The 51,823-nt window shown below is 36.1% G+C and overlaps 2 protein-coding genes across 2 annotated transcripts; one reads left to right on the top strand and one right to left on the bottom strand.

Moving 5' to 3' along the window:
• The first annotated feature begins 22,659 nt into the window (after nucleotides 1-22,659).
• LOC117316996 lies at nucleotides 22,660-26,566 on the top strand. The gene is made up of 4 exons (XM_033871773.1): nucleotides 22,660-22,709; nucleotides 23,372-23,476; nucleotides 24,442-24,562; nucleotides 26,037-26,566. Exons 2-4 carry the CDS (start codon nucleotides 23,380-23,382, stop codon nucleotides 26,173-26,175), a joined length of 357 nt encoding a protein of 118 aa, XP_033727664.1. The 5' UTR covers nucleotides 22,660-22,709; nucleotides 23,372-23,379; the 3' UTR covers nucleotides 26,176-26,566.
• Nucleotides 26,567-28,625: 2,059 nt separating this feature from the next.
• Nucleotides 28,626-46,427, bottom strand: LOC117316550 (ribose-phosphate pyrophosphokinase 4-like). The gene is given in 11 exon segments (XM_033871188.1): nucleotides 28,626-32,684; nucleotides 33,606-33,682; nucleotides 34,466-34,650; nucleotides 36,284-36,402; nucleotides 37,331-37,424; nucleotides 37,894-37,966; nucleotides 38,705-38,753; nucleotides 38,755-38,838; nucleotides 41,364-41,369; nucleotides 45,455-45,574; nucleotides 46,305-46,427. Coding segments are annotated over 10 exon segments (1,041 nt in total). The 5' UTR covers nucleotides 46,305-46,427; the 3' UTR covers nucleotides 28,626-32,450.
• Nucleotides 46,428-51,823: the final 5,396 nt, after the last annotated feature.

Below are 51,823 nucleotides of genomic sequence, written 5' to 3'. Positions count from 1 at the left end.
TAATTGCATCCCAAAGAAGTGAATTGTATACTCTTTAAAGCGACTATATCTATAAATTGTATACTCTTTAAAGCGACTATATCTGTAAATTGTATACTCTTTAAAGCGACTATATCTGTAAATTGCATATTCATTAAACGGTAATTTCTTCTCATTTTAATACCTGAAAAAAATCAACTGACGAAATTGTTTGAATAGTATATAAAAAAACCAAGACTTCACCATAATTACAGGAATCAAAAGTGACCGCAACCACGTTCTTACAGCATTATAATTCGGTAGGTCCTACAAGATGTATTTACTGCCATTCGTAAGCAGACTCGTCACGTGGCTTCACTCGGCTTTCTCTGTGAAGCAAACAGTGTTTTAAAACCCGATAGCATATTCACAGAACGTTTTAAAGTGTTGGCTCGTGTATCGATAAATCTTAAACCTATTTCACTATCAATGAGAAGAAATTACCGTTTAAAGAGTATACAATCTACAGATATAGTCGCTTTAAAGAGTATACAATTCAAAGCTATAGTCGCTTTAATGAGCATGGAATCCACATTTATTGTCGCTTTAATGCATAAATAATACATAAAAAAGTGTCATTATAAAGCGTCTGGTGAAAGTAAGCTGGTCTACTTTAATATAATGACTGGATATTGTTTTGGTCAACTGTGTAAGGAAACACTTCAATACCAAATAGTGTTACCACCAACTGCCGTATGTGTATACGCATTTCGACAAGTCTCAGCTAAGATTTTATTTTCTTTTGCGATGGGCTTACAGTCTAAGTTTATCCACAGTGAAGATCTCAAAGTTAATCGATTTAGTTATATATTAATATGTATCACTCCATGAACTGATTTATAACAAGTTTCAATCCTTATCAAAATGATTTTCTTCTATAGAAATGAGAAACAAACATCCATAAACATATTATTTTTATGAAGCATTAGTATATCGATCTCCTTCTTGTTTTTGTTTTTGTTTTCAATTTGTCTTACACTGTTAAAATAAAAGCGATCTTGACTAAACACTATAAAATAGTTCAAAAGTCAGTGATATCCCAGAGAGTCTTGCCCATGCATAAGCATTACCCTTTCAAATTGACACGCTGGCTATAATTCGACAAATATGATAAATTTGTATTAATGATCTGGCAGCCAAAATACAACAAAAAAAAGTACATAAGGCTCATGCGAGTACAATAGATTTCCATACTGACCTTCACTTCGCTTATGGGATAATGGTGACCCCTGTACAACGTGAAACAGATACAGACATGCTACCAGGAGCATTCTGGGACCTCCTCCGAAATCTTCCATTTTCGGACCCGCAAATGATCAAACTCTCACATCCATGCTTTTTATAGAAAATTTAAGATATGTATCTTTTAATTTACGTCACTGAAACTTAAGCTTCTGACCTTATCGATTGGAGTAGAGGTAAACAAAACTGGCACTTAAGCCATTCGCGGAATCACGCTTCACTGACTAAAAGAAAAAGTGTTTTCATCAACAATATTTTCACTTAATGAATTATCACTTTTCAGAGCCAGGGAAATCCTATTACCGTATATATGAATAACGCGACCTATCGAACGATGGAAGCTTACCTACTGTATAGCTTTGAATTCGAAGGGAAGATATTTCTCGTTTTCGTTTACGGTGCATATTCGGTCGGGTTAGATTTCGCTTTATACCTGATTTTGATATTTCGTAGATCACTTGCTTATCGATATACTTTCACATATATTCATCCATTATTGGGACATGCTTCACATCTTTATTTTTTCCTGTGGATTAGACATTAAATGTTGTGAATGTTATGTATCTTGTTGAGTATTCTTTCCATATACATTGTATATATAAGTAATGATACGACTTCACGTCTATAGAACGTCAGCGATGTACATGTGCTAGATATTTCTCTAGAACGTCAGTAATGTGCTAGATATTTCTCTGTGTCGTCAGTAATGTTCTAAATATTTCACTAGGACGTCAGTATTGTGCTAGATATTTTTCTAGAACGTCAGTAATGTGCTAGATATTTCTCTGTGTCGTCATTAATGTTCTAAATATTTCACTAGGACGTCAGTATTGTGCTAAATATTTCTCTAGGATGGTCAGTAATGTGCTAAATATTTCTCTAGGACGTCAGTATTGTTGTACAATTACAACTTGACAAAGTGACAAAGTGACATGTTGGCACACACGTATAAGTAGTATGGTTGTAAGTACGTTGTCCCAGAGTTGAATAGTAGAGGGGAAAAGAAGTGTTAGTAAGATGAAGTCTAATATTAGGTAAGCCGTAGTTGTTAGTCTTACGGGGATGATATTGTAAATTTTGTCAATATGTGAGATAGTTTGGCGTCAGATTAGCTTAGATTTTGTAGAAAAGTTATAATTTTCTCCTTTTCTTTCTATTTGCTAATGGTTCTAGTGCACTCTTAGAATATAATGATTCCCGGCTTCTATAAGATCGTAATCCAGTTAGTACACGAATATACTCCGCATCCCCGAGAGTACATGTACATCCGTCCTATACATCACAGCAATATTCTAATAAAGGAAGAATGTATGATCTGAAAATTTTGTCTGATGTTCGTCTGTTCAACACATACTTCAGTTTTCGTAAAGCGCTTACCTGTTTTGACACATTTTAACAAATATTTTCAATATGGCAACATGTCATTTAATATTACTCCTAGGTGCTTATGATTATCTAGAAAGTCAACATTTTCATTATTAAACTTTATTTCAATTACATATTCAAGCTAAAATTTGGAAAAAAGTAATGCCGCTGTCTTAGCAGGATTTAAATTAACTAACCACTTATCTGTCCAGTGTTTAATTTTACCTAAATCGGTATTTATCTTTGTTTCAATAGTTTGAGGAGAGGTATCTTAGTAATTTACATAAACGGTCAATGTTACCAGCTATGTCATTTATATATAGAATAAATAAAAGAGGGCCTAATACCGAACCTTGACAAAATCAGGCATTTACAGATTTAACTAAATACTTAGAATTTGCAGCAAGTACGTGCTGCTGTCTATCACTAATATACACATGTAATTACCTAACCAATCTAACAATTTCCCCGAAATACCGTAATTTCCTGTTCCACGTTTAGCCCCTTGTGTCACACAAGATCGAACGCTTTTGATACATGTCGGAGTTTTTTTTCGTAATTTTCACACAAAGCGTGATATACAGTGTAATTCTATAATTTAATTATTGGCTGAAAACTAGACTGATATTTATATACATGTACTAAGGAATGTTCCAATAAATAATCATTCTAATAGTTTACAACTTATCGTTCAAAATCTTCCTCAACAGTGCTAATAAATGATATAGGTATGTAATTTGAAACTTCATGCTTATCCCCTTTTGTAATTGTGCTCATACCCACTGCTTCACTAATATGTCATTTAAGCTAGAGGGCATGTCTGATAAAAGTTGCGGCTGTCCTAAGTTCTTAAGCTGGTACGTCAGTGTTAGTAGGAACGGAAACAAAGAAATCATTTAGGATATTAGCTTTTCCGTCGTCTGTATTTTCAATTTGACCAAATTTATTACTAATGGGAGGTATAATATTACATGTAGTAGTATCAGCTGTTTAGTAATCTGCAGACAATTTCCCGAAGAAATCTTACCTGTATGTTCAGGCGCGGATCCAGGATTTACAAAAAAAAAAAAAAAGGTGGGGGGGGGGGGGCTAGTAATTTAGTGATAATGCGAGCGCCCTGGCCGAATTTTTTTTTTGGCGAGGGGTCTGGGGGCTATAAAAAATTTCCTCCTCCGAAAAGGGGGGGGGGGGGGGGGGGGTCCCCCCCGCCACCTCCCTTTGATCCGCTAGTGACATTATTCTTTCATAATTCTAAATGTCGAGGTTTCAAAAGAACGATTTCAACTCAGACCTTTCAAGGCTGAGTTTAAAAGCAAATTTGACGCACCCTAGGGTCTAAATCCTGTGGTGCCTTGGTGTACCATGGTACAAGTCAACAACTTTCAAACACCAGATAGTATCTGTTTGAATCCAAAAGAAAAAAAATATGTGAAAGCATGACCAGCGATATTAAGCTAGTAGCAAATATTTGTGTTTGCGTGTTCATCGTCCTGTGGACATCTAGGGTCAGTTTAGGGCATAGCAGCATGTTAGTTTCTCTCTAAAAAAAAATGTGACAGGTCAATTACGTACCTTTCAAGCCAGCTCCATCAATTTTCCTCATAGTAAGGACTCCCGTTACATACGATTTTAGCAGGAAAAGCGTCGATGAGTTGAGGAACGTTGATGAAATCGTGCAAAATCGGTTTATATTAACCCGGAGTTTTTAAACAGGCCCATCACTAGTATAAAACTGTTGATCTGGTCCGATATAAAACATGTTACCGGGAAATTCCAGCTAACGCCTAGCACAGTCGGATGTAGTGAATTACCTGTAATTACCTGTTTGCAAATTCTATAAAACAATTTTCAAAGAAAAAGAAAAAAAAAATCCAGACCATCTTGTTCTTGGATTATGATATCCGATAGCTAATGCAAATGCCCTATCATTCCCGGATGTGGTCCGCTTTGAGAAGGATAAGCTGTTGAGAAAAATAAGTACATGGGAACTTATAGAAATTTAATAAAACATAATTGTGTAATAAATTGACTTAATTATTTAGTTATAATGAACAATTTTTAGAAGATGTTAACTGTTTAATTCATATATTTTGACAACTACATCAAATACAAATCTGGGACTTTTGTACACCTGTCAGACTGGGGTATATTTCTGTATGACATGGCTAGATATAAATGCATACGGGCGAATAGGATCGACTTGTTAGGAACAATATTTTGTAAGTAACTTTCGTTTCCTACAGAAAATAAAGAAAGTTTTTTCTGAGTGTTTGTGTCCAGTGTCACACCACGGTAAACGCGTTACAAGCATGACGACTGGTTATTTATATATCCAATTTAACGTGTATGTTATTGAACTTGAGACGGACGTTTCTATACATAACTTCCATCAGCGATAAAAGGGGACAAAATCTTGTCATATTGATCGACAGGACCAGTGGAGGATATGCCAGACGTGTATCGAAAAAATTTCAATATTTAAAAAATAACGACAAATATTGTCATTGTTCTTCAGATTCTCTGAAACTGCTAAGTCTACATATGAGTCACCTATTTCGGATATAGTATTTATTAGTTTGGGATTGAATCTAATATATATAATGAATACATGTAACATAAAAGGAAACTGTAGTATCAAGAAAATAAGAAAGAAATTGGTCAAACATTTATTAATTTGTTTATTTATTTATTTTGTATGATGCCTCACTCTTTACACATTGCGAAAGGGAGGGGATATTAGATGGGGAGGGATATTTTATTGTGCACATTTTAATGCATTTTATACTTGCTATAATATTTATATGTACATAATTAATTTTTCTTTGTTTTCATGGTAAATACTCAAATGTGATTGGTCGAAAAATTCTTTTCATTCTTCTATGAAAGAAATTCCGAGAATAGCGCGAAAAATGTGACGTCACAATACGACAATTGACGTTGAGTATTGATTTGAGAAAAAGAATCCCATTTAAAACCAGTAAAATTGTACATAAAACATGTTTTCAAAAATTAATTATCAGCGTTGATGTCAATTTTTGTTTTTTAATTTCATCGGGGTATGAAACAAATTTTGTTTGCAAACTTCTGTAAGAATCCGCTACGCGGATTCATACAGTTTGCAAACAAATTTTGTTTGCAAACTTCTGTAAGAATCCGCTACGCGGATTCATACAGTTTGCAAACAAAATTTGTTTCATACCCCGATGAAACTAAAAAAAAAAAAAAGACATCAATGCTTAATTATGTTTTAAAACCACACACATGAACCCGACCTTTCCACACTAGCTTCCATCTCCCCAAAAATCACATACAAGAAGACGCGCCAGAAGGGGCTAGAGACAGCTTATCAGGACGTCTAACTACTTTGTTTTTAACTATGTGTCCATCTCCCCCAACACCACCTATCATTTTTTATGCATCCATTTAACTTTTTTCTTCATTAGGTATTCGTTGTTTTTTACTTTTACTCACTAATGTCTCAAAAATGTTTTATCAAGGTTATATTAGAACCTCAAGCTAAATACAAACCTATCTTACAACTACCCGTAATGGAAGGTACCTAGTACAATATAGTATAAAAAAGTCGTTAGGGGTAGATATGACGTTTATGTAAATGTATCTGAGAAATATGTGTAAATAAAACACATATCGGGTTAATTACAGATCAACAAAAGCGTGAGACACTTTCACGGGTATGTTTTAGGGGTAAATGTTGTGATGAGGGTATGTTTTAGAGGTAAATGTTGTGATGAGGGTATGTTTTAGGGGTAAATGTTGTGATGAGGGTATGTTTTAGGGGTAAATGTTGTGATGAGGGTATGTTTTAGAGGTAAATGTTGTGATGAGGGTATGTTTTAGAGGTAAATGTTGTGATGAGGGTATGTTTTAGAGGTAAATGTTGTGATGAGGGTATGTTTTAGGGGTAAATGTTGTGATGAGGGTATGTTTTAGAGGTAAATGTTGTGATGAGGGTATGTTTTAGAGGTAAATGTTGTGATGAGGGTATGTTTTAGGGGTAAATGTTGTGATGAGGGTATGTTTTAGAGGTAAATGTTGTGATGAGGGTATGTTTTAGAGGTAAATGTTGTGATGAGGGTATGTTTTAGAGGTAAATGTTGTGATGAGGGTATGTTTTAGGGTAAATGTTGTGATGAGGGTATGTTTTAGAGGTAAATGTTGTGATGAGGGTATGTTTTAGAGGTAAATGTTGTGATGAGGGTATGTTTTAGGGGTAAATGTTGTGATGAGGTATGTTTTAGAGGTAAATGTTGTGATGAGGGTATGTTTTAGGGGTAAATGTTGTGATGAGGGTATGTTTTAGGGTAAATGTTGTGATGAGGGTATGTTTTAGAGGTAAATGTTGTGATGAGGGTATGTTTTAGAGGTAAATGTTGTGATGAGGGTATGTTTTAGAGGTAAATGTTGTGATGAGGGTATGTTTTAGAGGTAAATGTTGTGATGAGGGTATGTTTTAGGGGTAAATGTTGTGATGAGGGTATGTTTTAGAGGTAAATGTTGTGATGAGGGTATGTTTTAGAGGTAAATGTTGTGATGAGGGTATGTTTTAGAGGTAAATGTTGTGATGAGGGTATGTTTTAGAGGTAAATGTGATGAGCTGTCTCCCGTGATAGTCATTCCCCGTGTAAACAAATTGATAACAAACAACACCAACACCAACAGCTACAATAACACAACCAAAACAACAACAGTAACAACGGAAACAACAACTACAATAACATCGCCACCACCAACAACAACATAAAACAAACAAGCATAACAACGACGACGACAAAATCAACAAAATCAGCATAACAACTACAATATAACAACAACTAGAACATAACAACTACTACAACATAACAACAACTACAACATAACAACAACAACAACAACATATCAACAACAACAACATAACAACAACAACAATATAACAAACTACAACATAACAACAACAACAACATAACAACAACTACAACATAACAACAACTACAACATAACAACTACAACATAACAACAACAACATAACAACAACTACAACAGAACAACAACTACAACATAACAACAACAACATAACAACAACTACTACATAACAACAACAACATAACAACAACAACAACCACCCCAAACTACAACCCTAACAACCCAAATACAACATAACAACCCAACAACAAAATAACAACCCCCCCACCCATAACAACAAACAACCCTACCAGCAAAATAACAACAACTCCGACCCCATAAAAACAACAACAAAAAAAACACAACAACAACAATAACACAACAAAAACATAACAACAACTACAACATAACAACAACTACAACATAACAACAACAACAACAACAACAACTACAACATAACAACAACTACAACATAACAACAACTACAACATAACAACAACACAACATAAAAACAACTACAACATAAAAAACACAATTACAACATAAAAAACACAACACAACAAACAACAACCCAACATAACAAAAACCCACAACAAACACAACTACAAAAAAACAACAACTAAAAACACACATAAAAACAAAAACACAACAACAACAACAAAAACAACAACTACAAAAAACAACAACAACTACAACAAAACAACAACTACAACATAACAACAACAACATAACAACAACTACAACAGAACAACAACTACAACATAACAACAACAACATAACAACAACAACATAACAACAACTACAACATAACAACAACAACATAACAACAACAACATAACAACAACTACAACATAACAACAACTACAACATAACAACAACTACAACATAACAACAACAACATAACAACAACAACAACATAACAACAACTACAACAGAACAACAACAACAAAATAACAACAACAACATAACAACAACAACATAACACTAAAACACTACAACATAACACCAACTACAACCTAACAACCACAACTAACACAAATCAACTACAACAAAATACCACATAAAAACACTACAAAATAAAACACAACTACAACAATAACAACCACCAAAAACAAACAACTACAAAAAACAACAACCACACCATAACAACAACAACATAACAACAACAACATAACAACAACAACATAACAACAACTACAACATAACAACAACAACAACATAACAACAACTACAACATAACAGCAACTACAACATAACAACAACTACAACATAACAACAACTACAACATAACAACAACAACACAACATAACAACAACTACAACATAACAACAACTACAACATAACATAACAACAACAACATAACAACAACAACATAACAACAACTACAACATAACACAACAACCCACAACAATAACAACAACACAACACAAATAACAACAATAAAAAAACATAACAACAACAATAAAAACAACACAACTAAAAACATAACAGACAACAACACAACATAACCCAACAACAACACACATAACAACAACTACAACAAAAACACACATAACAACAAACTAACAACCTACACAAACAACAACAACATAACAACAACTACAACATAACAACAACAACTAAAAACAACAACAACATAACAACAACTACAACATAACAACAACTACAACATAACAACAACTACAACATAACAACAACTACAACAACCAACAAAAAACAAAAACAACACAACAAACAACAACAAAACCACATAACAAACCCCTACACATAACAACAACCATAAAAACCAAAAACAACAACCTACCCACAACTCACAACAAACAAACAACAACCACCTCAACAAAAAACCACCTAAAAACCATCCACTACACACCACACCCCCACCAACACCCTACCACCAAAATCCAACCCACCCAAAAACACCTCCCCCCAACTACAACATAACACACTACCCAAAATCCAAACACCAACCACACAACACCTACCAACACGACAAAAACCCACAACATAACCAAAACTACCAAACCCACACCCACCTCCAACAACTACAACATAACAACAACTACAACATAACAACAACAACATAACAACAACAACTACAACATAACAACAACTACAACATAACAACAACAACAACATAACAACAACTACAACATAACAACAACTACAACATAACAACAACTACAACATAACAACAACAACAACATAACAACAACTACAACATAACAACAACTACAACATAACAACAACTACAACATAACAACAACAACATAAACAACAAAAACATAACAACATAACAACTACAACATAACAACAACAACAACATAACAACAACTACAACATAAAAACAACAAAACAACAACAACTACAACATAACAACAACTACAACATAACAACAACTACAACATAACAACAACTACAACATAACAACAACTACAACATAACAACAACTACAACATAACAACAACTACAACATAACAACAACTACAACATAACAACAACTACAACATAACAACAACAACAACATAACAACAACTAACCACTAACAAAAAACCCCCAACACCTACAACAACAAACAACACAAACCCCATAACAAAAAACTACCCTAACAACAACACAACATAAAAAAACAACTACACATAACAACTAAAAACAATAAACAACTACACAAAACATAACAACCCCAAAAACTAACAACAACTACAACAACATAACAACAACACCCCAAACCACAACCCCTAACAACACCATAACAAAAACTACCAACCACAACACCTAAAAAACAACACAAAAACATACCAACATACAACACAACACAAACAAAAACTACCACCATCACCCCCACTACAACCCAAACAACCACAACAACAACTACAACAAACAACAACCCAACAACTAACAACAAACAAACAACAACTACAACCTCAAAACCACATACCACCAACAACCCTACAACAATAACAACACCCCAACCCCCTTAACCCCAACCACACCTACCCCTCTCACCCCTACACCCCAACAACCCCTACCAAAAATACACCACCAACTACAAAACCCACCAAACAACAACCATACCAACCCCCCCCTAACAACCCTCACCAGCCTACCCCCCCCCCCCCCTCAAAAACCACCCCCCCCACCCCACCCAACCCATCACACCCTTCCCAAACCCCCCCTACCTACCCACCCTCCCCAACAACACCTCATCCACCACCCCAACTCAAAACCCCACAACCACTACAAAAAACCCAACTACCAAACCTACACCCCACCCAAACCCACACCCCCTCCCCCCAACCCCTCGCTTCACTATCCCCCCCTCCCCCTACCCTCCAAAACCCCCCTACCCTCACCCCTTCCCCCCTCCCCCCCTTCCCCATCCCACCCTCTCCCCTTCCCCCTTATAACCCGCCTCCCCTTCCCCCCCTACCCAAACCCAAACCCTTCCTAAACCCCGCCCATCCCCCCCTTTCTCGGCACCCCCCCGACCCTCAGCTGCCGACCACTCGCCTCAAATCCCCTTTCCTCCCCACTTCACAATCCCACGCACCCCCCCCTAAATCCGGCCTCTCCTCCATCGGCTAAATATAAACACTAGACTCCACCCCCTAAAAAATTTCAACAAACACAAACTCAAAACCAACAAAAAACGCCATAAAAAACACAATACCAATCTACAAATAACAACTTCCCAAAAAAATAAAAATCCATACAACAATACAATAACCCAATACAAAACACACCCAAAACAATCCAAACCTCACAAAAAATAAACTAACCCCTCACATGTCACTAATTTTTTTTTTTTTTTTTTTTTTTTTTCCAAAAAAAAAAAAAAAAAAAAAAATTTTTTTTTTTTTTTAAAAAAACCCCCAAAACAAAAACCATAACAACTACAACATAACAACAACAACATAACAACAACTACAACATAACAACAATTACAACATATCAACAACTACAACATAACAACAACTACAACATAACAACAATTACAACATATCAACAACTCCATGTACAAAATAACAACTAAAACATAACAACAACAACTACAACATAACAACAGCTACAACATAACAAAAGTTACAAACATAACAACAACTACATCATAACAACAACTACAACATAATAATAACAACAACGACGACGGCGATGACCAAAACAACCAGACCAACAAAACAAAAACAACAATTATAACAACAACAACCAAGAAACAGCAAAATCTGTGCATGCAGTTTATTGAAATACGGTATAGACGCCTACAATAATTGGTCTGTTACAATGTATGTACAAAAAGATACAATCGCCCTGTAAAATATTCAACGTTTGTTTAGTCTATTCGAAGCAAATCCTACACGTAAACACTCCTTAAATAAGGACGGTCATCTCTTCAATACGGAAGACTTAAATATGATATAAGTGTACTGTGTTCTGTCAGCCCTTGACAAGAGTAACACCAATCAACAACTCCAGAAAAGCCAACAAAAAGACGCTTCATGAAAAAAAAAACATACAAAAGTACCAATCTTGAGTAGGCATAAGAAAGTACTTGTTTCTCAATGAATGAAAATTCAAAGGAAATCTGCACAAATCTAAACCAACTTGATACCCAGGTATGCCGGAACATGTACACACTTCTGTGATTGGTCAGAGCGGCAGAGGCCGACAGAAGAGACCTCGGTGACAAATTAATTTGTGGTAATACTACATCTGCCCATGTTGCTGACTGATGAATTTTGTCCAGGTTTACACATACAACGACGAAGTAAAATATTTCATATAAAACAGCTCCAATCCCCTGTGGTTGGTAGCCATGTCATATACATGAGACAAGTATCAGCCTACAGTCCCCTGTGGCAGTAATGATTTATGAAGAATCAGGTATCACGCTTCGGTCCTCTGTGATACCTATTCAATACAGCTGTAACTCTATAAAGCATCATGCTAAAGTCCCCTGTGATAGCAATGTTATGTAGAAAGACAGGTATCGCACTACAGCCCCTCGTGATAGCTACAAATGTAAGTAATATAGAGGAGAAATGTATCACATTACGATCCCCTGTGATAGCTATGTGATATAGAGGAGACATGTATCACGTTACGATCCCCTGTGATAGCTATGTGATATAGGGGAGACAGATATCACGTTACGATCCCCTGTGATAGCTATGTAATATAGGGGATACATGTATCACGTTACGATCCCCTGTGATAGCTATGTGATCTAGAGGAGACATATATCACGTTACGATCCCCTGTGATAGCTATGTGATATAGAGGAGACATGTCTTACGTTACGATCCCCTGTGATAGCTATCTGATATAGAGGAGACATGTATCACGTTACAGTCCCCTGTGATAGCTATGTGATATAGAGGAGACATGTATCATGTTACGATCCTCTGTGATAGCTATGTGATATAGAGGAGACATATATCACGTTACGATCCCCTGTGATAGCTATGTGATATAGGGAAGACATATATCACGTTACGATCCCCTGTGATAGCTATGTGATATAGGGAAGACATATATCACGTTACGATCCCCTGTGATGCCTATGTGATATAGCGGAGACATATATCACGTTACGATCCCCTGTGATCGCTATGTGATATAGAGGAGACATGTATCACGTTACGATCCCCTGTGATAGCTATGTGATATAGAGGAGAAATGTATCACGTTACAGTCCCCTGTGATAGCTATGTGATATAGGGGAGACATGTATCACGTTACGATCCCCTGTGATAGCTATATGATATAGGGGAGACATGTATCACGTTACTATCCCCTGTGATAGCTATGTAATATAGGGGAGACATGTATCACGTTACGATCCCCTGTGATAGCTATGTGATATAGAGGAGACATGTATCACGTTACGATCCCCTGTGATAGCTATGTGATATAGAGGAGACATGTATCACGTTACGATCCCCTGTGATAGCTATGTGATATAGGGGAGACATGTATCACGTTACTATCCCCTGTGATAGCTATGCGATATATAGGAGACAGATATCACGTTACGATCCCCTGTGATAGCTATGTGATATAGAGGAGACATGTATCACGTTACGATCCCCTGTGATAGCTATGTGATATAGGGGAGACATGTATCACGTTACGATCCCCTGTGATAGCTATGTGATATAGAGGAGACATGTATCACGTTACGATCCCCTGTGATAGCTATGTGATGTAGAGGAGACATATATCACGTGACGATCCCCTGTGATAGCTATGTGATATAGGGACGACATGTATCACGTTACGATCCCCTGTGATAGCTATGTGATATAGAGGAGGCATATATCACATTACGATCCCCTGTGATAGCTATGTGATATAGAGGAACCATGTATCACGTTACGATCCCCTGTGATAGCTATGTGATATAGGGGAGAAAGGTATCTCGTTACGATCCCCTGTGATAGCTTTGTTATATAGAGGAGACATGTATCACGTTACGATCCCCTGTGATAGCTATGTGATATAGAGGAGAAAGGTATCACGTTACGATCCCATGTGATAGCTATGTGATATAGGGGAGACATATATCATGTTACGATCCCCTGTGATAGCTATGTGATATAGGGGAGACATATATCACGTTACGATCCCCTGTGATAGCTATGTGATATAGAGGAGACATAGATCTCGCTATGTTTACAGTCCCCTGTGATAGCTATGTGATATAGAGAGGCGAATTCCACGCTATAGTCACTTTTGATTGCTATGTAATATGTGCGAAAATGAAAGTAACATCTGGAGTGATTTGGAGGCTTCCTTAAAAGACGTTATATGATTCATCTGTAGCCAGACTACGTTCAGTTTTACCAATACCTTATGCATGCCAGTCAGTTGAATGCCTTGGAAATGTCACAGAAAACTAAACAGGTAGTTTGTGGGGTTTTTTTTTCCCATTTTGTCACATATCCATAATAGATTCCTATAAGCTGATGAAAAAAGTAGAATGACCCGGTAAGAAATTTCAATAATATTTATATAAATTAGAATTATCTAACACACAATTATTAAGAGAGAAATGGTATCGGCTGAAGGGTTTATACTAGGTAATAAATGTGTTGTTTTAAATATGGTGTCGTTGAAGAGTTTATTCGAGGGAGTAAAATGTGTTGTTTTTAATATGGTGTCGCTGTACGCATTTATTTTCAAACACAGGTGCGAATATGTACCATCGTGTAATCAGAGGTCCCCTTAGCCCTAATTGGCCTAATTGGTTGCCGTGGTACGAGTGTAGGTACAAATACAGTGCATTAAAGCTAGACTTTCATTTACATTTGCTAATGCTCTATTAAATGAGCGCTACTGCTGCAGCAAATTGAATTCCATCAACGGAGGGTACTACATTTATGCGATTGCACCCTGTGTTTGGATACTCTTTACTGATATCAGTTTTTATCATGTTTTTATTTGATTGGAGGTGTCCTAAGAGATATAAATAGACAGAAGATGTGAAAAACATGAGAGTGTGAGAGTGTGATAGAGGAACGAGAAGGTGAGAGGCGAGAGACGGTGATAGAGGAACGAGAGGGTGAGAGAGGAGAGAGTGTGATAGAGGAACGAGGAAGGGTGAGAGAGGAACGAGAGGGTAAGAGGCGAGAGATGGTGATAGAGGAATGAGAGGGTGAGAAAGGGTGATAAAGGATCGAGAGGGTGAGAGTCGAGAAAGGCTGATAAAGGAACGAAAGGGTGAGAAAGGGTGTTAGAGGAACGAGAGGGTGAGATGAGAGAAAGGGTGATAGAGCAACGAGAGGGTGAGAGGAGAGAAAGGGTGATAGAGCAACGAGAGGGTAAAAGTTTAAAGGGAGATAAAGGATCGAGAGGCTGAGAGGAGAGAAAGGGTGTTATAGGAACGAGAGAGTGAGAGACTAGAGAGTGTGATAGAGCAACGAGAGGGTGAGAGGCGAGAGAGGGTGATAGAGGAATGAGAGGCGAGAGAGGGTGATAGAGGAATGAGAGGCGAGAGAGGGTGATAGAGGAATGAGAGGGTGAGAGGCGAGAGAGGGTGATAGAGGAATGAGAGGCGAGAGAGTGTGATAGAGGAACGAGAGGGTGAGAGGCGAGAGAGTGTGATAGAGGAACGAGAGGGTGATAGATGAGAAAGGGTATGGTGGAACGTGAGGCGAGAGAGTTGTAAGAACACCGTGTAAAATTACAAAACAAATATGGTGAAAATGACATTTCCCGGATAAGTGCGTTGCTTTTAAACATGCATAATAATTGAAAAATGTTTGAAATTGAACAAGCATTTAATTCAAAACCAGTTAAATGCCGATTTTTTTTACGATAAACCCTTAAATTGCACATTTACTACCAAATTTTCTATGTTGCTCATTCAGTGAGGGAAATCAAGCAATAGGCAGAGTAATGCTGGCGGTAAACCAGTTACTAACAAATTAAACCCAATAGGATAAGAAGATAGATCAGACACCTTTGATTAACCAGTTTAAAATCGTTCCAATGTATGATGTATTCTTTCTAAAACATTTCCGATCTTGTCCACAGGTATTGGCCTTATTTTTGTATTCCATCTGGAATCTCCTAACAACATGTAGACGATCACCCATTATACTAGACCTTAATTAATCTCCCATTAGAATAAACAAATTTCAAATAATTGTTTATCATGCTATACCCTTTAGATACAGAACATGTTTCTATGCCGCCTCCTGAAACTGGCGACAGATGGCAATACTAATTAGTTTATGGCATGTGCGTCATGAAATATTTGATCTAATTATAATATGATCTGTGATATCAAATTGTTGCCATACTCTATCACGCATCTACATCAAATAAAAGAGTAGTCTATTATTCTTTTCATGTATTTAAATGCCGCGAGGCATCATAATTTACAATACATTTTTACAGCTACAATGTGTTTGTATTAAATGTTATTTCAATATAAAAAACCGACATCAAAGTTAATCACACATTTATTAAAGATAATATCTCGTGCTCTTCCATTGAGTTGCCCCAATGTAAAAATGTGTTAAACAACATAGGTATATAAATGACTCGTCAGGAATAAATCTGAATAGGCTGTGCCAAAGTGCCACCTAGTGGTATTTTCGAAAAGTAGAGTTATTTCCTCTTACGACGCGTGCACGGTAATTCATTTTTAAATCCAACGTCATCCACTTTGTCAAATTACACAATATTTCAGTTAGTCATAAACACAGTTCTTATTATATTTTCTGGGCGATTTTATTGTAAGTTTTAAAATTGGAACGTTAAGAATAAATTGATTACGTGAAATAAGCTTGCGCCAAAAGAAGTAGTATACGTTATGAATAAAAATTGCAAGGATACTGCATTGCTTCACAATGACGTTATATACAAAGCAAGACAAGTATCATCCAGTTAGACGCCATAGCCAAAAATGCCATGCTGCCATACAGAACGTTATCTAATGTTTCATGAGTATGACAGAATGTCGATATTTTTAACAAGTGCAATGCATGCACGAGTGTCGATTATGTAATTTAAGTTGAAGGGTATGTCAGATATATATAGTTGCGTCCGTCCTTAGTTCTACAGCTGGTATGTCAGTGTTAGTATCGTCAATAGTAGAAACGGAAACGAAGAAATCATTTAAGATATTAGCTTTTCCGTCGCCGTGTTTTCAATTTGCCCAAATCTATTTCTAATGAAAGGTATAATATTAGCAGTATCAGCTGTTTTTATTAGTCTGCGGACAATTTCCAAAATAATTTTGTGTTCGAAACCGAGTATTGATCTAGGGCCATTTATATCCGCATAAAAGCATTGACATGGTTTCGCTGTTTCCTAAAGTTAGAAAGGTTAATTGAGGTTCGATTAGATTTGAAAGTTTTCAGTGATCTGTCTCTTTTTCTGATTTCTCTTCTTAAGTTAGAGTTAAACCAAGGTTTGTCATTTGGTCATACTGTCACTATGTCTGTATACACTCCCCTGATATATTGCAAAAGCTATATGTACACGCAACTGTAATAATATCACACATGTCATCTGTGGAGTGTGCACTAGAAAATAGGTCTTGCCAGTCTGTTTCGTCTAATTTGCTATTAAACAGTCCGTAATTTGCGTAACTCTCCTTATATATGTCTTTTCAATACCAGTATCAACAGTCAATTCTATACTCGTCACTTTGTGGTCAGAGGTGTCGGTTTCTATGTCGATTACTCAGCCAAAGGGTCAAGGAGTTAAGCGCACGTGCGCCCATACATGTCGGTTCGTTGATACCATTCGTCAGGTAAAAGGAGTTGATTATATCATAAATTATATGCGTACTTTTTGCAACTTAAAAACCACTTATATCACCAAGCTGCTATTACTATATATGGAGTGTCATGTAGAGAAGTTTCTAATGAAAGTCTAAAGCGATTCCAAAAAGAGTGTGTGTTATTTGTATTCTTGTACAGGAGGGATTTCATATTTGGGAACTGGATCTCTGTACAAATAACTTCAACCCGAAATTCTCAATCAACTCTACGATTGGTACACAAGAGACTCGTGTGAAAACAGTTTTTTCCCAACCGGAGATCCTCTATCTTTACGATAAAGTTCATAACCACCCAGGAGTATATCGCCGTCAGCAATTGATGTATCAAGGTGAACCTCGGTGACAAAGACAACATCATAATCAGAGACAATATGTTCTAAATAAGACAACCTATTTCTCAGACTTCGTATGTTTAAATGAAAAAAGATGAATCTTCTATGGCTAAGGCGGCCTGGGTTAGGATGGATGTCATTACAGGATAGAAGGACATGTTGTAGTTTAAAGCGGAAGCTTGAGTTATCCATGATATTAGATAAGGTAACATGTATAACGAAAACAAACTTAGCAAAAATGAAATCGCACTAGAACTGCAACTTGAGAATATAAAGAGTTCCCAAGCTGCATTTGCCGACCAAATGTCGATATGGTTATCATATCGACCATAACAACATTAAAACCACTGTTCAAAACTTACATTTGCACCGCCTGTTTCATCTGAAAAAAAATAGTGCGTTGAAGATCAAAATGATTACATAATTATTTTTTTTCAATGTTTAGTTTCGTATATTTGACGTTAAACATACATTGTAAACATGCATTTCACACTGAACCAAAACTTTCTCCTTGTGAACTGCGAAATCGCGTGACGTCATATTCGCGGAAAGCATAAGTGATGCGGTCGGCCGCCATGTTTAGCCGTGGAAATTGAATATGCACGAATTGAAAGTAGAACTTGGCTAGGAATGGATGCACTGCTCGGGATTGCTGTTTGGCAATTGTCTGTAATGTTAGAACAAGCATTAGTTGACTCGACAATCTGTGGAACGCGAGAAACAAGCTGTTTTAAACAACTTTCACTTTCATACTCTATGACCAGTCTAGCACACGACAGAAAAGCATTTTGGTAAATTTGTTGACGTATTACTTATTGATACATAATGGAAAAACATTTGCAGTATAATGAATTTGAACTAAGAAACAATAAACACATTTTATGGCAATTTTAATAAGAAACAATATAGTGTAAATCTCCATCAAGCGATACCTCGTTGTTGGCGGTCATTTTGTTTGTTTACATCAGACAGCTGTCCTATATACCAGTGGGTATTATAGCCTGAGGCTATGGGTGTTATGGGCGTATAGTGCCAACTGCATCTAAGCATTATGTCAATGGGAAAATGCGGAGCAAATGTAAATATTTTGTGATGAATTTCGGAGATACCTATTTGAGCCTCTTAGTTTTCAGTCGTCTTTATAATACAGATGAAGTTTTAATAAACGAGACCGACATATGGAGCTGTATTATATTTACAAATGTCCACGGATTTGTTTCATGTATCATGGTGTCCAGGGTAGATGGCGATGGTTGACCAGTGGGACCGCATTTCGAGAGATAAAAATTGATGAAGTCGACTGGAAATCTGGAAAACTATAATACTAAGTAAATGAATTGGTTCCGGATTTTAAGACAGTGTGTTTACACCGGAAATTTAGTTTTGCCTACAGCGAAAATTGCGGGAAAACTTAATGTACAACATATGTCAAAATAAGACAAATATTACCTTTGAAATAGAGATATTTAATTTCAAAAAAGTTTCAGAAAAAAATTGTGTTGAGAATTGTGTCAGTTTGGATCAAATATTATGATATTTTGCAATTTTTTTTAAGGTTTTTGGAAGTCGTTACCATGGTATTCACAGGTCTAAAAAAAACGTGGAAAAAATCAGTTTACATATCCTTCAGAGCTGTATTGAAATTGACAATGTTTTATACATAACGAATATATATACTTTATATTAGGTAATATGTAGGGTTAATTTGCTATGTGTACATATCTAAAACATGTACCTTATTTTTCAGAATTCGGCATTTTTACTGTATACACTGGTACCAATAATCGACGTCATGATCATATTATGAAATATTATATTCCCTTGTGAAATATGAAGATTGACGTGTTCGATGCCTGTAAATATTCTTGGTCATTATGTTGTTAGAAACCCGGATTTCAACTTCAGAACGTGATTACCTTTCTCTGACCATGTTGGTTTCTAAATAAACCAAACTTCCTATAGTTTGCCTTTGTGTTGTCGATGTCGAGTTATAAAAACATGCCGTCATTTAGGATTCATTACTGCGCCTACACTCTGTTGTTGAACGTATTAAAATGGAAATTAAAAGCGCACGACTGTCTGATTAATATACTGAAATGCTATCCGCTTTAAAACTCATCAATCAAGAGCAGCAGATGTAGTTGCACGTGGATAGGAACACTGATATTACAGTTATAACAGTTGCCACTCTTCCCTTCTGAACGGAACGATACACTACAAGGTAGGTATGTTATCTGCATGATAAAGAAGCCAACCAGTCAGATGAATGAATTTCACCTAAAGTTTGTGTCAATGAAAGTGTCGACGAAAATGATGTAATTGTCATGCTAATTTGTATGTTGGCTTGGTCTACAATTATATGCTTGTTGATGACTTCTCGTGTGGTAATTATATGATTGCTTGATTATTTTGATTAACAATGACATGATGATGAAGATCTGCATCTTTCCAGTGGTTTTGCATGACTGATTGAACCTGATTTGACTTTCGTCGCTGTATCTTAACTCAGAAGGACAACTACATATATATACAATGTACTGTTTTAATACAAGTGTAATCAATGATTGCGAAGTTCGCCGGATGCAGCAATCACACTATGCACTCATTTTTTATGTATGTATAAGTATGTCATTTTGAAGTTGTACGTCACATAATATCACTCCTAGACCTCTATTGAATGTATAAAACAAATTAGAAGGGTGTGGACTTACAGGCTTTCCAAAAATCCAAAATTTCTGCATGAATTTGCTATAACATCAATCCTAGACATCTTATGAATGTATAAACCAAATGCGAAGGGTGTGAGGTATATACTTTTTGACTTACAAGTTTTCCAAAAACTCACCCCCAAAAACTTTAAAGACGGTTTTGATGTCTACAAAATGGTAAAATGCAAAAAAAGAAAAAAAATCACTTTCTTATGTGCAAGATTTTCCCAAAGCATTCCTCCTAGATATCTCATGAATGTTTAAACCAAATAAGAAGGTTGTGAGGTGTGTAATTTTGGGCTTACAGGCTTTCCAAAAACTTAACCCAAAGTAGGGTGGAACCACGACGCTGACGCCGGAGTACAGCATTAGCTCTCGGTTACACGTAACTGGTCAGCTAATAAGTAAAATATTCTGTCTGAAGGAGTGAACAACCATATGCAAACGGATGGCACCTTTAAACATGATCTATTATATAAAATCGTCTGTTTTAATTTGTATAGGTTTACAATGTACATTGTATAACGAAAAAGTATATATGAGGAAATCCTGACGGGCAATCAGGTAAATCAAAGTAGTCTAAATAAATAATCTAAATTTAAATACAAAAATAAACAAGGAATGTATTTATCCCATTATCTAATATTTCAATTTCTACTCAAGTTGGACTCAATGAAACTACCAAACTTAATCTGTTTCATTTGCTCATGAATTTGACCAGATTAACACTGATCAGTGCGTATGAATACATGGTTAAAATCCTTCCGCGGAACGTTTTCACTTTTTCCACATTGTTGTTATAAACATGGAATAATTATTACAATTATCAAATTTATAATGTATTCTTGTATTTTATGAAAGACCAGATATGCTAAATGCTTCTATTTTGACAAAATCATGCTGTTTTTAATCCTAATATTGCGGACTGTTTTACTCAATCGACTAGACATGCACAATCTGGAACTCCTCGGGCTTTTCCGCATTTGGACTTGCGCAAGCTTCGAGACATTAATATCTAGACCGACTTTTTTATTCGAAATAAAAAATTGAAATATAAGGATTGAATCTTTATTTGGTCGATTTCATGGGGTCATAAATTGAGTTGCTCTTGAGACAAATTACGCAGTTCATGTTGAATTTGTCTCAAGAGCAACGCAATTCATGACCCCATGAAATCGACCAAATCAAGATTCAATCCTTAAATGAATTTTGCAATTTGTCACCACAATCAGGGCCGCGATAGCCAAAGAAACATCTTAATCATGCCGTGAATGTAATATCAAAAGGAGCAGTTACCATCTTTTTGTCTATTGGGCATTTTTTTTTTTTTTTTGAAAATTTGATTATTCGACACAGATGATAGTTAAAAGTTCATTGCCATACATGTCTTGTTACTTCAATGAGCCGAATGAAATTTTGGTTGTAGTATACTGAGCGTCTGAATATGCTCCATGTTTGAAGCCTGTCGCAAGAACACCGAAATATCACACAGGACCTATCCTTGAAGTATCTATCTTATTTATATGAAGTTTATATACTGTATACAACTCCGGCCCTAGCATCAATGACGAATTCTGGAAGGACGCAACAGTTGAACGAAGCAATGCAATTCATTTTGGCTCTTCTGAGTCTTACTCCGGGTTTGTTTCTACCTGTGTGTCTATTGGAATAGTCTCTATAGTCTAGATTTGATAGATTCCTGATATTTGACCCCGTGGTAACTAGAGTCATTATAATTTGTTTGTTTGTTTTTGCTTAACGTCCTATAAACAGCCAGGGTCATTTAAGGACGTGCCAGGTTTTGGAGGTGGAGGAAAGCCGGAGTACCCGGAGAAAAACCACCGGCCTACGGTCAGTACCTGGCAACTGCCCCACGTAGGTTTCGAACTCGCAACCCAGAGGTGGAGGGCTAGTGTTAAAGTGTCGGGACATCGCGGCCCCTAGTCATTATAACAACTTGCTGTACAAAGACATCTATTCGCCGACATTATCAGTATAATGTGACCGAGTGATGTGTCATGCTGGGTGTCTTCGGCAGTATGCTGCAGTGATGAGGCGCTATATAGTCGGCATCATTTCTGCATTATCATAAGGAGACAAGCACGAACATAAACTGTACCACAACCTCCCGAAACAACCACACATACACTACACTGATGAACACATGGGAGAATGTTCTTATATGATCCTAGATGTTGTAAGGACGTTAAACAATACAAAACCAAAACACACCTAAATAAAACATATTTACTCCATTAGAATCCAAGCACTTCACGTTTGATATGGACATATAGCGCTATTGCTTGAAGTTGTTACAGGGACATATTATTGCTCGTTCATCACTATTGATCAATAAATTATAAATAAAAATGATGCATTCCTTTCCTTAAATACATAAACTCATATACATTAATGATGTAATTGATTTGCATGGTTAAAGTTACTGTGTTGGAGATTCATGCGTGCAAGTGACACATTTTCAGAAATTGAAATATTTCCCTTTGATGTTACAGAATCAGCCATGAATGCCGCCATGATGTCAGTCGTCATCATAGTGATGTTAACCAATCAGATTTCGGCCAACTGTATGAAGAGTATACCTGGACCAAGACCTTATGGTGAAATATATTTATTTTCTTGTCAGTCTATTACTTTAGTTAAAATTTGTCATACTATTAACCTGGTAATGTCCGCGGGGGCTAAATTTCGCGATTTATATAGGTAATTTTTTTGTTATTCCCCTAGACCTAAAATACCATATCCGTCACAACATAATACGCATGGGGGATATTTTGCGGCTGAATGACCTTCGCGTATCGTAAAGTTCCCGCTCGCGTAAATGCCCACGTTTACAGTAACCGTAACACTAACGGTAGTTTATGGGCGGGTCGGGTGGCAGTGGTAACACACTTGCCTTTCACCTAGACAACAGGGGTTCGATATCCAGATCGGACGTGAAATGGTACACTGGATACCCTGCCTGACCACGTGGGTTTACCTCGTCTTCTTCGGTCTCCTCCCCCACTAAGACCCCTCGCGGGTTTCTACCAGGGCCAACAAACGTGATTGATATCAGTTGATATTTGTTTAACAATTGTTGTAAAAAAATAAATAATTAAGTTGATATTTTACAAACTAGAGATTTGTTTAGCATTTTATTGGTGATGAATGATACACCAGCAAAGTGAGTGATGTCTTTATTTCAAGAAAATGCACTTTATTTGTCCTTTCCTAAATTCCATAATATGAGAGAAAGATGGGGTAAGGGGGAGGGGTAAGGAACTTCGTCATGGATTTTCTTTTCTACGGTAAAATACTTACTTCGCTAGGGAGCAAAATTGAATAAACCCCATTCAATTGTTGCCCCTGCCGTTCTACATGATGTATATGTAAACTTTATTTATTTTACAAAAATTGAGAACGAAACCAGTTATATCGACTTAAGTTAATTACTCTGGTTGTCTGGATGGAAAACCGCTAGGGGTCATACTGTGGGAGGAAACCGGAGTATCTAGAGATAGCCACAACTCATTTCCACTACATAATACTATGAGATTTTTCCTTGCTTACTATCTTCCTACAGGATCACGGGGTCCATTAGTGTGTGACTTTCGGAACAAGCTTTACAGTCCGGGAGATATCTGGTTAGAAGATCCATGCATGAATTGTACATGTGATGATACTGGATCTTATGAATGCTGCGGGTAATATGTCAATAATGATAATTGATATTACTACAGAGTGTAATTGTTAATTATCATAATCAATATCATGTTTTATATACCGAAAACGTACATTATTACATTTTTACCAGTGAAATATCAAAAATTATTCATTCTATAAAAGTGATATTTTTATCACGAGTGAAAAATATCAAAATATTAGCCACACGAGTGAAATATATTTGGTATTACTGAAGACACTGTTAGATATCCTCTATTATTTAAGCGTAATCTTATCTTACCGCTTTTCGTTAAATCATGATTGCGCTGATTACATTATCTATGTGTTATTCTGGCAGAAAATATAATAATGTGCTTATTCTTGAATGCACTAATCAATTTCTTATAATTTGGAAATGCGCGAAAATTTCATTGTGCCAAAATTAGTACGTTTACAGTATATAGAGGGCGAAAGGAAGACATCTTATGCTCGTGTCTCCATTAAACGAATATCTTTCATGAGTAATAATGTAATCCTCGTTTTTTGTTGGTGTCACAAGTATCAGACCATCTTTAATCAGTTAGATCACAAAGTGGGCATCTCAACACAGTATTCATTTAGAGAATATAATCTACAACTAAACTGTAGAATTTCTAGAATTTATGGTCTGTGACTCTGCATGTTTTTAAATTTTGTATTTATAGCTCAGTCTCTAAAAAAAAAACAAAGTTAATTTAACCTACCCTGAGATATAGTTCAAATTGACCTACGAACTAGTCTATAGCCATATTAGAATGAATTTTACAATAAATCAGATTTTTTTTTTCGTCCCATTTTTCAGAAAGAGTTAGAAAATCTACGTTGTTTTATTTTGTTTTTGTTTTTTGTTTTTGTTTTTGTTTTTTTTGGGGGGGGGGGGGGGGGGGGGGGTTGTTAAAAATGGCATATTGAGGTGAAATGTGTGAATTAGTGATTTTTGCGAAAACTGATACATGTTTTGCAATACATGAATATTTACAAATGCCTATAATGTATACATGGCACTTCCATAATATCAAGTATAGTTCCTTGTTCAAGTAAAGTTCCTTTTTAGTTGTTCTGGGAACAAAATACTTTTTTTTTTTTTAGTAATTTTGGAGTTTGCTTACTATACTGACAAAACGAAACAAGAGAGACAACTAATCACTTGTACTAAAAAGTAAATCTTGCTTTATTGAAATAATCACTTGTACTAAAAAGTAAATCTTGCTTTATTGAAATAATTAATGAATTAATACTTCACAAAAGAACTAGTCTATCGGACGGTAAATGTTGTCGGCCAAGCAGAAGACGCTTACTCTTCCTGATCATGTGGTCGTATTCTGCTTATACACACCCCCCCCCCCCCCCCCCCCCCCCCCCCCCCCCCTCCGTGGGTATTTGTGTTAAAAATATGTTCATGTGTTCCCCCTTGTTTTATCGATTTTGAGTTAGAATTGTGATTTTATTTTACATTCGGGCACGTTTTGTTTACAGATATGGGCTATTGGCTGGTCCGGGACTTTTCGTAATAGGTTGCGATGTAAATCGAATTGATTGTCACACCGGTGAGCTTGTTGATAGTGACGGACCAGGATCATGTACCGAGGCCGGACGTCTAATACAAGTACCTTAAGACAAAATCAAGATCGTACGCGGTAGTCTCCACAAGAAAAAAATACAAATTCTTAATGTTTGCAGTAAATTGTGTTTGAAATATTTCTTTAAATCAAATAAAATCAATATTTTTTTCATTAAAAATTTGCAAAAAAAAAATGCTATGTGAACATTCATCATCATACCCTTTTAGGCAAACACATATCGCTGATAATGAATGACGGCGAATCGTTAATATTTCACGATTTATTTCTTCGGTAAGGATCTTTCAAAAAAATCATTTCTGCTCGATTTTTGCTATGAAAGTTTTATTTTTCAATGTTATACAAGAACTGCTTATCGACGAAGGCGGAATTTTTAAGGGGATTCGACACGATCAGAAAATAATAAAATAATTATTGTCATGAAAATTGACACGAGTGATCTTTGCACCACCATTTGCTTTGTTTCACCTGTACTCGGGTATGACGGTCAATTGGAAATCTGAGTGGGACATATGAGCTTTTCATATTCCATGACGTTAGAATTCAAACATATTATAATACCGGGCTTACCGGCCATTTATGCAAATTCAAGCTACTTCCTATAGTAGAACCGTTCCAGGGAGTTGCCCAGACAAGTGACAGTATCGAATGATGGGACTTCAGTCTCACTAGAAGAGGGCCCTGCACACAGCACATGTATCCGTAAGTATATACGTCGAAGAAGTAACCAACCAACCAACAGGAGGGCAATACGTACCAACCTTAACATCCACGTGGCTAAAGAGCACTACATACCAACTCAAATCGCCAGCGGAACGTTGTGGTACATGTGACAAAACATCTTGAACATTTTTACCACTTTGTTGACATACAATTATATTAATTGTTTACAGAATCTCATAGCTCTGATCCCATAACAATTACAAGAGATCCCAGAGGGATCTCGGCGCCCACCATTGAATGATCTTTATAAGTTCCATGTCAGATTGATCTTTTCTCTATTTTTCCCTTCCTCTTACTAATCTGTGTAAATTGAGAAACATCCCTCCAGTACTTTTCAAACAAGGTGAACTTATATATTAAATTTGAGATTTAGCGATAATGGTTGTCTGTCGACAATGTTTTAAGATTGGTCCAAAAATGCAATACGACGGACCAAGGGGAACCTACATGTACATATGAAATTTTGAGAAAGATCCCTTCAGTATGTGTACCTTCTGTAAAATAGCGATAACAAACTTCAGTTGTCAAAATCAAAGATGGCTGTCTGTTGGCCATGTTGTTATCCGACTGATCCCAAAATGACATATGCCTAACTAGGGACAAAGGGCAACAGATATATCAAATTTGAGAAAGATCCCTTCAGTTCTTTCTGAGAAATAGCGATAACAAACTTCAATTGTCAAAATCCAAGATGGCTGCCTGTCGGCCATGTTGTTATCCGATCGGTCCCAAAATGCAATATACATAACAAGGGACCAAGGAGAACCTACATATGAAATTTGAGAAAGATCCCTTCAGTACTTTCTCAGAAATAGCGATAACAAACTTAAATTGTCAAAATCCAAGATGGCTGACTGTCGGCCATGTTGTTTTCCGATCGGTCCCAAAATGCAATATGCATAACTACAGACCAAGGGCAACCTACAAATGAAATTTGAGAAAGATCCCTTCAGTGCTTTCTCAGAAATAGCGATAACAAACTTCAATTGTCAAATCCAAGATGGCTGCATGTCAGCCATGTTGTTTTCCGATCGGTCCCAAAATGCAATATGCATAACTGCAGACCAAGGGGAACCTACATATGAAATTTGAGAAAGATCCCTTTAGCACTTTCTCAGAAATAGCGATAACAAGAATAACAAGATGGACGGACGGACCACGGACCACGGACGCAAGGCGATTTGAATAGCCCACCATCATCAGATGGTGGGCTAAAAAAAACCTTCATCTCAGTTATTTATATTCAAGCAATCACGCGCTCTGTTACATTGGCGCCCACGTAGGGACTACGAAAGCATCGCTGTAAACGGCCCGCTGTAAACCCATCGAAACTTCCAGAGGGAGTATGTAACTCTGGTAATGCAAGTCGTAATATACCGCTCGGCTAGAGGTTTCTCTTAAGCTCTATCGGATGAGCATAAGACTAGTAATCTAGAGGTCACGGGTTCGATCCCTAGCAGAGTCAGGGATTTAAATTAAATTATTCATGTGCTCCATTACATTTGGCGCCCATAAGGATTTACGACACATACATACATGTTTATGTCATAGTGTTTGAGAAAACTTAAAAACTTGTTTGTTTTCGGTTATGTTCTTCCGGTTTACTCGATTTACATATAACGGAATGCGATATTCTGAGAAGGCTTCTCTTCCGTGAAAAGTGCAAATCGAGCTGGCCTCTGTTGAGCGTAAGACTAGAAAGCCAGAGGTCCCGGGTTCAATCCCTAGCGAAGGCCGTTATTAAAATTTAATTAATCATGTGCTCTGCTATATTGACAGCCTTTATTCAAATATATCAATAATCATTCAATTCAACAACCAATTGAAACTCGTAAATTTTAACTACTGAAACGTCCTAGTAGTTATTAACACCAAAATACATAACATACGTAAACAAGTTACTTCAAATGTATCGTATACTACAGTTTCTGACTATCTTTATTACTGATATCTGTTACATGAATATATGAAATTGTTAATTGTACAATGTGCCTTGTACATTGAAGCAATAATGTACATGTAAGAAGCAAGCATTAAACAAAACTTTTATAAAAACGTTTATACAACTGAAAACTTAATTAATATTCATTTTGTCTAGACAACTTATATAGATCTGCAGAACATGCAAAATAAACTCTACAATAAATTGTTCCAACTTTTTAACAGAAACAAAAAAGGGGGAAATTATGTTACATTGTATTGATAAAACAAGACAATTGCAAAACCAACAAAGGTCCCGAGTGTCTGTATCGCTCGCCTGGATATTTCTGTAATCATACAAAAAACTCGCTTGTTTATGTAATATTATACATATTTTACTATCAATTAAGAAATAAGGTGAACAACTTTCCTTCAAAATATAGCTTTCCTATTCCAAAGATAGCACTCAACCTTACCAAGACTTACTCTATTTGACCCAGTCCATCTGCTCCATCAGGATTTTTATGCAATATGAAGTTACTTTTACCTAATTATGCTACAGACATAAAAATCCTTTGATCCATACAAAAGCGGGGAAAATACTTGATATGCCGTAATGAACCATCGTCGCTAGTCGATGCCGCCTAACGTCTTGAATACGAAATAACATTGTACGAGGACCTGGCTAGCGAAGATGGTTTTCGAATACCGACATAAGTAAATGCTGACGGATGATGGTCGATACACATCATGGAATAAACTCAGCCGTCCTTCGGACCAGATGAGCTATAATGCAACTTAAAACAATAATAACAATTTTATCAGCGTAAACATGATGAGACTTAAAATGGAAATAAAATGATCTTTTGATATTTAAAACATAAGGCTTAAGAAATCTGGATACTTCAAAGCTATATATACATACAGGTATGTTTGATAAGCATGACTTTTTATTAATTGCATTCTTTTTCAGTTATCAGTAGCTTTGCTTCTGAGGGACGCATTTTCATGCAGTAAAACCAAGGCGAAGAATATTTCGTCATCACCAGCCTCACATCGATATGAATTTCCAGAAGTAAATAATCTACAAACTATTTAATATTTGCGAGAATGTTGTAAATGCTATTTTCTTCAATGCTTCTCTGGACATAATGCAAGAGACTATAATTTAAGTTACTCTTTTTAATTTTAAATATATCTATTTTTTTCTTTATATAATTCGACCCTCGTAAGTAGCGAAAACAGAACCACTTCAAAATGACAATCTTTGCGGAATACAGTGTCAGTTTAATGTTGTTGTTTTAAACATGTTAATGATAATCTGAAATCTTCAAAGAAACCACCGCTTCCTTTGTAAAAAAAATTGTAAAATTTCTTCTTTCAGTGGGTCCAATATCCTAATTTGATTTTGACCATATTTGCAGAAATAATGAAGTAATTATAATCATATTATTTTAAATGCGTTTAGCTTCTGTGATTTATTTCATTGACAAAAGAGTGACAACAGAACGCTCTGACAATAGCAACCTTTTAGCTGAATACTCGCAAAAAATAATGATCCTACAAAAAATAATCGTATTACAGTAAATATTTTTTTTAAATATCATATGACTATAAGGCAAAACACGTAATGCATACATCCTTTGAGATAAAGTATTTTAACTATGAAAACTAAAAACCTAAAGTAATTGTAAATTACATTAATCCATTCTTTCATGGTTTCATACAGATCTAACTGACTGCATGTCAAATAAATGCTTACAATGTCCTCAATGCTTGTTCTGGGTGCACGTGAGCAATTTAGTTATTTTTCACCAAAGGTTGATTTCAATACAGCAGAATATACAATTCCGCATACTTAATCATATCTGTTTAGAAATATTGGACATTGAAATAAAAAAAAATCACATCTTGATGCTAAATTTTGGTCCAATCCCATGAACTTTCGAGAGCTTTCCATCAAATATAAAGTTTATAAAATTGTCCATGTTTAATACGAATTAAAGCTTCTCGTTTCTGAATAATAAATAAATATATACAATACTTTGCAAAAACATTAAAATGAATACAACATGTGAATATCAATACAGCAAAATAAGACATTATCTCCCAGCATTCCATACAAGACAGTGCAATTAAAATGTTCATGGCTTCATGCTTTGCCTTGCATGTTGCTTTACTAAATATTCATAGAACACGTGTCTTCATACTTTTAAACCAAACTATTTTGAAAGGTGATAATAGCTTGAGTGGCTTTTGTACAATCCTTTGAGATCGCAGGTGATAGTCACTATAGTACTACTGGTGGGTATTTTAGTCCCCAAGGTTCATCATAACCTGCATGTCACGTTTCAATGCATTTGAATAACAACACAGTTCAGAATATAAATGATTGGACATAACATGAAATCATGGGTATTTTGCATCTTTTCATCCAAATTGTGACATTTCTTTTGACTATTGCAAGATTTTCTTTCTCTTCATATACTCACTTTAGGCTCTTAGCGTTATTCCAGACCAGTCTTAGAAGAACAAAACAGCTATATGTTTCAATTTAATTCTTTTTGGCTCTACTTTATCTAATGCTCAATTTGTTTTGAAAGGTGCTATTACATTTTGTACGTTTTTACAACCACTTGAATAATATACAATTAAGAGGTCCCAGAGAGATTTTTGCACCCACCAATTGTTAAAGTGATTGTAAGTCTGATCTTTATATACAAAATGTACATATTTTCTGTTCTTTTCTCCTATTCTTTCTAAAACATCATCTGTTCTATCAACATGTGCTATTCATAAAATATCAGTGTACTGTTCCTCTTTTGACAAGCTCCTAAAATTTACAACAGGTGACCGATAAGAAATTACATATGACATTTCCAAAATATCTGTCCAGCAAAAAAAAAAGTGATAACAAGGATTTATTAGACAGACGAATGGACTGATAAGCTCTTCACGAGTGAAGGGAGATTTGAACGAACAACCAACCATCCGCTGGATGTCAAACTAAAACCTTTCTTGATTACATTTCTGTTATGCCCTCATTATATCTAGTCATGTTTGTTTCAACACTAGAAGTTACTTGAAAAGCATGCTTCTGATTGGTCAATAATTAATGAGTATTTATCAGAATAAGGGGTCATCTGAATTTGACCCTTATCACAGTACTTTAGATATTCAGATATAGCCTGGTACATGTAATATAAGTAAACCATGAACAAATGATTTGAATCAGATTGTACAACACCCTGTATAACAAACACTACATGTCTGTAATGTAAATCTCAGTACAAATTAATATGAATGCAAATCTTACAATAATATATTATATACTGTAAATCACAAATTTTTGTGAATCTTTATTTATCATTCTTTCTACAATTACATGTACTTTATTCATGAAAAATTATATAAATAAAACCGACATCTTCATTTTTCATCTTGTGAGACAAAATAACAATATAAAACAAAGTATTAAGACATTGAAATTGTGTATCTATGATCCCTACTATTTTGAATATAATTCAATGCAAAATAAATATCTCACTAAATCATTGTGATTTACAGTATAGAATATCTCAAAAAATGCTAAAATGTATTCGTAAGTTCATATCAACAACTAAAAGTTTATATTGTTAATCAATATTCTAGAGATTAAGGCAGTGATCTAGCAGTATGGCATAAGGTCATACCCCATAAGCATTTCAGCAATTGGGTCTCGCAATGACAACAACTTAAATGGTTCATTTTCACATATAGATTTGGCATGGGGTAGAGAATCTGTGATCCAGAAGTTTTCAAACTTGACATCATCCTGCATAAACTTCTCCCAAGATTTGTTTGGGAAAACTGCATGTGTTACATACGCACTGATGCATTTGGCCCCCTTCTCCAGCAGTGCCTGAAAATGAAAGGCAAAGTGATCATGAGTTGGGGCTCTTATAACCTCTAACACCCCACCACCCCCCTCCCCCATCCCACCTACACACACACACCCCACATACTCTCTCCCCCAACCCACCTACACACACACACCCCCCCACACACACCCCCACTCCCTCTCCCCCAACCCACCTACACACACACACCTACACACACACACCCCACCACCCCTCTCCCCCAACCCACCTATACACACACACACCTTCACACACACACACACCCACACACCCCTCTACTCCAACCCACCCACCACACACACACCTACACACACACACCCCACCACCCCTCTACTCCAACCCACCTACACACACACTCTCTCCCCAACCCACCTACACAAACAAACCTACACACACACCCCACACTCTCTCCCCCAACCCACCTACACAAACAAACCTACACACACACACACCACACCCCACCACCCCTCTCCCCCAACCCACCTACACACACCTACAAACACACACCCCACCACCCCTCTACTCCAACCCACCTACACACACACACCTACACACAAACACCCCACACACTCTCTCATCAATAAACAAATCTTTCGAAGGGTTCATGAAATATCTTTAACACAATTTTTGTATCTTAAAATTGATCTGACTAATGGCCACCAATTTTCAATCAAGTGTACAATTCTTAAATGTTTTTATATTTTATTGTCATGAATGATTGAAGGTCATCTTGACAAATTGATGTCTCATAGAAAAATGAAATGAATGTTTACATTTGATACTCATGAAAGGTTGAAGGTCACCTTGACAAACTAATTTCTCATGAAAAAAAAATGAAAATTTAATGCTTACAATACAACAGATACATTAGAAAAATATTGTTGGAGGTTAATTAACTTGAAGGGTTTGAAGATACAACTTACCCGGCCACACTCCTTAAGTGTACCTCCTGTCTGAACCAGGTCATCTATGATGATAACATGCTTTCCCTCCGGATTTCCTGAAAATAAAACATTCTTACTAGGATCTCCTTTAAACTCACAATAATATTGACACTAAATTCACATGTAAATAATTTTCACTCACCTGGGTGCCTCTAAATCTTATACGGATAAAAAATATTTAGTTTAAAATTTCATTTCTAGGTAAATATCCTAGCATCTTTATCATGCTGACACAAGGTCCCAAATGACAAAATTGTGTATTATTTTCTTATGGAACTACATATGTCTGCTGGAGCTTACTTCTGTTTATCAAATCTAAGACAGCAACTGCCATTATATTGAATTTTTAGATACAAATACAATGGGAACTAATGTTACAATAATTTGATATATCTTTAAGTTTTAAAATTCGAAATTATCAAGTTTGGCTTTGACCAGTTAATAACTAGATATAATGACCAAATGCAAAAACAAATTTAATCAGGTAATTTACCAATAAAAAAATGTATTGCTAGTAGTGCATAGTACAGCATTAACACTAATGCAAGGGACATAACCAAACAATTTACCTTAAATTCAGGCTACCTTAAATGTTGTTATTTCCATGAGCAGTTATTTTAGCGAATTTGATAGGTAAAATATACACCTGGGTATTATTTTTGCGATCAATGCACCTTTTTTTTGGCACATATTCTATATATATATACCATAAAGATCACAAAACAATATGCATAGAAGAAATTCCCATGTCTAAACAACTTTTAAGCATTTAGCTTGAATTTTCTCTGAGTTACATTTCCACGTTTACAGTTATAAACAGTCCTGTGACCTTGACTCACCGTCCTTAACCTTCACTATTCGTTTCTTGCCATCCCTGATCTTAACGCAGGTGATAGAGTTCTCCTCCGGGAAAAAAAGGTGGAATCTTTTGAAGGCGCCGTCATCAGGAAAGGCATACACAATGTTATCTACATCCGGAAGTTTGCATGTCTCGTTCTTTAACAAAGGAACAGCAGATTCCAACCTAAGATAGAAGACAATTTCATATATGTATATTAATTAAAACTATTGCACTCTCTTTGACAATACAGACTGGCTTAATGAAATTATCTGCAGACCAAATATGCTATGTTCCAAAGAGTGTCAGATTATATAGGTTTATCAGACCAAATACTATGCCACAAGGGGTGTCAGATTATATAGGTTTATCAGGCCAAATACTATGCCACAAGGGGTGTCAGATTATATAGGTTTATCTGACCGAATACTATGCCACACGGGGTGTCAGATTATATAGGTTTATCTGCATGACCAAATACTATGCCCACGGTCTTTTCCCCGAGTGTCATTGTGGTAGTGTCAGCTATATCGGTTTATCAGCCCAACTTACTACTGCCCCACATGGGGGTTGTCATATTTATATAAGGTTTACTCTGGACCAAATCTATGACACCAAGGGGGTGTCAGATTTATATAGGTTTATCAACCAAATACTTATGCCCCCCAATGGGTAGGTCAGATTATATAGGTTTATCTGACCAAATACTATGCCCCATGGGGTGTCAGGTTATATAGGTTTATCAGACCAAATAATATGCCACAAGGGGTGTCAGATTATATAGGTTTATCTGACCAAATACTATGCCCCATGAGGTGTCAGATTATATAGGTTTATCAGCCCAAATACTATGCCCCACGGGGTGTCCGATTATATAGGTTTATCTGACCAATTACTACGCCACAAGGGGTGTCAGATTATATATGGGTTTATCAGACCAAATACTACGCCCCACGGGGTGTCCGATTATATAAGTTTATCTGACCAAAACTATGCCCCATGGGGTGTCATATTATATAGGTTTATCAGACCAAATAATATGCCACAAGAGGTCAGATTATATAAGTTTATCTGACCAAATACTATGCCCCATAGGGTGTCAGATTATATAGGTTTATCAGACCAAATACTATGCCCACAGGGTGTCAGATTAGAAAGGTTTATCTGACCAAATATTTTGGAACACTTCTTGCCACTAAAAGAATAACACATTTTGTTAATCTGACCAAATATGTCCCACAAGGTGTCAGATTACACAGGTTTTACATGTCACAAATGCAATGGAACAGTTGGGGTCATCAACAACAGGGATATTTGTGTGTATACTGACCAAATATTTTGTGTCTCACATAGTGTCAAATAAGACAGGTAACCAAATTTGTTTCCCACAATTTGGTTTGGTTTGGTTTATTTTGTTTAACGTTCTATTAACAGCTAAGGTCATTTAAGGACGGCCTTCCGTGCGTGTGACATGCATGCGTGTGGTAAGTGCGTATGTGTGTTTTGGGAGGCTGTGGTATGTTCGTGTTAAGTCTCCTTGTGATAGGCCGGAACTTTTGCCGATTTATAGTGCTACCTCACTGAAGCATACTGCAGAAGACACCCAGCAGGACACCCCACCCGGTCACATTATACTGACAACTGAGCGCTAAGCAGGAGCAGCAACTACCATGCATTTTCAAAGGTGTCAGACTAGACACATTAATTCAACCAAATGATGTGTTCCACAAAGTGTCACATTAGACAAGTTTATCAGACATATATTTTCAGCTTAGACATGTCAAAAATTCTATTGGAGTGGTCCACTCTGTATAGATACCTTGGGATTATGTTGTCGGAGAAATAAAAGCGTTCCTGCAAAGCATGAATATCGAAGATACATATCTGGGCTGGTCCTTTTGTGGTTAAAGGTATGGCAGACAGTAGTGTGGCCAGTGTCTAAAACAGAAATAATACCATCTATTTTATACATACACATATATATTAAAGAAATGTGTTGGTTTAGAAAGTAGCCCAACTTTACTCCGATCCCAACACCACGTATCATATTTATATGTGAATAAGCTCTTGCCCATAAATAAGCTGCCCTTCACTTTTGCAGAAGTATCAATTTCAAAAGAGTAAGCATAAAGTGGTTCAAAAATAAGCTCACCTCAAACTTAGACACTAAAAACGTTTTTGATTTGGTGTCTAGTTTCCTGGAGTTATACAGAATTAAAATCAAACGTAAACTCCATTTGTTTTTACAGCAATGGCCAAAAAAGCTAAATAAACTAATATGTAACAATAATTAAACACTCTTGTTGGCCTGGATGAAAGCAAGCCTCTATTTGACAAACTAATCTCTTACACTCTGGTTAAGATATACCTGTCTAGGGGAAAAAACATGTAATTCTATCAATCTTCAATGTGATATAAAATTGTTGTGGGTGAAGAATCTCCCATCTCAACCCTAGGATGAAACCTCATATCCTGTACCAGTAGAATTGCAGGTCCAACCTTGGAGTCTCAATGAGTAAAGCTGATACACTTTTTTTATTTTACAACATTATAGCAACAAAGTATATCTTCTTAAAGTTATTTCTTAACTGTTGTTCAATAAAGAACAATACATTTTTATATACATGACGCATACTGTAAATGTACATATTTTAGTGGTTATTTTAATTTAGCGCTTTTAAGGCTAGATTAACGCATTGCAATTTCACTGTTTCTATAGAAAATTATGTTTTCCTCAACAATTAATTCATTAACATGCTGATCTGTTCAAATTAGGAAATGCTCTGAAATTTGAATGCGCCATATTAAGTACATATATAGTTTATTATCAACATTATCTTAATTATATTCCTACAAGTATACAGACCTTAGCTGTTGCAATCTGTCCTTCCGTGTCCACACGTTCCATGGTGCCAGTTGGAAAGTAGGGCAAGATGAAATGAAATGACCGAGCTAGATACCTGCAAAAGTATGAAAATGATCTTATATAACCATTTTGAAGATAGACATTGCTCAATAACGTTAAGAAAATTTATTTTTTCCTCAACAATTCATTAAGGTGCTGATCTGTTCAAACTAGGAAATGCGCTGAAATTTGAATGCCCCATATATATTATGTACATTTATAGTTTATTCATCAACATTATCTTAATTATATTCCTACAAGTATATAATATTTAGCTCAAGGGTATGAACCTCATGATAAGAAAAGGGTAAATTATTATAAAACATATAGATTAAAAAGATTTATTTGTTCAATCATCATCCAAAATGTTTGTTACATGTACAATGAAAAATGGTATTACACAACATTCACATACAAAGCATCTGTCATGATTTTCCTTCCCTATGCTATATATTTTTGTATTTTTATGATACAAGATTTTATATCTTATCATAATTATCTGCATAAATGAGAATTTCTGTTACCTTGGAAACATGTAGAGAAGAGAGAGCTGTTCAAATATAATATCTGGTGAATGGAAGCTCCCAATGAAAATCACTGCAAGGAAACGAAACATACAGTTCTTTGTTCATCCCTGAAATTATTTCTTCTCAAACAAATGAATCTTATATACATGTAAATAGATACAGTATTCATCTTGAAATAAAATATGGAAACAGGAGAGATAATCCTCAGTCAATCAGTAGAGTATTCATCTTAAGATAAAGTATGGAAACAGGGGAGATAATCCTCGGCCCATCACTACAGTATTCATCTTCAAATAAGATATGGAAACAGGGGAGATAATCCTCGGCCCATCACTACAGTATTCATCTTTAGATAAAGTATGGAAACAGGGGAGATAATCCTCGGCCCATCACTACAGTATTCATCTTTAGATAAAGTATGGAAACAGGGGAGATAATCCTGGGCCCATCACTACAGTATTCATCTTTAGATAAAGTATGGAAACAGGGGAGATAATCCTCGGCCCATCACTACAGTATTCATCTTTAGATAAAGTATGGAAACAGGGGAGATAATCCTTGGCCCATCACTACAGTATTCATCTTTAGATAAAGTATGGAAACAGGGGAGATAATCCTGGGCCCATCACTACAGTATTCATCTTTAGATAAAGTATGGAAACAGGAGAGATAATCCTGGGCACATCACTACAGTATTCATCTTTAGATAAAGTATGGAAACAAGGGAGATAATCCTCGGCCCATCACTACAGTATTCATCTTAAAAATAAAGTATGGCAACAGGGGAGATAATCCGTATTATATTCACCATCTCTGCCTTGCATATCCTTTACATCATCTATAAATATATTTGGGAAAACCGTCGTTGAACTTTTTCCATTGAATGTTCCGATATTGGACACCTCGAGGCACACTTGGGGAAAAAGATAGTGACCGTTTCATCTAAAAAAGAATTATTTTGATATCTTTAGACAGTGAATATGATCACATGTATCAATCTATATATTACCCTATACATTTGCTTTTAGATACAATAAATAATTGTTTTCCTTTGTTCATTAATGAAAGAAAAGAAACTTTAAACATGTAGTATTAAGGATAGTCTTCAGAATTTTATGAAATATGTGTGGATGAAAATATTATACATGTGTCAGTATAAGAAATGTAACCAAGAGGTTGCAAAATAACTATTGTCCATACAGGGCCGCTGTTCAACACTACCGTATTCAACCTTATAAGCGAACCTGCCTAGTGCCTGCCTTTTTCAGGTAAAGAGGACAAGTGCAGATTATTGAAACATATAAAAAGTTCTTTATGTCAGTGATCTGCCAATATAGTTTTCAGTCTTTAAACAACTTCCATCTCTTTTGTGTTTTTGTAAGTGCACAGTGCACTTATTAGGTGGAATAAGGCTTGTACATTACATATATCATGTTATCCAGCAATAGCTTATATCAATTATTGTATTATCAGATATGAGCTTCTGCTTTTCAAATTTCAGGTTGTACAACTTAAAAATTGTTGATGTTTTTTAATACATTTTGGTACTGTCCATGTAAAATGTTTTCTTAGTGACAGAAATAAAATTAAAAACAAAATCTTCATAATATACATGTAGCAATTACACAAGCATTACTATAGATCTGTAGCCTGATATACGAGGAAAGATTTAGTTGTCAAATATGGCTTTCCAATTGTAGTTGAAAAATCTCAGAATCAATCAAGACTCTTATAGCAAAATGCACAACTATACAGTCAGATATCAGATATATGTATGTGTAAGTTATGGGTAGGATAGTTTTGGAGCTGTGTATCAGAGTGGAAATGGAAAATGCATACAAATTGTGCATATACCATTACATATATGGATCCATGCACACATTTTTGGAGCTCATTTTTGCATTTAAGACAGTGTAGATTTGAAAAATTTTCACACATTTAATAAAAACATATTTTTGTATCTCCCTAATTTTAACAAACATCATATTGCACCGACAATCATATCTGCCTTGACTTTTCAAAATTTTCACAGGGGAGAAAAAGGGCCTAAAAGACATTTTCAACCACACAACGCGACACAATTAAACAAAACTTAAGGGGAGATAATTTATTATAGAAAAATTTCTTCTGATCACTTCCCTTCCTGAATTAAAAAAAAAGCTTGATTTCAAACTTGGCTTATGATCTGTTCATTGGAAGGTTATTAGCATCCAGTCGCAAAAAATATACAAAATTTGGGGGAGATTACCCTAGTTTTGATCAATACAATTAATTGAGAGACAGTGCAGAGAGGTTGAAAACTTTTAATTGTGAAAGTTGGCAGGTATGGACAATGTATCATGATAAAAATGAAAACAGTTCAATACAATGTATTTCAATAAATAACCTGCTTTCAATTTATCACTTTTTATTAATTTCCATCATATATACAGGCAGAACAATGAGTACAATGTACAGTAGTTTCAGTACAATTCCTGTATGTAAATGTTAGCTTCGATGTGTTAATTGGCCCTCCTATCATTGATCTGTACAGTTTATAGACGCGAGCTACTACATATACAACAAATGTTAAAAATAAATATAAAACAGATATACTACAATCCTACTTAAGAAATGAGCTAGTATGTTTGTAATTTAGCTAATGAATATATAACTATACAGCTTAATTATTCCCCGTCTATAACTGAATATGTCTCACCAAGCTTTGGTAACCGCTTCTATGAATACAGCGAAACCTGACTTTACCGACACTGTTTGGGACTGATTCAACATGTCAGATAGGACAGAGTGTCGGTTAAGTAAGTGTTGGCAATGACAGCTGAGGATATCTCTGTAATGGTGGATATATGGTCAGATGTTATATTATGTTGTTAAAGTCAGTGGTCAGTAAAGTCAGGTCATATTTACCTCAGTTTTTTATTTCTAATTATCAAAATACTGCTTTAATTGGATTTTCTATTTGTATTCTGGTACATGTGAAGGTCGCTACTGTAAAGAGTGCATGCAAGCTTTAGATTAGGGATTTTCCTGTCTTGGAGACAGCAAACATGGAGATTTTGAATTTTTTCGTATTATACATTTTTTTTCCTAGTTTGATCAAAATATATTCAAAGAAAAAATTAATCTTACATTCTTTGAGTAAAATTAAAATATAAAATTCTTCTCCAAATTTGATTATATTAATATTTAGTTTAAACACCAATACATTCAACAGTTTAAAAACATAAACAATAGTTAATACACTAAGAAACAGTTTCACTTGGATAAATAAACATCCTACTTATTTAAAACTTGATCATGAAAAAAAATGTACAAAAAAAAACTGAAGAGGATTCTTGTTTCTAAATAGCATAAATGTTTTTGCAATTCCCAAAATCACAGGAAAACCCCTTAAAATACTAGTTTATACATTAAGTTAAGGCTTGCAGTTGTCGGAAGAATACGATACAATGCCCTAGTACACTTACCATATCCTGGTTACGTATGAAAATAAAATAAAAAATTCACAGTGCAGTAAAATACAAAATATGTTGCTTGCTGAAATTTCAACATCCCCAGTACTCGAAGGGTATGTAACCCATCCGGAGTATCGAGGATGAAATGGCTGACAAGTGTTTGATGGCAGTTTTATTACATACCAGGTGAATTTGTATACTGTGATATGGCTAGTTTTCATGCAAATACATCATTGTTCCATATACATATATAAATATGTATTTATTGTTTTTTTAGATGTTGTATTAACCACAGAGTAAACTTGGCTGCTTTAACTATAAAACATATAAAAAAAATAAATATTTTACAATAATTATACAACAAGTTATATCAACTTGATTTATGAAGTACTCTTGTTGGCCTGGGTAGAAATGTGTGAGTGGTCTTACTGTGGGAGGAAACCAGATTACCCGGAGAAAAACTCACGTGGTCTGGTTGATGACTCCATACCTTTTCACGTCCTATCGGGGAAGGGGGACCCCAGCTATGAGTACCCAATAGTTGACTGTTACCACTGTGTCACCTGACCACCTGACCACCCAATAGTTGACTGTTACCACTGTGTCACCTGACCACCTGACCACCCAATAGTTGACTGTTACCACTGTGTCACCTGACCACCTGACCACCCAATAGTTGACTGTTACCACTGTGTCACCTGACCACCCTGACCACCCAATAGTTGACTGTTACCACTGTGTCACCTGACCACCTGACCACCCAATAGTTGAGTGTTACCACTGTGTCACCTGACCACCTGACCACCCAATAGTTGACTGTTACCACTGTGTCACCTGATCACCTGACCACCCAATAGTTGACTGTTACTACTGTGTCACCTGACCACCCTGACCACCCAATAGTTGACTGTTACCACTGTGTCACCTGATCACCTGACCACCCAATAGTTGACTGTTACCACTGTGTCACCCTGACCACCCAATAGTTGACTGTTACCACTGTGTCACCTGATCACCTGACCACCCAATAGTTGACTGTTACCACTGTGTCACCCTGACCACCCAATAGTTGACTGTTACCACTGTGTCACCTGACCACCTGACCACCCAATAGTTGACTGTTACCACTGTGTCACCTGACCACCCAATAGTTGACTGTTACCACTGTGTCACCTGACCACCCAATAGTTGACTGTTACCACTGTGTCACCTGACCACCCAATAGTTGACTGTTACCACTGTGTCACCTGACCACCCAATAGTTGACTGTTACTACTGTGTCACCTGACCACCCAATAGTTGACTGTTACCACTGTGTCACCTGACCACCCAATAGTTGACTGTTACCACTGTGTCACCTGACCACCCAATAGTTGACTGTTACCACTGTGTCACCTGACCACCCAATACTTGACTGTTACTACTGTGTCACCTGACCACCTGACCACCCAATAGTTGACTGTTACCACTGTGTCACCTGACCACCTGACCACCCAATAGTTGACTGTTACCACTGTGTCACCTGACCACCTGACCACCCAATAGTTGACTGTTACCACTGTGTCACCTGACCACCTGACCACCCAATAGTTGACTGTTACCACTGTGATAATCTGACCACCCAATAGTTGAGTGTTACCACTGTGTCACCTGACCACCCAATAGTTGACTGAGCTTCTTTCTGGATGGATATCATAGTTTATAGATCTTGGCAAAAGCAAATTTATGAACAGAACCCTCAAAAACTTAAAAGTGTTGATGCTTTCTATCTAAATACTATACATAAATATATTGCCTTGGTACATGTATATAGGGCTCTAACAGCAGCAGCAGCTGACAAACTGCATTTAATCCCAGCAAACTGGTTCATAATATTATAGTTAGCATTAATAGCGAAGGTGTTGCTGAGCTAGCCATACATAAAACCATACATAAAACTAGATACTATAAAAACTCGTGTAATTTGCGCAGTTTTTTTCGTACTGAGATAAAGTTTAAAGTTAGGGGTGCGCAAATTATACAAGTAGAGACGTTTTCAAGTTTTTTTTTACAGAAAAAAGATCGTCAATTCTCAATGTCCACCATCTTGGAAAACGACGGAAATTCCCGTTAGGAATTTGAGATCAAAATAAACATACACACAGCAATTTATGCTCGTTAAATATGTCAGATAATGAAGTGATGTATAGCTACCTACTATATGTGTTGATATTTGAGTTAATTAGGGATTCATCACAATTAAATAGAAATCAGTTCTTGAAAAACGTAAGTTAAAGAATGATGCAACAGTGCCATACTCAGGTCTTCAAAGTTAATATTTATTTTTACAAATTCCTTATAAAAAGGAGGAATATATACAAGCACATGTTATCATAAACAGATTGATAAAACAACAAAAGCCTGTGAATTGTATTGTTTAAAAGTCTGTCATGATATGATGGGCTAACCGATCTTTGAATCCCGGATAGAAGTTTTTTTCCAGCATTTTCAGCCCCAAAAAGTCCTGCGCAAATTACACTGGTGCGCAAATTACACACCAGGTTAGGGGAGTTGACCAGGTAAGTGGTGACTGGGTGGTGAGTATTTACGGTATGTAAATATTTGATATATTAGTGTCTGATATATAACTAAAGGGAGCAAACTTCTAATCATTTTTGTTGATTATTTTGAATTCTTGCAGGACCAATGACAAGATTATTACTGATTAATTAATAACCAATTAATAACCCTTAAGAAAATGTTTCATAATATGTTTTTTCCTTCAAAGAACTAGTAAAAAGGATTGAAAAGAAGATAATCGAAAAATTAATAAATTGATTAAGATGAAAACATATTGTTATTGAAATGTACAGTGTTAATGAATGGTTTCCCAATTAACCTCTATTTTATCAACATAATATACATATACACTGTATATTTAACATTCTCAATCCAATATTGAAAATTATTCAATTTATTAAAACATGAGGCTATTACATGATGGTCCCCATTAAATTCACTTTGAGATTTTCTTATTTTTTTTCTGTTGCCTCTTTCGTCTCAACACAATAGACTGACCCATAGTCCATGAATGGCAAAACAGCTGTATGATCGATACATTTTGAAATGGCTCTACTGTAAATTTAATTGAGAGTTGTTAATATCTTGTGTGTACAATATCCTAAAGAATGTAATATACGACCTGAATCAAGGATGGAAAGCTTTCTAATCTTTATACTAAGTAATAATTCTGATTAAAAACAAAAACCAAAAACATCTCAGTCCTTCAAATTAAATAGGGATTAAACAGTGTTTTATAAATTATAGCATTTACGATATAATATGCAAGGTTACATTATTGTAATTTATTGTGTGTCAATTTTAGGCAAATACTTAAACACTGAATTAGGATCATCTGTGTACTAATTTAAGTCACAATATAAAAAAATGATAAAAAAAAAACCAATTTATGCTTTAATTAGGCTACACTAATTACAAAATATTTATTTCATTGTAACATACCATAGCAGCATATAATCCATTTTTGCTTTGACTAACCCGCCTCCTAATCTATTTCAGCTAGCTAAAATTAAAGTCTTATGTTTTGTTTTGTTTTTTGAGTTTTGTTTTTTTTTTAACGGGGGGGGGGGGGGGGGGGGGGGGGGGGGGTTGACACAGTACCCATAATATGTTTCTCTATGTGTTATCCTCTATCATTGTTGGAGAAGCTCTAATCAGGCTCAGACTTTAAATTTGTTCCTTTCATCGATGACATGTAAAGCCCATACATGCACACAGATTATACTTTAGTTAAGTTATGCATGCAGATATAAACAAAAATAGCACTAGCATATAATTAACTATATGCAGACATGCTAGCGCTGTTACCAGAACATTTCATGCAGCATGGAACTGTGACAAATCTAAATTGCTGTAAATGTTTAAGAACTTGGTTTTATGGTCAAACATATCCATGAAGGCCTCTTGTCCTAGACAAATATACACATGTCGATATTGAAGAAAAATTATGATGCAAAAGATTTTTATTTTGAATAAAACTCTGTTTCATCAACTAATTATTATCCAGTTAAGTATACATGTATTCTCATATCTTTTTAACTTACGCTTCTCTTAGGCCCCTCTGTCAAATTCATGAGTTCCTCACACCTGCCGACGATGTCCTGAGCCAGTGACGCCATGGTTGGGTGGGCATAGACCATCACTGGGCTGTCATCTCCATTCATCTTGAATTTGATTGTTTTTTAACAATACAGTCTGGTATACGTACAGTAAAAACAATGAAGAATTACCAGGTACACATAAAAGCACTGATTCAATTTCCTTACACAGGAGCTTGATACAGATAATAATTTTCCATCGCAACCACAACAATTGTAACTATTTTTTTTATAGCAACCTTATCATAATCTTTTTTGTTAATTTTCCAAATCTGTATGATCATGTCTATACATGATGTACATGTCAACAATTTACGTACCCTTGTACACTAGTACTGTATCATGAACGCACTTGAAAGAGAAAATATAATTTGGTGTTACCAAGTGCATGTATACATGTAAGCTTACATAGTATATATACAACTGCTCACACTAACACTGAGTACGTTTATAATTAGGTACCAATAATGACATGCTTACAACAGTACACGTCGAGTCTCAATTACTGTATCTCCCAGAAACTGTCCAAATCAATTATATAGCTGATTTTAACTCAGGATTTTTTCCAGCGAGAAACATATTGATCTCAAAGACTGACTCCAGATGTCGACAATTGTAAAACTAAAATACCTCACAGGCAAGCGAGGCCGAGTGTATGATGTTCCACCAGGAAATTACCAATTACAAAATGAATGCAGGACGATGATAAATTATATGTATATCCTGTTTCTATATCAATTACCGAGCACCTGCTCTGCTGTTGGCTTGTTTGTTACCGAATATATTAAAGTTTTACCTTGACTGATGTAAAGTGCCTTCAATACGAAGCTGCACGACACGTTCCAGGTAAATAACGGAGCAGTGTCAATCCGAAAGTAGACGATCGATGTTTGTAAACAACTGAAGAGTAACATTCAGAAGGGGGGCAACTCCGTCTGGTACTATGTTAATTTCGGGTGCATTCGATACAAGCAAGACACTAGCATCCTTGATCTATGGTAAAGTTAGAGCTAACAGCGGTGATTTGTTGCTAAAATCCACCAAAGAAAAGTTTAAACATATTTCATTGTAATAAAACAAAGGGACATTTGTTACATCTGAAAGTTTTGTGGTTTCAAACTATGCGATGAAAGGCTTAATTGAAAATCGATTTTTATTGGGATATAATTTTTCTAATGATGATAGCACTTTTTGTTCTTTATGTACGTATACCCCATCCATCACACAGCAGAGTTGATATTATGGTATGTTCCAAAAAAAGAATCGTGTTTTCATTTTAACTGTGGGCACTGATGCCATATAATACACTTGACTGACGATGCCTTTCAGGAGATGAAAGAGCGCGGTAACACTTCTCACGTCTGGTACCTTTTTCTGGAATAGGATCGAGGAATGAAAAATAAATAAATAAAATTAATGCTATAATCTGTCATTCAGTTTTCCCTAGTGAGCTTTCCAATTCTATTGTTCTATAATCTAAACTTGATTACATGTCGAAGTTTGTTCTACTCTCCGCGCTAGGTTCCCGATTTCAGAATGCAACGCATGTTTGTGCCCTTTGGAACATATATTTGTATAATAAGAATGATATTGGTTTCAAAAATGTTTTGAGATCATCTTGTCTATAAATGTGTGGAATATTTTTTTTTTAATCGACTTGCACGATATTGATTAGATTCACCAAACCAGTGTCTACCGTCTTTCACCAAACCAGTGTCTACCGTCTTTCACCAAACCAATGTCTTCTGTCTTTCACCAAACCAATGTCTACTGTACATGTCTTTCACCAAACCAATGTCTACTGTCTTTCACCAAACCAATGTCTACTGTCTTTCACCAAACCAATGTCTACTGTCTTTCACCAAACCAATGTCTACTGTCTTTCAACAAACCAATGTCTTCTGTCTTTCAACAAACCAATGTCTACTGTACATGTCTTTCACCCAACCAATGTCTATTGTCTTTCACAAAACCAATGTCTATTGTCTTTCACCAAACCAATGTCTACTGTCTTTCACCAAACCAATGTCTACTGTCTTTCACCGAACCAATGTCTTCTGTCTTTCACCAAACCAATGTCTACTATCTTTCACCAAACCAATGTCTACTGTCTTTCACAAAACCAATGTCTACTGTCTTTCACCAAACCAATGTCTACTGTCTTTCACCAAACCAATGTCTACTGTACATGATTTCACCAAACCAATGTCTACTGTCTTTCACCAAACCAATGTCTACTGTACATGTCTTTCACCAAACCAATGTCTATTGTCTTTCACCAAACCAATGTCTGTTGTATTTCACCAAACCAATGTCTACTGTCTTTCACCAAACCAATGTCTACTGTCTTTCACCAAACCAATGTCTACTGTACATGTCTTTCACCAAACCAATGTCTTCTGTCTTTCACCAAACCAATGTCTTCTGTCTTTCACCAAACCAATGTCTTCTGTCTTTCACCAAACCAATGTGTACTGTCTTTCACCAGACCAATGTCTACTGTACATGATTTCACCAAACCAATGTCTATTGTATTTCACCAAACCAATGTCTACTGTCTTTTACCCAACCAATGTCTACTGTCTTTCACCAAACCAATGTCTACTGTCTTTCACCAAATCAATGTATTCTGTCTTTCACCCAACCAATGTCTTCTGTCTTTCACCAAACCAATGTCTACCGTCTTTCACCAAACCAATGTGTACTGTACATGTCTTTCACCAAACCAATGTCTATTGTCTTTCACCCAACCAATGTCTATTGTCTTTCACCCAACCAATGTCTACTGTCTTTCACCAAACCAGTGTCTACCGTCTATCACCAAGCCAATGTTTATTGTCTTTCGCCAAACAAATGTCTATTGTGTTTCACAAAAACAATGTCTACTGTCTTGCACCAAACCAATGTATATTGTCTTTCACCCAACCAATTTCTTTTGTCTTTCACCAAACCAATGTCTATTGTCTTTCACCAAACCAATGTCTACTGTCTTTCACCAAACCAATGTCTGCTGTACATGATTTCACCAAACCAATGTCTACTGTCTTTCACCAGACCAATGTCTACTGTCTTTTACCCAACCAATGTCTACTGTCTTTCACCAAACCAATGTCTATTGTCTTTCACCAAACCAATGTCTACTGTCTTTCACCAAACCAATGTATTCTGTCTTTCACCCAACCAATGTCTTCTGTCTTTCACCAAACCAATGTATTTTGTCTTTCACCCAACCAATGTCTTCTGTCTTTCACCAAACCAATGTGTACTGTACATGTCTTTTACCAAACCAATGTCTATTGTCTTTCACCCAACCAATGTCTATTGTCTTTCACCCAACCAATGTCTACTGTCTTTCACCAAACCAGTGTCTACCGTCTTTCACCAAGCCAATGTCTATTATCTTTCACCAAACAAATGTGTATTGTCTTTCACCAAACCAATGTCTACTGTCTTTCACCAGACCAATGTGTACTGAACATGTCTTTCACCAAACCAATGTCTATTGTATTTCACCAAACCAATGGCTTCTGTCTTTTACCCAACCAATGTCTACTGTCTTTCACCAAACCAATGTCTACTGTACATGATTTCACCAAACCAATATCTATTGTCTTTCACCAAACCAATGTCTACTGTCTTTCACCAGACCAATGTCTACTGTACATGATTTCACCAAACCAATGTCTATTGTATTTCACCAAACCAATGGCTTCTGTCTTTTACCCAACCAATGTCTACTGTCTTTCACCAAACCAATGTCTACTGTACATGATTTCACCAAACCAATGTCTACTGTTTTTCACCAAATCAATATATTCTGTCTTTCACCCAACCAATGTCTTCTGTCTTTCACCAAACCAATGTCTGCCGTCTTTCACCAAACCAATGTGTACTGTACATGTCTTTCACCAAACCAATGTCTATTGTCTTTCACCAAACCAATGTCTACTGTACATGTCTTTCACCAAACCAATGTCTTCTGTCTTTCACCAAACCAATGTCTTCTGTCTTTCACCAAACCAATGTCTACTGTACATGATTTCACCAAACCAATGTCTACTGTCTTTCACCAAATCAATGTATTGTCTTTCACCAAACCAATGTCTGCCGTCTTTCACCAAACCAATGTGTACTGTACATGTCTTTCACCAAACCAATGTCTATTGTCTTTCACCAAACCAATGTGTACTGTACATGTCTTTCACCAAACCAATGTCTTCTGTCTTTCACCAAACCAATGTCTTCTGTCTATCACCAAACCAATGTCTTCTGTCTTTCACCAAACCAATGTGTACTGTCTTTCACCAGACCAATGTCTACTGTACAAGATTTCACCAAACCAATGTCTATTGTATTTCACCAAACCAATGTCTACTGTCTTTTACCCAACCAATGTCTACTGTCTTTCACCAAACCAATGTCTACTGTCTTTCACCAAATCAATGTATTCTGTCTTTCACCCAACCAATGTCTTCTGTCTTTCACCAAACCAGTGTCTACCGTCTATCACCAAGCCAATGTCTATTGTCTTTCGCCAAACAAATGTCTATTGTGTTTCACAAAAAACAATGTCTACTGTCTTGCACCAAACCAATGTCTATTGTCTTTTACCCAACCAATGTCTTTTGTCTTTCACCAAACCAATGTCTATTCTCTTTCACCAAACCAATGTCTACTGTCTTTAACCAAACCAATGTCTACTCTCTTTCACCAAACCAATGTCTTCTGTCTGTCACCAAACCAATGTCTACTGTCTTTCACCAAACCAATGTCTCCTGTACATGATTTCACCAAACCAATGTCTACTGTCTTTCACCAGACCAATGTCTACTGTACATGTCTTTCACCAAACCAATGTCTTCTGTCTTTCACCAAACCAATGTCTTCTGTCTTTCACCAAACCAATGTCTACTGTCTTTTACCCAACCAATGTCTACTGTCTTTCACCAAACCAATGTCTACTGTCTTTCACCAAATCAATGTATTCTGTCTTTCACGCAACCAATGTCTTCTGTCTTTCACCAAACCAGTGTCTACCGTCTATCACCAAGCCAATGTCTATTGTCTTTCGCCAAACAAATGTCTATTGTGTTTCACAAAAAACAATGTCTACTGTCTTGCACCAAACCAATGTCTATTGTCTTTTACCCAACCAATGTCTTTTGTCTTTCACCAAACCAATGTCTATTCTCTTTCACCAAACCAATGTCTACTGTCTTTAACCAAACCAATGTCTACTCTCTTTCACCAAACCAATGTCTTCTGTCTGTCACCAAACCAATGTCTACTGTCTTTCACCAAACCAATGTCTGCTGTACATGATTTCACCAAACCAATGTCTACTGTCTTTCACCAGACCAATGTCTACTGTACATGTCTTTCACCAAACCAATGTCTTCTGTCTTTCACCAAACCAATGTCTTCTGTCTTTCACCAAACCAATGTCTTCTGTCTTTCACCAAACCAATGTCTACTGTCTTTCACCAGACCAATGTCTACTGTACATGATTTCACCAAACCAATGTCTATTGTATTTCACCAAACCAATGTCTACTGTCTTTTACCCAACCAATGTATACTGTCTTTCACCAAACCAATGTCTATTGTCTTTCACCAAACCAATGTCTACCGTCTCTCACCAAACCAATGTGTACTGTACATGTCTTTTACCAAACCAATGTCTATTGTCTTTCACCAAACCAATGTCTATTGTCTTTCACCAAACCAATGTCTATTGTCTATCACCAAACCAATGTCTTCTGTCTTTCACCAAACCACTGTGTACTGTCTTTCACCAGACCAATGTCTACTGTACAAGATTTCACCAAACCAATGTCTATTGTATTTCACCAAACCAATGTCTACTGTCTTTTACCCAACCAATGTCTACTGTCTTTCACCAAACCAATGTCTATTGTCTTTCACCAAATCAGTGTATTCTGTCTTTCACCCAACCAATGTCTTCTGTCTTTCACCAAACCAGTGTCTACCGTCTATCACCAAGCCAATGTCTATTGTCTTTCGCCAAACAAATGTCTATTGTGTTTCACAAAAACAATGTCTACTGTCTTGCACCAAACCAATGTCTATTGTCTTTTACCCAACCAATGTCTTTTGTCTTTCACCAAACCAATGTCTATTCTCTTTCACCAAACCAATGTCTACTGTCTTTAACCAAACCAATGTCTACTCTCTTTCACCAAACCAATGTCTTCTGTCTGTCGCCAAACCAATGTCTACTGTCTTTCACCAAACCAATGTCTGCTGTACATGATTTCACCAAACCAATGTCTACTGTCCTCACCAGACCAATGT

Source organism: Pecten maximus, chromosome 18, assembly GCF_902652985.1.
Source record: "Pecten maximus chromosome 18, xPecMax1.1, whole genome shotgun sequence".
In the NCBI taxonomy this organism is placed as follows: Eukaryota; Metazoa; Mollusca; class Bivalvia; order Pectinida; family Pectinidae; genus Pecten; species Pecten maximus.
The sequence above is the reverse complement of the archived record's forward strand: the minus strand, read 5'-3'. Positions and strand labels throughout refer to the sequence as shown.

Bases quoted from the DNA above. Each gene is read 5' to 3' on its own strand.
- LOC117316996 (XM_033871773.1), top strand. From the start codon at position 23,380: ATGAATGCCGCCATGATGTCAGTCGTCATCATAGTGATGTTAACCAAT. The intron at 23,477-24,441 runs GTGAAATATATT...ATCTTCCTACAG, and splicing joins ACCTGGACCAAGACCTTATG to GATCACGGGGTCCATTAGTG. The intron at 24,563-26,036 runs GTAATATGTCAA...TTTTGTTTACAG, and splicing joins GGATCTTATGAATGCTGCGG to ATATGGGCTATTGGCTGGTC.